Source organism: Ceratotherium simum, chromosome 1, assembly GCF_057802395.1.
Source record: "Ceratotherium simum simum isolate JZ-2026a chromosome 1, ASM5780239v1, whole genome shotgun sequence".
Taxonomy (NCBI): Eukaryota; Metazoa; Chordata; class Mammalia; order Perissodactyla; family Rhinocerotidae; genus Ceratotherium; species Ceratotherium simum.
Genome location: NC_141900.1, coordinates 25,928,212 through 26,000,300, shown reverse-complemented (window position 1 = coordinate 26,000,300; position 72,089 = coordinate 25,928,212). Strand labels below are relative to the sequence as shown.

The following is a 72,089-nucleotide window of genomic DNA, read 5'->3' as shown; positions in this document are numbered from 1 at the left end:
AGAGTGGCTAAGTGGAACAAAGTCCTTGAGTAGGTAAGACTGGATGGGTTCCAGTGGGCAAGGGGTGAGTTTAACCTTAGCACAGACGTTTATTTTTGATCAAACAAGACTTTGTAGAAAAGCATAAGGAATTTGGATTTAATGGACTAGAAATCAAGATAAATTTTAAGAACTGATCAGCAAGTGGGATGTCTATTTTGGAAAATTAAGCTATGATGTAGCTTTTAGTAATCACAAGTTCCAGAAAGCCAGAACCATGAGAGTGGTTGAGAGAGAGAGCAGAAGAAAATTCCAGTGAAATGGAGAAATAAAGAAAATGAAAGATCAGGTGCTGGATGGGCACGTGAATGTCAATATTGCTAAGAATGGTGTTGCCCAGACGGGAAGAGCATGTTTATAAGACAGAAACCCATTAATGAGTGAAATAACAATGACTATGATAGGTGACACAAATAAGAGGGTTGAAAGGTTAAGAGAGTGAGTTAACATAGAAATCTCAATCTGACTGGAATGTTTCAAGATGGAGGAGATGAAATGTTATGTAAGACTCCTTCTGGCTATGAAGTCAAGGGTTGATCTTTGAAAAACTAAGTCCAGAGCACAGTGGTGTAAAACAGCTGTAGCCTTGGTGGGCAGATTGGAGCACCTCTGCGCCAAGGTCAGAGATCTGGAATAGCAGGAGCGTGTGGTTATGAATGAGTCCACAGGCCAATGCCTGGTTTTAACAGTGAGAAACGAATTTTGTGATAGACTCATCAGACCACCTGTGGATAGGCAAAGCTATGGAACTATTTGGAGTGAATGGAGACCTCAATAGAGAAACACTTCCTTCCTGTTAATAGAGCAAACGTGATCTTTAATTATTAATTGATTTAAATAAATGAGCGTATTTCTACTCTGAATATTTTATAACTTGTCAGAATTCTTATGTCTAGATATGTACATATATTTATTACTTAAAATATTCACAAGGATCAATAATCCTTGGTGACTACACATCTTTGTCAGAACAGAAGCATATCAATGCTGTGCCAAGCAAAATGGTCAAATATTCACCTCACTATCTGTTATGCCTTTCACCAACATGCCATTCATTATTACTTTGATTTTTATCAGTTAATCATAAAGAAATATCCCAATTGATGCTTTTGATTTATTTTCCTCAAAGCTTAGGTATTATTTATTTCAATTTAGGACATTTGTTACTGAGAATATTTGTCACTTGTATTTTGTTATGCACGTTCTCTTGGTATATCTTGGGGAAAATATATTATGCGTCTGTTATCAACTGCTGTTCCCTTTTCCAGAGAATAACTATTTTTTTTTGCTTTATTTTGACAAACATATCCCCCACGCTTCATTTTAGAATGTTTTACTATCTTGTAATAAGTAATATAGTAATTCCAAATTGAACATAACCTCATTATTTACTAGGAATGATATAATTAAACCTAAAATATTACTCCCTGTCACCATTGGAGGAACAATGCTATTAATCTTACTGGCTTCTAATGTGAGATTTTAAAATTCATTTCACAATCAAGTGTGGACAATTGTGAAGCAGATGTAATTTTGCAGCTTCCAAGGAGAACTTTGAGAATCAAAACTTTGCTCAGGCTCATCTCATTGGTGACATGATGACAATGAAATCAAACAAGAGGACAGAGTTATGGCAAAAACTTAGAGTACTTTATTTCCTCTAGGAAGCATACCTTGCCTCTGCAAACATACAAAGGCTGTTTTCCATATTTTATATACCTCTGTAATTGTTAAGTGTATTATTGTTGAAACTCATCTGTTTGATTTTTCTACATGTCAGGGACAATTTGTATTTTTCAACAAATCACCTGTCACTCACTTGTAGAAGATGCAATAAATCCCTTCCCTCACCCTCTGTTTTTACAATAAATCCTCTGGCCCTGAGTATCTAAAGACTAAGAAACCTAGGGAGGGATCAAGGTACAGGGGCTCAGGAAAGCTAGTACTTGGCCATCCATTTTCCTGAGCTTGTTTTCCGACATGTTGCCTTTAACATTTTAGAAGGGCAGAGCCAGGGCCCTGGCCATGACTCAGAACCCAGACAGGGCTTCTGCTCCTCTCCTGTCAGACATAATTTGTCTCCTAGTTTCCTGCTGTTCTATTCCTTAGCATCAGGTTTGATATTATCCAGTCTTCTTCTCTGGTTCACCCATTTGGATGCGATCTACTGCCCTGACAGCTTAGATCCTCAAATTCTCCCAGTTCTCCTATAGTTTGCCTTCCTTGGCAATAACTCAACTGGAACAATACCAACTTCACTCTTGGCCCCTGTGCTTGGGAAACTTAAGCTTCCTGCTCTCTATAGATGGCTTTTCTGAAATGTGATCCTGGCTTGAGTTGCAGACTTTGTGTTTGTAATTATCTGAAGAGTTTGCCCTCAGTAAGACATGCTACTGGTAAACCATGCAGCAGTCCAGTGGCCTTCTAGATTTGGGTGTATTTCTCTCCAGTTGACACTGTCCTTATTGCTGGGCCAAATTCTTCAAGATGTGTTCTGATGCCTGCCATATAGAGGGCACAAAGAATAACTTTATACCTTTTTTTTTTTTTGGTGAACTTAATTCAGAATTTATATGCTGACTGATAGACAAAGCAGAACTCCTTTTTAAACCTTTAATATATGAGCACCACACCAGTTTATAACAACAGCTGCATCTCTCTGCTTCTTTTCTCCACACTTACCCTTTCAACTCTGTAGTCCACAGTATTTCAATGATAATGTTTTCCACAAGGCAACTAATAACGGCTTCTCAGAAAATATAATGGATGGTTTGTAGTTCTTACATGACTTGACTTCTCAGGAGTATTTACCAACATTGGCCATTTTCTCTGTTATGGTCTGAATGTTTGTGCCCCCAGCAAATTCATATGTTTGAATTCTAATGCCCAACATGAAGGTGGGGTCTTTTGGAGGTGATTAGGTCATGAGGGTGGGGCCCTCATAAATGGGATTAGTGCTCTTCTAAAATAGACCCCATAGAACTCCCTAGCCCCTTCTGCCATGTGAGATACAATGAGAAGCCTGCAACCAGGAAGAGAGCCCTCACCCAATGATGCTGGCACCCTGATCTCAGACTTCCAGTTTCTAGAACTGTGAGACTAAGCCTTTGTTGCTTATAAGACACTCAGTCTGTGGTATTTTGTTACAGCAGCCCGAACAGACTAAGATGCTCTCTTTTTTAAAAACATTTTTTTCTTCCTTTTTTGGTATATCACAGTCCTAATTTTCTTCCTATTCTTCTGGAATCTCCTTAAAGATACTTTTGCCTTTTTCTATGCCTCAATTATTTGGATTCTTAAGAGTTCCACTTGAAGTTCTTTTATATTCAAATTTCATACATACTCTCTGAGCAATCTCATCCATTCCTACTCCTTAAATTGCCATAGCTTTGCTAATGTGTATCTTCTCCCAGACATTCTCCACAGGAAATCCATATACACAACCGCATCTGAATACCACCACTTGAGTGTTCACAAGGATCTGTGACTGAACTTAATGTATCTTAACAAAACTGCTTTTCCTCTAGCATTTCTTATCTCAGTAATGGCATTATATGCTAGTTGCCCAAACCAGACACCAGCAGGTAATTATCCTTCTTTTTTACTATCCTGCTCATTAATAAATTACCAAGTCTTGCAAATTTTATTTCTTCAATGCCTGAAATCTGTCTCCTTCCCTTTCCTTGACTTTTGCTCACTGCCAAACCCAGGCCTCCAGCACATTTTGCCTGAATTACTCCAACAGTTTGATAACTGCTTTCCTTTCTAACCAAGTCTATAACCATGTTGACCTTGCAAAATCAATGTAAAACTTCTTGAGTTTTCTGATAATCTCAGGATACAGTCCTTCATCAGGGAAATAAAGGTCCTTCCGGCACGCCTTTTCAGTTTCAACTTAGCACTCTCTACCCTCCTCCAAATTCCAAAGTACTCTATCTTGCTCTCCTGAATACATACACTATCAAATGTAAACTTTTCAACATGGTGCACGCTCTGCCTGGCACTCACTTCTCCCTTTACAACCAGATATCTTATACACACACACACACACACACACACACACACAAGCACAAACACCCAGGCCTCTCTCACACCCTCTCACTGTGCTGGTTAACTTCCACTGATCTTTCATGTGTCGACTTGCATCTGACTTTCCTTGAGAAAACATTCCTTGATTCATTAGAGGCCCCTCCTACATGCTAACAAAGTATTCTGTGACGCTTCCTTCTGAGAACTTACTTAAATAATTGTGCTTGTTTTAAATGGTCTTCCAACCAGATTGTCAGCTCAGTGAGGGACGGTGGTACCGTGTCTCACTTCTTCACTCTCCTGTTTCTCGTTTCCAGCTCAGTTACAGACATTTTGAATACTTAACAAAACATTTTTTCTTTTTTTTTTAAGTAAATGAAGGAATTGACATACTTTCTCAAACAATTAAGATTTATATGAAAGCCCATAAAAGTCTTCACTTCTTACTGAGTAAAAAAACCACAAAGTCCTTAAATTACATTATCCTATAAGACGCTACATGATTTAGCCCTCCCATTATTTACCTTTTGCTTTTTCTCAGTTATTTTCCTAGAATTTTTTCCTTTGCTTGTTCCCAGAGCAACCTCCTTGCCTTTCTTAAATACACCAGGCATTGCCTTTAAGGTGGTCTTATCTGTTGCTGTTCCTTCTGACTGGAATGCTGTTCCTATAGATGTCCACATCCCTTTCTGCCTCAACAACTTAAGATCTCTATGTATATCTCAGCTTCTCAATGAGGTATTTCCTTGCCCACTATTTCAAATTGCAACTCATCCCCACCAAAACCCACACAAATATATGCAGTGTCTCCGATTTATTTTCTACCTTAACAGTTATCAACCTCTAATTTACTATATTTTGCTTGCATATCTTGTTTATTTTATATATTCTCCCACTTCCTTTAAAATGTAAGCTCTCTGTGGGCAGTGGAATTTGTCTCTTTTTCTTCACTCCCATATCGCTGGTGTCTAGAACATGCTTGCCCTTGTTGAATAAACAAATAAATTAACAATAAATAAATATACTAATAAAGTAAGAAACAAGTTGGTAAAACTTTGAATAAATAATTACAGAGTAGTTTTAACCTGTATATAGATATGTTCTTTAATACTTTTAATAATATTCACTTTAAATACAATTTGTGCTATTTCAGGAAACATTGTCACAGGCCATGTTCTAGTTTCTACTATCTATTGTTTTACTTCCATTAGACAATTTTTATGTCTGTTTTCTATTATCCATAGATCACAGTGAGATGCAAGAAATAGTTTTACTCGTTGGGTTTACTGACATAATGATAAAATACATTCTTAGCAAGCATCATTCTCTGAGACTGATTCATGGTCTTGCTGCCCCTATTTCTGAAAATCTGGCTTACTGATACATAACTTCCTCTAATTAAAAAACATTTTATTAAAAAGGTTTTACATAGGGCCGGCCCCATGGCCTAGTGGTTAAGTTCGCGCTCTCCGCTGCTGGCGGCCTGGGTTCGGATCCCGGCTGCGTACCGACTCACTGCTTCTCCGGCCATGCTGAGGCCGCGTCCCACATACAGTAACTAGAAGGATGTGCAGCTATGACATACAACTATCTACTGGGGCTTTGGGGGAAAAATTAAATAAATAAATAAAATAAAAAGGTTTTACAAAGAAGCAAAAGAAACAACTTACACAAATACTGTATCATGATTTTCCACTTATCTGAATGTCATCAAATTACTTCTAATAAAATCAGCCATTCATGAATTTGGCTATTTTTAATACAATTTGACATGATTATAATATGTCTGTTAGTGTTGTTAGCAGAATAGAGGCTGAACAGCTTTCTTTTCTTTCTCATAATGAGCATACGGAGTTCATCTCTTGCCTGGGACCTGCTATATGTCCACAAACCATTGTGCTGGGGCCAAAGGAGCCCAGTACCTTTCACTAGTACTAATCTTGCTCTTTGCTCCACAAAAGGCAAGTAAACAGAGCAAAGGGTTTCTAGGTGTTGTTGAAACACAATTTAGCTGAGCAACAGCTTGTTTGAATTCATGTTTACAGCAAATGACACAAAGAATTGGCAGCAAAAGACAACCATATCCCCACTAGCATATACTGTCCTTGAGGAATAATAGGTGTAATGTAGTGTTTCAAACTATGAATGCTCTAATGCATCTGATTTGGTCTAATATGTTATTTAATATGCATTTGCAGTTTGTGGCTCTGAATTCCTTTGACTGCCACAGCCAGTGCCACTCTCCTGCCACATCTGCTTAGCTGATGTTGCTATCAACTTTCCACTGGAGTCAGTGCTACCTCAGGATGGACTTTTCCGGGTGTAGCACAGCGAGTGTGTTCCACTTGACTGCTACTACACGTTCAGCAAGAGACGAATGATTAATGATTGGACTCCCAAATGGCTTTAAATATGTGTTTTAAATGGATCTGTCTCTTACCTTTGGCCCTGGCACCTCACAGTCTTATAGCTGTTTAATGAACATGTGTCAGAAGATTCCTGAATCTTTATATGTCCATATGGAGTGTACTACTTAAGTCTGATATCACCTACCTCCTGGTTAGTATTGAAATGTGTAACATATGCAAATTCCCTCAATAGCCCAAATCATGTAGTCACACTCATGCCCACAAACATTAACATTTGTAATGCTAGAAGTAACTTTGCAGCATGTCAGTCTACTTGGCAGACTCTATACAGAAATTCTTATTTTTCTGCTCTATTTATTTCCTTGTACTGGAGAAAAATTCTGAAATTCAAATTGCAGCACTGTACTCGTTTTCTCTGAGTATGATCCACAGGCCAACTGCATTAAAATCACCCAGGTACATCATAAAATTTTAGATTTCTGGAATCCACTCAATATTTACTGAATCTCTAGGGTTACAGTCCAAGAATCAATATTTCTTCCTGTGCCAAATTAATCTAAAGTATATAGCAGTTTGGGAAACCTTTGTTTAGAAATGCTTGCTGGAGACTCGACATCAGTTTTTTCCACCAGGTATGTAAGTTTACAATTGTAACTTTATATTTGCAATCATTTCGAGGTACAACAAAAACTCTCCAAACAAATTTTTCTTTATTTCTACAAGAAACTATGCAAAATCATTTTGAAGATTCAAGAGAATATTTTACCAATGAAGGCAGGTTATCTCATGGCCTGTACAATGTGGCAAATTTTATTCTTGATATTTTTTCATAGTCTTCCTTAAGTATTTTCTTTTTCTTTCTTTTTTTTTTTTTTTGGTGAGGAAGATCAGCCCTGAGCTAACACCCAATGTCAATCCTCCTCTTTTTGCTGAGGAAGATTGGCCCTGGGCTAACATCCGTGCCCATCTTCCTCTACTTTATATGTGATGCCGCCACAGCATGGCTTGACAAGTGGTACATCAGTGTGCACCCGGGATCCAAACCTGCGAACCCCGGGCCGCCGAAGCGGAGCATGTGCACTCAACTGCTATGCCACTGGGCCGGCCCCAGCCTTAACTGTTTTCAACGGCTGCAACTGGTCATTTGTGTTGATTACTGCTATAAAAATCAGTTTCTCCAGCTCATGTTCATGTGTGCATACCATTTGAAAACCAGACATGTGCGTGCATGCACCTGTATATACCCTGTATACCTTTATTTATACATACATGAGAAAACACATGTGCATACAGATATGTTGATACATTTTACACATATACACGTGTATTTGTATGAAAACCCACACGTGCACACACATGCATAAATACACCTGTATAAATGCATGTATACACATAAATGAAAACAGACACAAAGCACACACACATATACATGCCCTTGTGTACATAGACATGCACATACATATACTTTTGTGACACCCATACCTTGTACTAGAAACTCTTGAGAATATTATGGAAATCAATGTTTACTTATCATTCATAGTTTTCTTTCTATACTAATTTGTGTGAGTCTTCCATCAATTCTAGAAGACTTTATAGTGCTAGAAATGTCTGTTTATATCTTCCTCATTCTGTTAGCAAAGACCTCTAATGACTTTATAGACTATATATTATACTTTGAAGATGACAATAATTAATACCCTAGCAAATGGATGGATACTAGGAACAAGAAAATAGGGGGCAGAATAGAATGAGGAAGTGAGTCAGTGAACTGGAGGAGTAAACAGAAGGGGAATCAGGATAATGAATTTCAAAATGTACAGGCTTAAAACCAAAAGCAATAGATGTACAGTGGAGTAAAGCTCACAAAGAATTCCTTTAAGTGGAAACTTGGAGAGTGTGGAATTTAACAATTGCACATAACCCTGATTTTTCTTGGAATTAGTTTTCTTTACTTTGGATAATGATTTTTGAAATGTCATTTTTTTTTTTACAAATAAATACTCCAAAAAAGATCTTGTCAAATCTCCTCCTTTAAGCATATGCTTATTAATTCATTAAAATAAGAACACTCTTTATGAGTGCATTGTACTGTGTGAATTTATTTTTCTTCCCTCTGACTTTTCTGAACCTAGGGTCAAGAAAAGAAAGAAGTGCCTTCCTATTCCGTCTACTCTTGCTTTACTTTGATGAATTCTTGAAAATATTTGAGCATATGCCTATAAAAACGTTTGAATTCCTAAGTAAAGTACTGAATTTGGGAGATAAAGATCAAGATTTGTTATTCTTCTATAGTATCATAACATTTAAATTTTGGCCAAAAGATTAAGAGCAATCATATATATTAATTAAACTTTAGTCACTGTATTGAAAAATGCTGCTTTTATTTTTGAAAATCAAAAGAAAATCTTTCCTTATTTATATGTAATTTTCTTACTGTACTATTCTTATTTATTAAAAGAAATCCTGTGGACATGAAAGCTTATAGGAAACTTAAATATAATTAATAAAAATGAAAAAAACTGTGGGCATCAAGAATACTTTCAAATCTATCTCATTGATATAATTCTGAAATTTCAGTAGTCTAATTTAATAAAACTAAGGTAGTCTAAAAGAAACTTAATCTTGCCAGCCTGTGACACTTTTAAAGTGAGTCAAGTACTCAGTTACAAATTGCTATAAATGAAATTTCCATTTCTATTTTTTTCTGCTAGTATGCTATATTTTGATATTTGCATATGCTAAGACCCTTCATACAGGTAATTTCAGAGTTAAATTTCACAATTTATGTTCCAAACTTGGTAGATATGTTTTTTTGTTTTTGTTTTTGTTTTTGCCTGCCTCAGATAACAATGTGGCCAGCAAACAGTAACAGTAACAGAGTGCTACTTGGTTAATTTTATTTTGAAGGACCTAGTAGTACCAGGTTATGATTTTCTTCTTTTAATTTTATATTCTTGATTTTTTTCCTCATATATTTACCCTAACAGAGTTATTTATTATTTGTCAGGCGGTATTTATAATAAGTACTAGGAAGTCATATAGTAAGACATTTACTTGTAGTAATAAATTTAATCCTCCCAATGGAGAGAATTTCATCCATGGAGGAACTGGGGCTCAGTTAAGTGACTTTCCCCGGGTTATACAGCAACTAATGGGACAGCCAGGATATAAACTGAAGCAGTCTGCCCTGAGAGACTTCTTTTCCTTTCTCCTGTTCTTTCAGCTATTCAAAGTGGACTATAAACTCCACAATACACTGTTATTATTTTGCTTTAAATTGCCATTTAACATTTTGAACCTTACATTTTGAAACAATTTTAGATTTGCAGAAGAGTTGCAAAGGGAGTTCTCTTATACCTTTCACCTGGCTTTCCCTAATGTTAAGATCTTGCACAACTACTGTATAATTATTGAAACTAAGACATTAACTTTGGTATAATATTAACTAAACTACAGATTGTCTTTTTTTCACATTTCACCAGTTTCCCCACTAATATCCTTTTTCTCTTCTGAGATCCAATCCGGGTTCCCACCCTGCATTTGATTCTCCTGTCTGCTTAGTCTCCTCCAATCAGTGACAGTTCCTCAGTAGTTCCTTATCCTTAATGGCGTGGACACTTTCAGAGAGTAATGGCAGGTATGTTGGAGAACGTCTTTCATTTTGTGTGTGTCTGATGTTTTCTCATGATTAATTGAGGTTATGGATTTTGGGAAAAAATACCACAGAGATGATGTCCATTCTTAGGCATCAACTCAGGGGTACCTAACATATATACGACTTATTACTGGTTATGTTAACATTTACCACTTGGTTAAGCTGCTGTCTGCCAAATTTCTTCATTATAAAGTTAGTATTTTTCCCTTTGTAATTAATAAATATTTGGAGTGATATACTTTGAAGCTGTAAAGAAGCCTGTTTTCCTCTTATTTTAGCATGCATTGGTAGATCTTGCCTGCAATAATTACTGTAGAGCTCTAATGGTGATATTATATTTCCCTCATTGCTTCTACATTTTTTAATTGGAATTCTTCTGTAAGGAAGAGTTGTCCCTTATCCCTCCCTATTATCTCTAAAGAAATTAAACAATAAGGAAAAAAATGCCCCCACATGTTTATCAGTTTTGGCACTCTCACTCTTTTGCATAGATCCATGTTTCCAGCTGCAACAGTTTGTCTTGTGCTGGAAAAAAATCCTTTAACATCTCTTACAGTGTGGTTTTATAGACAACAAATTCTTTCAGCTTTATGGGTCTGAAGAAGTTTTTAATGTGGCCTTCATTTACGAAAGACATCTTCACTAGGCAAAATATTCAGGTTGACGGTTGTATTCTTTCAGTCCTTTACCTATGTTTTTCCCATGGTCTTCTGGCTTGCATAATTCCTGGAGAAAAGTCTACAGTGGTATTTATCTTTATTCCTTCATTCCAGGGGTAAATACTGTACATGTTGTGGGCCACGTACTGTCTCTGTTGCATTTTCTTCTTTAAAAAAAAAAGCGTACAAAACATTCTTAGCTTTTGGGCCATACAAAAACAGGCTACAGGTCGGATTTGGCACATGGACCATAGTTTATTTATCCCTGCTTTACATGTCTTTTTCTTTTCCTGCTTTTTTGGTTTTCTCTTTATTAGTAGTAGTAGTAGTAATTTAATTATGAATTGCCTTGGTGTAGTTTCCTTCATGTTTCTTCTTGTTTGTTGAACTTCTTGAGTCTGTGGGCTTATATTCATCAAATTTGGAAAAATTTTGTCGATAATTTCTTTAATTGCTTTTCTTACCCTACTCCCTTAATTGGACTATAATTTCACATACATTAGACTATTTAATCTTGCTTCATAAGTCTTTTTCTTTTTTTTTTTTTTTTTTTTTTTAGTCTTTTATATCTCTCTGCTTCATTTTGGATAGTTTTTAATACTCTGTTTTCAAGTTAACTAATATTGTTTTTCTGTAGAGTCTAATCTGATACTAATCTTATCTACCGAATTTTTCATTGCAGGTATTTATATTTTTTATTTGTCAGAGATTTTGTTTGGTTATTTTATTTATTTTCCATTTATCTTCTCATGTTCATATTTTCTTTCAAATCTATGAGCATGTTTATATTTATTTTATAGTCTTTGTTGACAATTCCCCCATTCCTGTTTATCTGGTCAATATCTCTTCTGGTTATAAGCCTCATTTTCCTGATTCTTCCTGTGTGTTTAATTTTCTCATGAGATGCTTGTGAATGTCAAGTTGTTAAGTGCTGACATTTGTTGCCTTTCTTTAAAGAATGACAGACATTGTTCTGGTAGGCAGTTAAGTTACTTGTTGATTAATTCAATCATTTCAAAGCTTTTTATGACCTTTTTTTTTTAGGGCAGGTCTAGAGAAGTATTTCCTCTAAAGCTGACTTAGCCTGACTGCTAAGGCATGATCCTTCTGGAGTTTCTACACAGTGTCCCACATATTAATGAGCCTCTACTCTGGATGATTAGGACTTGAATAATTCTCAGTTTTGTGTAATATCTGGGAACTGTTTGGCTTATAACTCCATAATAATTTTTATTTCCTTAGAAGATGTTCTTTGCCTGCCCTTTGGGGTTTTACTCTTAATGTGGGCAGACTGGAATTCTACTAAAAACGCAGGAAGACCCTTATGTAGAGTCCTGGAACTATTTCTCTGTATATCTCTCTCATCTCATGTTTTCTACCTTGTAAATTCTAGCCACCTCAGCATCCTAAAAGCCCAATCCTCATGTTGTCAATGCAGCAAAACTGCTGATCTCTGTTTGGGTTCCCTCTCACCATATTGCATTCCAGAAATTTTCTCCAAGCATAAAGCTACTGTGACTTGTTTTCCTAATTCCAGGATGATAGTCCTGCACTTCCTGCTGTCTACTATCTAAAAATTTTTGTTTCATATAATTTTCCCAGTTTTCTAGTTGCTTATTAAATGAGGATAAGGCCAGGGCCGGCCCTGTGGCTTAGCGGTTAAGTGCGCATGCTCCGCTACTGGTGGCCCGGGTTTGGATCCGGGGCGCGCACCGACGCACCGCTTCTCCAGTCATGCTGAGGCCGCGTCCCACATACAGCAACTAGGATGTGCAACTGTGACATACAACTATCCACTGTGGCTTTGGGGAGAAAAAAAGGAGGAGGATTGGCAATAGATGTTAGCTCAGAGCTAGTCTTCCTCAGCAAAAAAAAAAGAGGAGGATTAGCATGGATGTTAGCTCAGGGCTGATCCTCGTCACAAAAAAAATAAAATAAAATAAAATAAATGAGGATAAGGCCCTATTTTAGGTCTCATTACAGTCTTGTGTCCTAATCATTGGAGAGTTTTGAGCAGAAGAGCGATGTGGCTAATTAAACCTGAGCCTTGCTCCTCAAAAGTGTCCTCTCCCCACCCACGTCAGTGAAATTGCCCACTCTGTTTATGCCCAGGTGCTCCCTGTGACCTTTCTTTCCTTGTTCTTCTGATTACAACTATCATCCAATATTTTATTTCTTTGTGTTAAAGAGAGCTTCAGCCACTCTGCTCTATATTTTTTCATACTCTCTGTGTTGAATACATGGAATATGAAATAAGAAATGTATATGATTACTTTTTTATAGTAATCATCATTATAAAAACTCATTATAATGATGAGTTTTTATAGCATCCGTGAAACTGACAGATAATCTCAACATTTATGTATGTGTGCTACGACTGAGTCTGGAAGAACTCAGCTGAAGAGATTTAACACCATCATGTAATGGAATTGTGTCTGGCACTCAGTGATTAATATGTATCTATAGAATGAATGAATAAATGAATGCCTACAGTCATTTGCAGGTGTTGAAATACTGCCTCTTAGTTACAAACTATAATTTTCTCTGATTTAAAAGTGACCTAATTTTTTGTATATCACATCCCTCTCTCAAGTCTAGTTCTAGAATGAACTGAGTATAAAATTCTTGGTATGTAACCTGGAAGTTATCTGCTCATTAAAGCATCCTATCTTACTATAGTATAGTATACCTGTTAGCTCAGCGGGACTCTAAAAACAGATTGCTGTGAAAGGGAAGGAAAAGGAGGAACGAGATGAAGAAGGGAAGTGGAGAGAGAGAAGGTTCTTTGGTGGACAAAGTTGAAAGTTTAGATAAAACATGTAAAACTGAATTTTGTTGCCCCACCCACCCCTCTGTAAAATTATTTCATTCTCTGAGTTCTGGTGAACATATTTTTCTTTCCCACTTTGAATGCCTCAGAAAGCAGTAATCCCTATAGCCTCAAAGCCAAGCTTTTAAGCACTGACATTTGTCTTTGTGAGTTGAGGTGCTCACAAAATTGCACAGTTAGACACATGAATGAATAGAGACACTCACACTTTCCAACGATAAAGATTAAAGGCAAGCTGATATTCTTTATACTCCCTTATTCAGCCTGAAAATCTCAGGAATTTTCCAGTTACAAGTTTTATATCCTTGAAGTGGTAAGCATGCTCAGCAAAACATGATTAACTTCTAATATTTCTGTTTTTAGTCTTTCTTGATTATTTAACACATACCAATTTCTTGTCCAAAAAATATTATTTTGCCTCTGTTTAATCAGAAATCAAAAAGTAATGATAAAATTTGCAGGATAAATTGAATGTGAGCTTATTCTCTGTTGAATTCCCAATAAACAGACAATGTTCATTTATTATTACCTGCTGGTCAACTAAGACAGTCATGAAACAGATTTATTTTAAAAACATTATTATTGAGAGAATCCTGGTTCCAAATCTATGCTATTTAATCACTTAGCAGGATCTTTAATTATTTTGCTATAATGATATTGACTTTCAAACATGAAATGTCTTATTTTCATACCAAAAAGAATTTTTTTCAGTTAAAAAACCTTTAATTTTTGGTGGTATGAATTTCATAGAACACATACTTAGATGTCAAAGAAATAATATATATATGAATATACAGACACACATATATAACTGAATTTATAAGTCTTCCTGGTAGCAGAAACCTGAACGTTACCAAATAGTCCCTTTGAACTTTTCCTAGTAAATTTGTGACTACTCACTCCTAGGACCTATTGCGGCTCACAGGGGCTCCTGGTCTTGTGTCCATCAGCCAAATAACTCCATTTAAACATCACTCTATGTTCTCAAAACTACAATTTGAGGAATTTCCTAAGTGTTAATAGTTTCCTGAACACGAAGCTGTGTGTTCTCTCTCTCATTCTGCCCAGAGGTGCAGCAGCTAGAATAACTTTTACTTCAGAAGGGCACTGTCCATGGCCGTCTTTCCTTTCTCACTCTCACTGATCCTCCTCCCAGATTCTTTATGAAGATTTACCAGGTGAGGAAAACTCATTTTAACAGAATATTTATTTTTCTATGCCAGTTATTTAGGTCAGGACCTTAGCTTTTAATGCTTGAAAGACTCCTTATCATGCAACTCCAAAGCCTTTCTTGTCAAGACTATTGTGACTCCCTTGAATTCAAAAGTACATTTTGAAATTTAGAACATATGAGCTGACATTTCTTAAATTTTTTTCTTGCTGTATCTTCCCTTTCTTGAGGCAGTCAACCTAAAATACTTTTACTTTCCCTGAAGCGGGGAGAAGGGTCATGTGGGGAAAAAATTCAAAATTAAAAACACATTGATGAATACTTCAAAATATTTTTCCATTTTGGCTTCAAAGCTCTAATTTTAAAGAATTTGAGAATTATCTCTATAGTCATCTCCAGACATCTTACATAAAAGCCGCTTAGTGGTCTCTTTTGAAAGAGCTGGGGGACCTGGTACAAATTCTAAGAAACCTAAAGAATCATGACCTCTCCTCTGCCTTTTAAGAAGTAGGAGGAAAAGTTAAAATATTTGAGAGGAGCCAGAAGCCTGTGGTTCTGGTCTCAACTCTGCCAATGACTAGCTGTGCTGCCAAGGACTAATCACTCAAATCTTAGTCTGTGAATTACCCATTTACATTTCTGGAGCATCATCTATGGGTTGGACACTTAATACATGCTATTTGCTTACTTATCACAATTTTAGCACATTCAGAAAGTTTAAGTAATTTGTCTAAGATCTTAGAGGAAGTAACTGGCAAAATTATGATTGAAGGAAGCTATATATTATTCCAAAATAATATTTCCTAATATCTAAAATCCCATCTAGGTCAAAATACTCTCTAATTCTAAGTGGGAGTTGGTAGAAAAGGCTTTAAAAATCAAAGATTTTGTGGGGAGGCTTTAAAGGTCATATATATATATATATATACATATATATTTTTTTTTACTGTGATCTGTTGGAAAATTTTACCTTTGGATGACAAAATTGGATGCTTGCTGGCCAATACACTTTACCAGAGGTTTTCTCTCTTCTTTGTGCCTCTTATTTTGTATACAGTACCCGTAATTTATTGTGTCTTTTTAAAATTCTTACACACACCAGGCTTGCTAACCTCTCCAAAATTTGTTAATCATATCCATTTTCCTAGCAGTGATTGTCATGGACTCAAAAGAGTGGAATTTATCTCCAGCTATCTCCTCTAGGGCTAACATTCACATTAGCCAGTGTGTAATATTTTCTCACCATGCATACTGTCAGGCTGACATCAACAGTAAAATATGTGAATTAATACTTATACAAGCTAACATGATTTTTGCATTATAAAAATGTCATTTTAAAAAGGACAATGTACAATGATAAACAATGTGTGGGCCCGTCTTGGAAACCAAATAATACAAAGGCTTTTCTAGTTCCCTTGGAGAATATATTGATAGAGAGAACTATACTACATTTGCCTTTGCACTGAAATATTGGACTGATTTACAAATGTTAGTGAATTCTTTTCCAGAACTTCTGAATGATGACTTCTTCGCTAATTGATAGCTGGAGAGGTACTGCACATAATTTAATTTCCTTAAACTCAGAGCTCAGAGCTTTGGTAGTCTGCATCTGGAAACAGAGATTTTTTTTCTTTTATTTAAGTTACAGAAGTGAAAAGTTTAGTTGTGAGTTCTGTCAAAAATAACCCTTTTAAGATCCATGAATCCTTACTTTGTAATTTAATTTTTCAAGCCCATTTTCATTTTTTTGACCAAGGGTTTTCTCATTTCTCTATCCTCACTGTTGCAGTCTGGAAAATAATATGGGGAGGAATCATAGGTCTAGTGCAATACTGGAGAACCCTAGCAAAAGCCCATTCCTCCTACTACACACAAGCTTTAGAGAAATAATAAGCATAATAAAATCCTAAAGTTTGCAAGGAATTTGTGTCCACCTTGAAAAGATATTATGACAGCATAATAGCCCCTAATTTCACAAAAGCATGACTTCCAGTGTCCTTTTAGGTTTCTTCTGCTGCAGTGGTTCTCAAACTCGGCTGCACATTGGAATCACCTAGGGAGTGTTAAAACTATGAGTCTTATAACCAGAGATTCAGATATCATAGGGCATTGCCTGGGCATCTGGGTCACAAAAGCTCCCCCAAGTAATTCTAATGTGGAGCCAAGGCTGAGAATCCCAAACCAGCAGCTGTTCGTAAGTTCTCAAGTCATGCTCACTCAGGTATTTGGGCTGCTGACCCTACCACCCTCCCAGCCGGCTGCCTCACTATCGTTTTGTTGTAGGCAATAAACCAGATGTTATTCCCAAGGCAAAGATGCTCTGTTCTGAGTATGTTGCACCTGGTTTTCTGTTTAAGATACGGCTTACGCATCATTGTTGCTCATGTATCCAGTGTTGTTTTGCCCTGGACATTCCAATAATAGGCTTATAACAGGTATGTTGCTGATTCCACTTTACCCATGCTCCCGGTTTCATTGTAACTTCTATCCAGGACAGGAGAAGGCTGATCTCTTGGTAAGTCAGTGGAAAAGACTTGCTAACTTTTTTTGTTCTCTTTATTTATCATATTAAGCACAAGCCTGGAGGACCCATCTCCTAAAGTTCACTCACAGGGTAAAAAGAATATCTCAGCTATTTAAGGCTTCCACAGAGTCAGAAAGAAGGATTTAAGATAGTAAAAATCTATCTCTTTCCTAGCATTGAGGGATGATTGAAATAGAAAACAGAGAGAGTATGAGGAAAATGAATCTGCTAACTTTCTCTTGGTCTTTGAAGCTCTTTACTGGGGAGACTTGTTAAATGGGTGAGGATCATATTTATTGCAAAGCAAAAGAATTTCAACTCATTTCTGGATTCTGGAAAAAAAGTTACCTCTTTACCAACCTGACACACAGTAACTTGGAAAGCTTGGACAGATTAAAAAACAAAACAAAAAACAAAAAACATGATGTGGAGCATATAACCACACCTAAGCCCCTGCATTTCCTGGATGATATGAACTCCGGAGCCTGAAGAACTGCTTTAGGACCTCCATGGAACAGTGTGAGACCTCACAGCAGAGGGTGGAGATGGGCAGTTGAGCCAGGGTCCACAGCTGGCAAGAATTAAGCGGAAACCACATCAACAAGAGAGAAATGCCCAGTAAGTACTTCCTAGTGCCGTTGCCTGAGCAAAATGAATGAACTATGAGTTCATCCACCAGGGACTTCGGCATCAGAGGCCAACATTGCTTGCAAGAATTGACCAATGAACAGCAGACAGCTCACACCCAAGGGTCAGCATGACAGAGTCGCTTTCCCTCACTCTACAAGAAGATCAAGTCCCTCCACTCCTTCAGGAACACATTCAGATATCATCTAAGATCAGAAGCATGGAAAGGCCTGAGTAATTTTATACAAAATAAACTGAAAGATTGTTGAAATTGTGTGATTCAGACTTAGCTTTCACAGGATCAGGTATTTAGTTTATTTTTCGGATAACAGCTGTGTATGGACTCAGGAGAATCAGATTGATAGTAGGTTTTTTCCCCTTAAAAAAAGCACATTATGCTTTCTCCATATACGATCATGTTGTATCAAGATGGAGCCATATTGAGAAGATAGGGCATCAAACAGGAACACCCTTATAAACCGCCCCTCCCAAACAATTCTGGGTTTCACCCAACTTTACCCATTTCCTTATCACAATGGGAAACACATCCTGCACCTTATCCGCTGAATCCTAGTATCTGCCTTCACTGCCTGGATCTTACTCCTTATCTTCTCTCTCCTATAATTTCATCTTATCCTTTTCTATTGGCGCTTTCACAATAGCTTTTAAACATGTTCCCACAGCCCTCCTTAACTCTACATATTCTCAGTGACTACTCTATTTTTATTTATAGCTAATATAATTGCATTAGTCCATACTCATTGTTTCTACTAGATTTCTCCACCAACATCCTGAAAATATTTTTGCCAAAACTGCTAATGATTGATTTATTCCTAAACCCAAAGACCCTCTGCAGTCTTGTCTTATTTACCCTCTGCAACATGCTCTTTATTTTTTGCATTCTGTGATGTCTTTTTACACGTGGTTTCCTCTATCTCTCTGGCCACTTTGTTTTATTCTCCTTTATTAGCTCCTCTTCTTTCGCCATTCATTATATCTTCACCACTCAAGCTCAATGTACCCATAAAGAAATCATCTTCTGGGATTCCACATCTACTTCCAGAAGTACTAGTGCTGCCTCTATCTTCTTGGTTAACCTTTGTAGGGGAGAAAGACTATCCTCTACCCACTCTGGGTCCTTCTGGCTGGGGTACGAATTAAATTGACATGAGACAATAATAGGAGAAAATCAAAACAAAGCTTTATAACGTATACATGGGAGAGACCCAGGAAAAACTGGGTGACTCACCAAAATGGCGGAGGTTCTCATCTTAAATACTATATTCAGCTAAAGACAAAGGAGGATGTTGGGGGGTGGGGGTTTGGGATTTCAGAGGGGAGGAAGGCAATTCACATGGAAACGGAAAAGCAAACGTTTGAGCATGTGTCCCTGAGAGACAGAATTTCGATAAGATGGGCTTGTTGGTACTTTTCTTATCACACTTATTTTACATTATACTATAGTTGTCTCATAGACAGGCCTTCCTGGAACAGGCCTTCTATCTTAAATTCTTTTAGGCATTTGGGGGAAGGCCAAATGTTCTTCCTGAGTCTTCTGATCCTTTATTGTCTTCAGCTCAAAATAATCTGCACACCACAGTGGCACATCTTGAGGCGGCCTGCCCCAAACCCCATCACCTATAATGTGGAGTCATATTTTATGTCTCTTTCTTAAAGACCTCCCCACCCACTTGTTCCATTTGTTCAGAAGCTATCTTATTCAGGCCACCAACATTTTTTTCCTTAAGTGCCGTGAATAACTTCTTACTTGATATTGTTATATCCGCTCTTAATCCCCTTTAGTAAACTTCTACTCTTATCAAAGAGTGGTTGCTCCCAAATGCAAATATAAACATGCTAAACAGTATTCAGATTAAAGAGCAATCTCCTTAATACAAGTTGTGTCATCATCTGTTCTGAGTTATGATGAAATATTTCCACTCTCTGGTCCCACTACACATGTTTTTTCTTAAGCCTGAGAGCTCTTCTTGCTCCCTGGCTAATTCCCCCTTAGCCTACAGAACCCATCTCAGGTGGCTCTTCCTCCAAAAAGCCTTCCAAGTGAGTGTACATTAGGCACCTCAGGTGATAAATGTCAATTCCAGGTGTTTTCATGGCACCCAATTTCTGTTTCTAAACCGTTTGCTATAAGATGAATCCAGGTGTGTGTAATAGTCTGCATTTCCCCCACTGAACCATAAACTTTTGAAGGCAAAACACCATCTTATGCATCTTTGCATTCTTATTTCCTGGCAAATTTCATAGGAGCTGAAATAAATGGATATCTAACAAATGAAAGGATAAACAAGTACACATTTCAGGATTCTGTGACCAATTTCACGTACCTGTTACACAATAGTGTGAAACTGAGTGGATGAGAACACGTGTGCTTTTTTTTTTTTTTTGTGAGGGAGATCAGCCCTGAGCTAACATTCGTGCTAATCCTCCTCTTTTTGCTGAGGAAGACCGGCTCCGAGCTAACATCTATTGCCAATCCTCCTCCTTTTTTTCTTCCCCAAAGCTTTTTTTCTTCCCCAAAGCCCCAGTAGATAGTTGTACGTCATAGCTGCACAGCCTTCTAGTTGCTGTATGTGGGATGCGGCCTCAGCATGGCCAGAGAAGCAGTGCGTCGGTGCACGCCCGAACCCCGGCCGCCAGTATCGGAGCACACACACTTAACCTAAGCCACCGGGCCGGCCCACACCTGCGCATCTTAACTCATGTTTCTGTGAAGAGAAATACTCCTTCAAATCCAATAAACCCTTACTGAGATATCATCTCCACGTCTTTTTAAGAACGTCAAAGCAGCAGTGGAGCCCTGACTCATGTAGGAGAAAGTCTACATCTTTCTCCAATCTCTACATCAATCTCCAAAGGGATTAATATTTCTTACAACAAACAAAATGAGATAACTGGATCTCCTTAAAACTGTGCTCTTCGTTTGTCCTGATTTTTGTGGTGATTTGACAGTTTCCTTAAGAAAGATGGAGAAAAGAAACCCATATTCTGTTGAACTGGATCAGCCCTGCCCCATCTGGTTTGCAGAGCAGACACTGTCTCTAGTTATAGATGAATACACATTGAGAAGGCCACTGTTTGCTTGTTTCTCTCTCTTTCTTTTCTCTCTCTCCTTTCCTCTCCTCTCTCCTCTTCCTTCTCTTCCCTCTCTCTCTCTCTTATTTTACTTTCTCTGCTTCTGGCCTATGGCAACTCCTCTGTCACCTGAGCGCTATCTGTAAATACGTAAATATGTAGGGCAAGAATATTCTACTGTAGAATTTAGACATATTTATGTAGAGCTCTCACTTCATCTGTCAATTAGGTGTAAAGGAGCAGATTGTGAAAGACTGAAATAATTCAACAATGTAGAAGGGCATGAAAAAAATCAAGTATATCTGGAAGTCACCTGTAAATGCAAATTTTACTATAAAAGGAGCATGTTTTGAGGTATATTAAGTAATAATATATGCTGCTGGTTCTTTAACGTCTAAAAGATCATACATCAAAACATCAATGGAATTTTACATAACTTTACATTAGAGTTCTTCAGTGATTGCACGAACGAGGATTTGATCTGTGTAACACTAGAAGCAACAATGAAGTTGAACTGTCCTACAGAGTGCACAAACATTCCCTCTTCATATAAAAATGAACACTTTAATAAATTAATTTTCAACTATCCATCAAGAGCCTACTTTACACTCAACATTGTCGAATGGATGGTGGATTTAATTAGTGAGTTAATCCTAAAAATATTTACTGAGTGATTATATATTCAAGACACTGTGCTAAGTGATAGAGATACGTAGGTAAAAAAGACCCAAAAGAAGGATTAAATCATAATTAAGAAGACATAGAAGATAGCTGAAATGTTGCTGCCTTAAAAATAATGCATACAATATTTAGACAGATAAATGTAAATGTATTTGAAAAGGAGTCTTCAGTATTCCTGAATACATAAATATAATAGGTATACATAGACATGAGCTTCTAGAAGGAAATAGCCTGGCTTTACTAACGTATTTCTTGAATGGACAGTCATATGAATTAAGATAACTGTAAAATCAAGTAGCTGGAATTTTGTTCCCTATTTGTTTACAAATCCCAGGGGACCAACAACAACAAAACAAAGTGGTGCCATTCACTAATCTTAATCAGATTCCATTTAGGGATTCTATGGTTTTTTATTGATCAAGTACAGCTATTTTAAAGAAAAGGTATGAAACTTTCTTTTAAGCATAATTAGAAGGGGGTCTCCTTTGTGATTTCATTTATCAGTTTACATATAATGCCATTAAACACTGCTATTCCCATTTGAGTATGAGTAACTATACAGCAAATTATTACTTTTAACTTACTTAAAAGAAATAATCCTAAGTAGAAGTATTATTGTTTATTTTAGGAATCTGCATAAAATGGTCAGAACAAATCTAGGTGACCATCTTGTGTGCCCTAATTATGTGATTTTTGAAAACTTAAGTGGACGCATCTAAAAAATGGTGATAATATTTATATAATCTTCATACCAATTTGTTAAAAACAAAAGTATATGATTTCTATACACATTAGAATTAGAAGTAAAGACATTTTATTTATATATATGTATAATAAATGGGTGTAATTTTATACAAAATTAAATACAGGTCCTTGTTAAAGTGGTGGAAAAATATCGCTCTAATTTTAAACTTATTTAAGGTATATTTTTAATTCACTACATTAACACAAGGTTTGAATGAGCAATTATACATGCTTTATTACACACTACATTTTTAGTGACCAGAAATGAGTTTATAATGAGATTATGATACACACATACTATTACCCAAACATAACAAGGATATTTAGCTGAACCTGAAGAGCAGCTGCTCTAAAGTTATAGATTTGATTATTCTTTTTCCATAAGAAGAATTTACTGTCTTACTGATTTAGTGATATTTTTTTCCATAAGAGTTCTTTACTGAAAGCCCAATTTATATGGTAAATTCACGGTAACTGGATAAGGATATGTTATATGATGGTTGGGGACCAACTCTTGTTTCTAGTAAAGCTGGCTGCACCACTAACTTATTGCATAAATTTGAGCAACTGAAATAACCTCTCTATAACTTATTTTCCTCATTATGGGAATCATAATAGTACCTAATTTACACTGTTGTTGAGGAATACCTAAAGTAAAATATGTAAATCGCCCAGTGGCTGGCAGAGAGGTGACCCTCAACAAATATTAACTATAGATAGCCAAATGCATCAAAATTTATATTAATTTTTTAATGGAGATAAAGCTTAAGTAGATGACTAAAGATAATTGAGAGAAGGACCAATTTACGCAATCTGACTTTAGGATTTAATCTGTGTAATCTCTAACTTCAATCCTGTTTCTTGACCCACCATAAATTGAATTTAACTAAAAAAAAATTTCTTTTCAGTAGCAACACAAATGAGGCAACACAATACAACATAAAGAATATGGAATTTGTACATATATTGGGCCTAAATCTTTAATTTAATACATACCAATTTTAGTACTGGAGAAGTCATTTAAAATTTCTGAAGTCATTTAAGATTCAACTCTTCTCTCATAAAATAGAGTGAAAGAAACTCTTGTATTATCTCCCAGAGATATTTAAGGTTTAAATAAGAAATATATATGAGAGGATACATAAGTCATTGTTGTTATTATTTGTAGTTTTCCACTAAAATGAAAGCTCAATAAATATATACACAAAATAAACACTAATTTCAAAGTCCCTGAAGTATTTTTATGAATTTTATTTTTAGGTAAATTATAATTTTGTATGAATTTAATTAATTTACACAAACAAAATATTTCTAGTTGTGTGGCTTGCTCAGGAAATTACTGGATAAAAATTCTACAGTTTAAACTTTCACAAAAACATTCAGAAATGTAGAGTTCAAAAATGATGTAGGACGTGTATAATTTATGACACTTTGAAGCAAAGTTTTGCTTAAATATAGACGTCATGATTTTCGATTTAGATTTAAAAGAAAAAAATCATTATTTTAATAAATAACTGAAAAGTGATTGAAGTTTTTATAAGGAGGAATCCAAGAAATATATTTATAGGAGGCATTTCACCTGTATGTCATATATAGTCACTGGTTTATTAACTCTAATTTACTGAATGCAAAATCTATTAAAAAGTAGTTTTATTCCAAATTTGTATTAAAAACATATGCTACTGAAAGAAACATTAAAATTACACAAGTATGGAAGAAATTAATATTTATTCTTTATTTAAACAAAAGTTTTTTAATAAACCTATTTCACTCAAAATTAAGAATCTTAAAGTACACTTGATACCATTTTTAGAAGATTAATTTCTTCTCTCATTTATAGAATCTGTTTGCTAAAATATTTGAATTTTTGTTGCTTGAATTTTTTAGGCAACACTCTTTTGTCAGTGGCTAGAGCTAGATATATGAGAATATATCTTCAGTAAAATAAATGCCAACAATTTTTTAACTGGGAAAAAGAGAGTGTTCCAGAGGATTTGTGTTATATGAAATATACCAAAACTCAAATTGAGTTATTATTGAGAAACAGAAAACATTCTCCCGTAACATCCCTCCGTGCTTTTAACATCTTCAAACTCAATTTCTTAAAGAAGGTAGAGGGGTTAACCTGGAAAATAAAAGCAGACCACCATGGCTCAGTCATGAATCTTAACGGACTTTGTATTTCTTTCATCCAAACACCCTTTGATAAAGGAAATGTTGGTATGGGGTCAACTATTTGCAAGAGCAAAGTCAGTACTTTCCCAAGGCCACTTGTTTGATTATTTGTGTCCTAAAGACTCCAAGTTTTCCTTTCTTCTTTAAATTTCACATATTCCTTCCTTCTTTCTTCTCTTCCTTCCTTCCTTTCTTCCTTCCTTCATTAAATAAGTACTTTTTTGAGCACTGACATATGTGAGGAAACGTTCTAGATTCTGAAGATACACAGATAAGACACAAAACTTGCTCTAAAGTTATCTCAAGAATTTTTTAAATATTTATAATTGTGTTACAATATTATGATATGAAAGAATTGTATTACAAAATAGTATGTTCAGTGCCCATACCTAAGGGCAATAAGTAAAGACTAAGATAAGGCTTAAAGGCAAGACAATCATTTAATTCATCACCCAAATGGAACAGCTATTCCAGGACAACTGGCTTGTTCCAAGACTGTCTGGAGCAAGGCAAGCCAAGATTTATGATCACCCTATTTAAAGGAGAATAGGATTGGGGGGTAAGTCAGAAGGGGGTGGCTAAGGAAGATTGTGGAATGAACTTGATCCACTTTAAAAAGGACTAAGACCATTCCCTAATGGAACGATACTACCAAAGAAGAGAGAGACTGATACTACCAAAGAAGAGAGAGACTGTAAATATGACATTATTTACAAATACAACAGAAGAGCCTCTAGAGTAGAACTGGTTCATTTTTGGATGAACCCACGAGGAAGAGTTTATCTAATTACTGACCTAATAAATGCCTCTGAGAACTCTAAACCTATGCCGTACGTGCTGTTTGTGGCCATTCTGCCTGATGCTCTGCTTCTAAGTTGCAATGCTGAACACTAGTATGTTGCATGTAGACAACACGGTACATCTGGTTTTACCTCAGGGCTGCTAGCAAATATCTGGGAAATCACATTTTGAAGGTATTGTGTTTTTTGATTGTTTTTCCCCTCAGACATAACCTAGCATAAACTCAACTCTACTGTGGAAAAGTAAAGAAGAAAAATTTATTCTGAATCAAAGAATGGAAACTACTTGGAATCTAGGAAACAAAATAAATGGTAATATTATTTATTCTATTAACATCAGCTTTTTGCTTATATGCTAATTTTTAATGACATGAGAGTGTTTGGTATATGTACGTATAATTTACTTTAGAGAAATTTTTGGGAAAAGAAATCTAAAGTTGATAAAACACACATTTGATGAGATAATCAAAATGAGTTACCATTGAATAATAACGGAGTTTTATATTCAAAATTGAGTTCATCAAACATTTTTTTCCCATCTCAGAGCGCCCACACACTATAACAAAGCACAAAAAGAATGTCGGCCATAAGTGGTGCAGGTTACTTCCACTTATATTGCAATGGATACCACTCAGTTATATGGCACACCTAACCATGAAGGAGCTTGGGAGAAGAAGCCTGGCTGTATGACCAGGAAGAAGAAGAAAGAGTGCTACAGGAGGCTACTTCAGTAATCCAGGAGCAAGGTACAGCAGACTTGGGCCAAGTTGGATAGAGAAATGGGTAGGAATAAATAAATGGAAGATATTAGAAAAGATTAATTGGTACAGCTTGGTTATTGGTTCAATATGAGGTTCAAAACAGAAAGGAAGACTTTTGAGACTTAGAGGTTGCAAATACAGCTAGATATTAAATTAAGAATCCTGTTTATCGATAACATGAACTGTCAAGCAAAAGTTCTAAGACCACTTTGGGGAGAGGTACAACACACACACACACACACACATACAGGTACATATATGTTTACATAATATATATGTGTGTGTGTCCTCTGTTTTAAAAAGAAAATTGTTATGGACAATTATTTTAGTTTATGGATACTGAAGAAGAATAGATGCATTAGTAATGCATTTCTAATAAAGTTGATAATGTTCCCAAAGTTACTTCATTTAAATCCCTTTAATCTAATGCAAAGGTTAAATTTATCCCTTGCAGTCGAGGGATGCAGTAAGTAAATCACAACTGAACCTTGAAATCTTGAATTGCAAAGTTTATATACCTAAGTAATTGTATCTTTAATGAGAAGACACCTTAACTTTAACTCCAAAAATATTTTGGCAAAGCTACTTTCAGCAATGTTATCTCTGGCAAACCACACAATTTCAAACTCTTAGACTTTATCTTTGGCAACATATGCCTCAGCTAACCACCCAAGCATGAAGGATTTAACCTCTGGTAGTGTTCGTGGAATATAAATTTTATAACTTCATTGATTTTCAAACACCATGGAAATCCTTTACAGAACCAGTAAATAGTGACAGAAGTGGAAAGAACACTGCACGTTTATTCAGCTTTAATTTCTCCTCTTTTACTGATCTTTTTCTCACTGTCTAAAGAAAGCAACAATACAAAAATTAGAGGGAAAATAAATCCAGTTTCCACAATCATGTAGATTAGAAAACTAGTTATGAGTTTGGTATTTTGTTGTGTGGCTAAATAGTTTTATTAGTTCTGTGAATATTATGGAGTGGAGATAGAAGAACATATCATAATATTAAGAATGTATTTCTATTAATTGGAAAAAGGAAAACCAGAAAGATTGTCCTAAAAATTTATTTATCAGCTCTGATTGTGCAGCCTCTTCTCCTGATGTTGATTGTCTCCACATGGCTATTTATCCTGAGTTTCTTGTGTGAGGGATATCTTGAGTAAGATCCTGTCATTTTTGAATCTTGGACTCTACTCCAAAGCACAGGAGAGACAGTCACCAATAATGCAAAGCACTTAAAACAAAGACAAATTTTTTGAGAAGCCACATCTTGGATTAAATTGATCCTTTCCTATTTCTAGTCTCTCATAGTTTTTTAATGAGGATCTGTAATTTTTAAGAAAAAGTTCACTTGCAGATTATCAAAGACATGCAAATTTAATTGACAGCAAGTTACAATTTTGCCTAAATTTTGAAAAGTCATCCAAAATGCCTAACACTGTTGAGGGTAATATTCAGGTAAATTGCTGCTACATACACTGTTGCTAACAAGTTATACTATAGCAAGCTATTTGGGAAATATCCTATCTCCCATCTCTCAGCTCCATAAATAACACTTTTTCTTATTTCATTGAGAACATGTAAATGATCAAACAAGAAACATCCCATATCACGATCTATAAATTTGTCTGCATCTATTGCTGTATTTTGCCTTTTGTTCTGGTCAAAATAGATAAACTCTCTCAGCGTCTTCTATCTAAAACCAACCCCTCCACTGAACTATCGCTCACGTCTTTTCTTATTTAATTCTTCTTTCCCTTGTATCATAAATTTTCCTTTTCTGATCTATCATGACCAACAGCCTACAATCATTCTGAAATTTCTCTATCTTAAGATAATAAAGTCTCCTAGACCCCATATCTTTCTTTAGAAAAAAATCTTCTCTAATTAAAACTGCATTAGAACAAAACTCTTAAAGGAGTTGTCTATACTGCTTATCTCCAATTTCTCACCTCCAAATTTCTCCTCTGCCTAATCCCAAAGTTTTATTCAAAAGGTTTTACTAAAACTAGTCTTGACAAGGTTATCAGTGACCTTTTCTTGCCATTGGATTGTCAATTCTCAGTTCTCTTCTTATTTCACCTATCACCACCATTTGACACTGTTGATACTTCCTCCTTTTGTGAATGATTTTATAAATTGATTTCTACAGTTCTACACTCTACTAGGTTTCCTCTTTCATCAGTGTTTATCTTTTCTTTCTCATTTGTTCACTCGCTCTCTTTTCCACTTTGAAATGCTCGATTTCCCTCTGTCACAGTCTATTCTCTATCTACTCACTTTTATGCCAGTCCAAAGACTTCACAAAACTCCTAAACTTAGAGCTCCCAAATCAAGCCATCCCCTTTAGGACCAGACATGAATATGTACGTTTCTGCTTGCTTGGCTTGGGAGAGTTGAAGAAAGGGGAGAAGAGAAGTGTGAGAGAAAAAAGAGAGACAGAAACTGGTTAGATGGTACTAGGTAGTCAGAAAGAATAGAGAAAAACTGTTCCCTTTGCTGTGGGACAGGATTTTCTTCTCATTACAAAGATGGTTTGTGTTCCTGGGATGTAATACCTCCCCCATCCTTTCCCTGAATCATGCATAAGTTTATGCACAAGCACAGTTTTGGGTGAGATCTTTGTGAACATTAAGAAAATGGTTGAGTTCCACATCTGGGTCCATGTGAGGCCAAATACAAACTGCACTTGGGGAAAAGTAAGTTAATCTATAAACTGAGCTAATTGAGAAGAAGTAGAAAAATAGATCCAGAAGGGACCGTGATAATGTAGAGTCCTCTCAGGACTTTTCAGAGATGTGGGGAAAGAAACACATAAAATGTGATTTAAACCTTGAGGGGTGGTGATGATAGCTGATTTCCAGATTACACATGTATGTTCCCATCTGGAGGCTATTGTCAACAAGGAGGAGGCATTATATGAAAATCTGATGTGAAATAAATTAGTTTAATAAATAGATAGTTAAATAAATAGAAATTAGTTTCTATTCAATACCTGTGCAAATAAACAGAATCTGAGTACAAAACTCAATAGGGAGAAATAGACATAATTGAAATTTTTTCATTGTGTATGCTTTACCTGGTATATAATAAAATAAGATGTCTTACACAAGACTGAGTGCTAAACATAGTCCTCTGAATAAACATATAAGGTCTCAATCACACTTCATACAAACCTGATTTACATAACTTGAGATACTTCAGATTGATGTTTAAGAGAATATGAAAGTATAAGAGAAATATTTCATGTGAAAAGATTTTAGAACCGAGTATATCTAGAAATTAATCAACTTAAATCAATCTACCTTAAAGTTTGCTTGTATATTACAATTTCATGAATTTTTCATAAGGTAAATGAATGCCAAGTTAATAAAGTGGCCTGTATCTATTTCTTTACTGAAAGTCTTTATCAAAATCACATTTATATGCAATGTATCCAAGTAATGCAGTTGTAAAATAAAATAAAAAAGCTAGATTCCATGTCTTCCTATATTCCTGTCATCCAGAGTACAGCGACCACATCTTACATCCCTTAGTTAATAAAGTACTTTGATTTGGTAATGTTTACCAACAACAGACTTGAATTTGTAAGCCTGCACTCCAGAGGCTATTACTTCATAGACGTATTGATCTAGATTTTGGTTTGCAGCCAACAAATGCATGGGGATGCCTTGGCTTTACTTTCTGGTTTCAAACCTTTCCACCTCATTTGGGCTTTTCCCATACAAATGGGATTTAATATTAGAATAGCAAAGTAAATCAATCAGACTATCTAATTACTGGTGTAACTAGCTAGCAGACCAGCTAAACAATTTAGAACAAAGTATAAACTAGCTAAAGTTAGGCTCCACTCATACTTTTTTCCAACCATTCTTAATCTCAGTAATTTAATTCTGAATCCTCTCAGGCTTGAGTAAAACTGACTCTCTCTAAATCATTCCTTTTTTTTTTGGTGAGGAAGATTGGCCCAGAGCTAACACCTGTTGCCAATCCTCCTCTTTTTGCTTGAGGAAGATTGGCCCTGAGCTAACATCTGTGCCATGCTGTGGGGCACCACCACAGCATGGCTTGATGAGTGATGTGGGTCCATGCCCAGGATCCAAACCCACCAACCCTGGGCCAACAAAGCAGAACACACGGAACTTAACCACTGCGCCACCAGGCTGGTCCCTCTAAATCATTCTTTTTTGTGTGTGTGTGACGAAGATAAGCCCTGAGCTAACATCCATGCCAATCCTCCTCTTTTTGCTGAGGAAGACCTGCCCTGGGCTAACATCCATGCCTGTCTTCCTCTACTTTATATGGGATGCCGCCACAGCATGGCTTGACAAGCAGTGCGTTGGTGCTCGCCAGGGATCCGAACCCCGGCCGCCAGCAGGGGAGTGCATACACTTAACTGCTACACCACGGGGCCGGCCCCCTAAATCATTCTTAAAGTCAAGAAAAGTCTGTCATATCTCAGCCCAGATTGGCACCAAGTTTCCAGACTGCTTTCCCAAACACCTCAACCCTCATTTGCCGTTGTATCATTTGCCTTTTGTGCTCTTTTATTGCACTCTAAACCACAGGCATGCGTCACTGAATAATGGGGATACTTTCTGAGAAATGCGTCGTCAGGCGATTTCGTCGTTGTGTGAACATCATAGAGTGTACATACACAAACCTAGATGGTAGAGCCTACTACACACCTAGGCTATATGGTCTAGCCTATTGCTCCTAGGATACAAACCTGTACAGCATGTTACTGTACTGAATACTGTAGGTAATTGTAACAAAATGTAAGTATTTGTGCATCTAAACATATCTAAACATGAAAAGTAAAATATGGTATAAAAGATAAAAAATGGTACACCTGTGTAGGGCACTACCATGAATGGAGCCTGCAGGACCGTAAGTTGCTCTGGGTGAGTCAGTGAGTGAGTGGTGAGGGAATGTGAAGGCCTAGGACATTACTGTACACTGCTGTAGACTTTATAAACACTGTACACTTAGGCTACACTAAATTTATAAAAAAAAAATTTTCTTTCTTCAATAATAAATTAACCTTAGCTTACTGTAACTTTCTTACTTTATAAACTTTTTAATGTTTTTTAACTTTTGACACTTTTGTAATAACACAGCTTAAAACACAAGCACATTGTGCAGCTGCACAAAAAAATTTGTTTTTATATCCTTATTCTATAAGCTTTTTTCTACTTTTAAAATTCTTTGTTTTTTTACTTTTTAAACTTTTTTTGTTAAAAACTAAGACACAAACACACATGAGCCTAGGCCTATACAGGGTCAGGATCATCAACATCACTGTCTTCCACCTCCACATCCTGTCCCATTGGAAGGTCCTCAGGGGCAATAACACGCATGGAGCTGTCATCTCCTATAATAACGTGTTCTTCTGGAATGCCTCCTGAAGGACCTGCCTGAGGCTCTTCTTGAGGAGGTGTCATTCTTTTCAGAAATATATCCATGCTGGTTTGCTTGGTTCGTCCCTTTTTTTCATCATAGATTTGCTTGTAAGCAGATAATGCACCATGAACATTCCTCTCTCTTAATGAAAACCTTTCAGGGCCCATGTTTTCAAACTTTTTAAGGAGCTTGTTGAGGTCTGCACAAGCTTCTTCTAAACCCTTCCCTGTGAATTTTCTTGGAAGTTTTTCTTCTCCTGCAGTTTCCTTTTCTCTTGCTATGACATTATGACAGCTGTGATATCACTAGGCGTTAGGAATTTTTCAGCTCCATTATAACCTTTTTTCATAAACTTATTTCATTTAATTTCCTCTTTTTTATCTGTGAAATATCATTTTCCTAATAGAATAATATGTCATAACTGTCTTTTAATTATCAGAAGATTACATGTTTCTATGTGTTTATATAAACCTGTTTCTATATATATAATCAGGTTATTTTTAGTTGTAAGTGAAATAAACCCAACTAAACTAGCTCAAGCAAGCAAGCAATCTATTGATTCACATAATGGTAGTAAATTCCAGAGTTAGAATTAGCCATGGAAAGGACTGGATCCAACAAATGATGTTGTTGGGCTCCTTTTGTCCATTTCTGGAATTTTATCAAATTTGATAAAATTGTGTTAAGAATTTTTGTCTATATTAATGAGGAGTATTGATCTATAGTTTTGTTCCAATATATTTGTCTGACTTGGATTTCAGAATAGCGCTAGCCTTATATAGCATAAGTTAGGAAGCAGCCCTTCCTCTTCAACTTTTAGGAAGAGTTAATGTAGAATTGGTAGTAATTCTTCCTCAAATGTAGAATTCCCCAGCGAAGCCCTCTGAGACTGCAGTTTTCTTTGGAGGATGGGTTTCAACTTCAAATTCAATTCCTAAATAGACGTAGGGCTATTCAGGCTTTCAATTTCTACTCCAAAGAGCTTTCTTAATTTGTATCTTTCTAGCAATTTGTCAATTTCATCTAAGTTGTCAAATTTATTGGCAAAAAGTTATTACTAATATTCCCTTATTATTCTTTTAATATCTTTAAAATCTCTAGTGATGTCACCATCTTCATTTCTGATATTGGTAATTTGTGTACTCTCCCAATTTTTTTCCTTTATTAGTCTAGTCATGTGACTAAAGGTTTATCAATATTATTGATTTCAAAGAAACAGCCTTTGGTTTCACTGATTTTTTCTCTATTATTTTTCTGTTTTCTAATTCTTTGTTTTCCACTTTCATCTTTATTTCCTTCCTCTCACTTTGTGTTTAATTGGCTATTCTCCTTCTGGTCTCTTAAGGCAGAAGCTAAAGTCACTGTTCCGAGACCTTCAGTTTCTTCTACGTAGGCATGTGGTGCTACAAAATTTCCTCTAAATATTACAAATATTACTCCAAATATTCCCACAAATTTTGATATTTTGTGTTTTAATTTTCATTTAGTTCAAAATATTTTCTAATATCTCTTTTGAATTCCTCTTTGGCCTGTAAGTATGAACTAGTATGCTTTTTAGTTCCAAATTTTGCGTAGTTTTCCATATATCTTTGTTATTGATTTGTAAGTTAATCCATTGTGATAACATACTATATTTTATTATTTAAATTATTTTAAATTAATTTAGATTTGTTTTACAGCCCAAAATATGGTGCATCTTGGTAAATGTTCTTTGTGAACTCTGTTTGAAATAGAGGCTCTCTAAATGCTGATTAATTCAAGTTGGTTAATAAGCGTTTTTCAAGTCTCTATATCCTTACTGATTATTTCTTTACTTGTTCTATCAACTATTCTATTAACTATTGTTAATATCTTCAATTATAATTGTGTATTTCTCCATTACTCCCTGTGGATTTTTTTTTTTTCCAGTTTTTTCTTAGTATATTTTGCAGCATTGTTATTAGGTATATAAACATTTGGAATGATGTTCTCTTTAAAAACTGACCTCTATCATTAAAAAGGAAACTTTTTTATCTATGGTATTATTTTTTGCTGTAAAATCTACTTTGTCTGATACTATTACATTTTCTTTAATAATGTTAGCCTAATAAATCTGTCTCCATCCTTTTACTTTGAATTTATTGGTGTCATTTGAAGCGGGTTTATTGTAAGCAGCATATAGTAAAGTCTGATTTTTTCAATCCAGCCTACAATATCTGCCTTCAAATAGTATTTGGACTATACATGAAATGCAACAATTGATATAGTATGGTTTAAATCTATTCCATACTGTTCTCTGCTCTCGTTCTCTATTTTTTTTTCTGCTTTCTTTTGGATTAATGAATATTTTTAATTGATTCCATTTATCTCTGTTGTTTATTACCACTAATGTTTTGATATTTTTGTGATTGCTCTAAGGTTTATAGTATACAACTTTAAATTATTACAACCTACATTCAAATGATACTGTACCACTTCCAAACAGTATAAGAAGCTTACACAAGTGAACTTCCATTTCCTCCACCCTAACCTTTGTACTATTGTTACCATACATTTTCCTTTTTCGTATGTTAAAACCCCACAGTGCATTGTTACTATTTTTTTTTTTTTTTTTTTAATTTTTTTTTTTTAAATTTATTTATTTTTCCCCTAAAGCCCCAAGCGATAGTTGTAAGTCATAGTTGCACATTCTTCTAGTTGTTGTATGTGGGACACGGCCTCAGCATGGCCGGAGAAGCAGTGCGTCTGTGTGCACCCGGGATCCGAACCCGGGCAGCCTGCATCGCAGCGCACGCACTTAACCGCTAAGCCACGGGGCCGGCCCCATTGTTACTATTTTTATTTAAACAGTCTATTTTCTTTTAAAAATGTTTAAATATTAAGAAAAAAGTTGATTATATTTACCCAGGTAGTTACCAGGGCTCTTCATTCCTTTGTGTGGGTCCAGCTTTCTATCTACTACCATTTCCCTTATGGCCAATAAACTTCCTTTAATATTAATTTTAGTTTAGGTCTTCTGGCAGTGAATTCTTTTGCCTTTTTGATACCCATTTTTTTTTTATTTTGCCTTCATTTTTGAAATGGGTCTAGAATTTTAAATTGACATTATTTTTCTTTCAGTACTTTGAAAATGTTGTTGCACTGTCTTCTGGGTTGCATTGGTTTCAACAAGATGCCTGCTATAATCCTTATCTTTGCTCCTTGGCATGTAATATGTCTTTTTTTCTCTTGCTGCTTTTAAGTTTCTCTTTATCACTGAATCTAAGCATAATTATGTGCTTTGGTGTAGATCTTCATGTTTCTTGAAGTTCGGATTAATTGAGCATCTTGGATCTGTGAGTTTATAAAAATTGGAAAAGTTTCTGCAACTATTTCTACTTTGTTTTCTGTTTTCCCCTTTTTCTCCTCTCCTTTGGGGATGCTAATTACATATACAGTAGAGTGCTTGAAATTTTTCCCAATATACTGCTGCTGTTTTTTTAATTCACTTTTTTCTTTGTGTTTCATTTTGGATAGTTTCTACTGCGATGACTTCAAGTTCACTAATCTTTTCCTCTGTATGTCTAATATGTTCCAATATGTCATTAATCAGATCCAGTGTATTTTTAAATTTCAGACATTGTAATTTCACCTCTAGAAATTTGATTCAGGTCTTCTATATACCTTCCACGTATCTAGTTAACAGGTTTAACATTTCCTCTAGCTTCTAGAAAGTGTGGAATACATTTACAACTGTCATTATGTCGTTGTATACTTGTTCTTTCATCCACTTCATTTATAGGTCAGTTATAAATAACTGATTTTTCTCCTTATTATGGGTTGTATTTTCTTGCTTCTTTGAATGCCTGATAATTTTTACTGGATGCCAGACATTGTGAATTTTACCTTGTTAGGTGTTAATTTTTCTGTATCCCTATAAATACTCTCAAGTATTGTTCTGTGTCATGGGTATATTACACTGAAACAGTTTGATCATTTTGGGTCTTGTTTTTAAATTTTTTTTCATCAGGAACGCAGAGGGGTTTAGCATACCCTATTTTCCCCAGTCCTGACGCAAAACTCTTCTGGGTACTCCACCCAATTCCCCATGACCTATAAGGTTTTGTGCTCTGGCTGGCAAGAAGAAGAATATTCTCAGCCCTGTAAAATCCTCAGAGACTGTTCCCTCTAATCTTCAACCAGTTCTTTCCTCCGCCTTTGCTAAGTTTCCTCACACATATGGACTGATGAAGATTATTTTTTTCATTTATTTTTTTCTAGTATTTAGTTGTTTCAGGCTAGATAGTAATTTTGTAACCTATTACTACATCTTAGAAGAATACATGTCTGAACTATATTTTTATGGGCAGTTATGATCCAAATGTGATGTATTTATTTTACTCTGATGTGAAACCAAAGATTCAACTATAGCATAAAGACCAATATATTTAAAGGTCATGAAAAGCAGAGTACATTATGTACAAATTGGAGAATTGGGTCATTTCCCTTATAATGTGACACTACACTGTCATTGAGGAACACATTTAAAATAACACTGAGGAACTGAACTGTGTCACAAATACGACAATAGCCATGTATGCCTTCAAATACCTCTCTTAGAACTGACTCACCATCTCCAGACATCAGTATAAGGAGAGTTATAATTCTCTTAAGGAATAAAAAATTCACACTTTTGAAATTTCACAGAAAAGTTTAAGGCTGAAATATTGTGGGTTCATTTCTCTTAACCTCCATGGTCAAATCTGATGCTTTACTCCAAATCACATTAAGTCTCTAGTTTAAATCCCAGCTCAACCTTATGACCTTGGGACTAAAGTTCTCATCATTTTAAGCTGACAGGATCGGTTTGACTCTTGGTTGAAGGGTCTGAGTATACCCTTGTGCATTCAGGCTGGCATTAGTTATTTTACCAAATGCAGAAGTTCTATAATCCAACTTGTATTTAGCAGTAATGCAAAATTAGCTATTTTCATTAACCAGCTGTCCAAACAAGATTTATTGAAGCTTCAATTTTCTCATTAACCTTCCTATAGAAAAAATTTCCAAATTCGGTGCCATCATTCACATGAATATACATGTAAAAGTCTGCAGATTTGCGACCCAGAGTGAAATTCTCTGACAGTTTTGATTTGCCTGTGTCAGAACTCCTCTGATAGCTATCAAGCCAGTGTTCAAAGGCCAGCAGAGCCCAGCCATAAATTGTTGGTCTAGGAAATCTCTATCGGCATTACTGCCAAGACTGACACAATCCTGTTTATAGGAAGTCTTCAATTTTCTGTGTTTGGTACAAATATCATTTCAAGAGTCATTTGTCAGTCAATTCTTTCTCTGAAGTGATTTCTGTCCCTTAAGTATTGTCCCTATTTCATTTTTGGATGAAGGTAAGTACATTCTGCCAGGGACAGATTGACTACTCGGCAGCAGTAAGCCGAATTGTCCTTGGTCTGAAAGAGCCCACGTTGTTGGACCATGCCTAGTACCCATCTCTGCCTCTGCACGCAGTGTCATTGCTCAAGCACTGGGGTGGCTGAGACTGACAGACATCTAACGGATGGGTCCTACTTCCCAGCTGTTGCTGAGAACCTCCTCTGTTGATGATCCTTTTTCGAGTGCACTGATATGAGACAAGAAAATCACAGACTTTGTGCCCACCTCCATAGGTCCATCCTTATGGCTCTTCCTGAGACGACTGTCTCTGATTTTCCTATCTTGTTCTTACCAGGCCCCTGATGGACCAGCCAATATATTCAATACTCTTTAGGAGTCTGTGTATATATTTATGTCAGGTTAATTCTTTTTATATATATAAAGTCGATGAGCAATGAGCTGCTCATTACCAAGTGACAGCATTTCCTTTAAGCATTACTCTTTGGTGACAAACAGCATCGTCTTCTAAGGACCCCATGAGTGGCTGTAGTGCTGCAGTAGTCCAATGTATCAGACTGATTCATACATTAAATAAAACCTGAGATTTTTCCTTCTCTAATGTTGATTAACAGGACTCATTCTCCAAGATCACTGCTATAAGCTGAGTGAGAAGCAAAGGGGAAACAAAGGTAGGCGATTTGAACCACCTGTTCACGTAACTGACTTATACCCTCTGCCAAACAGCTTGGGCTTGATCTCAAATGAATTATTTCCATCATGAAATGGATACCTGCTCCTTATAACTCAGTGGATTGGACAATATCTAGGTTATGAAGCACTGCTCTGTTTTCATAGTCACTTGATGTCAGATGGTCAGGCACTCAGTGTCTAATAGAGCTCAACAGCATGTAAGTAGCTAATTTCAAATACTGAGCAGTTCTCTGGGACAGAAGGCCTGTCCTTGCTCCAGAACACTAGGGGTCCATACTGCCATTTCCTATAGTGTTTGTCAGAGACCTTTGTAGGATTCTTATCCACCCATCCTCATCTACCAAGGATACTTCTACTTCTGTTAGATCTGTCAAGGGGCAGGGAAGTTTACACTGCAGCCTGGACCTATTGCAGAGCCCTCTCTTGCTCAGAATTTCATTCCAAATCTGTAGCCTTCAGAGTCATACAATAAATATGTCACAGAAGCATTTGTGATTGGAGAATATACTTCTCTAAAATACAAAGAGGTCCAAAAAGCACTGCATCTCTTTCTTAGTGGTAGGAGACTCAAGATACAATAACTTGTTATTTACCTTGGTATGCTCCTGATCATTTGATCCCTAAAAAATTAATTGATGTGGCGGGTCCCTGGATCTTTGTAGGGTTTATTTCCTACACTCGGACATTATCTTACTGGCATACTCAGAGTACTTGGCATTTCTTCCTACCAAGTTAAATTAGCCTAGTGTCATCAGATAGTTGATCAGCGTAATATTCTGCAAAATACAAAAATAATTAAGTTCTCTAGACTATATGGTGACAGAGAGAAGAAGGATTAATATAACCCTTGGATTAAAACAAAAATGCATACTGCTGTCCTTCTCATACAAACGCAAACTGCTTCTGATCATTTTTTCTAATTTATTAGATTAAATAAACCATGTACAAGATGCTGTGTTGATATAACCCAGAAAAGATACTACATCTGGCACAGCCACTGCAATTGGAGCTAACCCTTGATTAAGTTTAGGGTAATCTATTATCATTTTCCATATCCATCTGACTTCTTCCAGGGTGAAATAGGTTAATTAGTCATTAATATGATGAGGACAACCACTCATAATTCTTTGAGGGTGGCGCCAATCTCTATAATTCCTCCTGATTTTTGCCTCAGATTTACTATCTTGAGTGGGTGGGGAAGAGGGAAATTTTAATGGCTTTCAGTTGAATTTTTTTTTACTATCTTAATGGCTTTTACTCCACAAACTATAGATGCAATGTGAGTGCTTTGCCTGCTCAGGATAGCCCTCCCAATTAAATACTCGTGGGCTGGGAAAACGACCACAGGATGAGTCCATCCTCCTATTGAAAGCATGATGAAATCAAGTTGGGACAGAACTCCATTCATCACCTGGCCTTTATAATACCGCACTCTAATTGAGGACCACGGTGGCATGTCAGGTCCAGGGGGAGTGTCAGCGCAAACCTTGTAGGCCACAACCCTCAAAAGATCTGAGTTTCTACATTCCCAAGATACCTTTACTCTAGTTCCCTTGGGGAAGGTTATGAGGGAATGTTGTATATGTTTAGAACTTTGAACTAATATTGTGCAGTTCTTCTTCAAAGGAAGCCATATTCCTTTGAGAATAATAGGTTTTAAGTTTGTTACTTGGCTCAAATGTAGAAATTGGGCAAGAGATTATGATTTTCCATTGTGGCAATGGAGATAGGGCTTTTATTTATTTCATTATTTTGATCTTTTTCTGGTTGCACAAGTTTTTTATGTTTCTCTGGTTGCACAAGTCAAACAATACTGTAGTTGGCAGCCCGACTCTCTGGCTACTGGGAATAACATGAGCTATTAGTCATCACTATAAATTCTTGCAGATTGAAGTCTAGGACTGCCACTCCTTTCTTGCCATTATGGTAATCATATCCACTTTGTCTCTGATGGTTATGTATTATCACTTGGTTTCTCCTATTATGGAAACCTATCAGCTCTATGTTAATAAGAAGTTCAATTACAGGACAGCATCTCTTACTATCAATCCTATACTATACATAATAACTAACATTGAGCTTCTCAAAGATGCTGGTGCCCCCTCACTAGTGTATTTCTAATTGCCTTAGGGAAGAAAATGACCTCTGGGCCACCTGGGTAACGTAGTCAGTTCACGGTCTCATATAATAATTCTCTTCTAATATGCCCACTTTTCTGAGCCTTCTGACAGCTACCTTAATACTCCGACAAGTCAGTCTCAGTATCTCCACCTCATTTTTACTAGTCCATCATCATGGCCAAATTTCAAAGAGCCATTCCAGTAGAAGTATGGTTCTCAAACCTTAGCCTACCTTAGAATCACCTAGAAGGCTTTTTAAATCACTGACTTCTGTATTCCATCCTCCAAATTTGTTTCACAGCCTTGGAGTAGGGCATAGTAATTTGTGTTCCTAAGAAGTTCCCAGGTGATGCTAATGCTGCTGGTCCAGGGACCACACTTTGAAGAACACTGGTGTAATCAGCACTGTCTCTTCCACCTGTATCTCATTCCAACCCAATCCAAGCAAGAGTCAAAGGAAACATGAAGCTGAAGCATGCAGGGTTACCCCCCACCACCACCAAGTACGTCATCTGACTGGTGAGTGATCCAGCTCCAAAACCCCAACTTAAAGGGCTGCTTTCCAGGCTCTACAGAACCAGCTGCTCTGGTTTGAGTTCCCCCCGAAAGCTAAACTTGAGACAAGGACTAGGAAGTATATAGTTTATTTGGAAGGCGATCTCAGAAAACAGAAGTAAGGTCATGGGAAAAGTAAAATGAGTTAATTGAAAATAAAGACTGTGTTACCAAGTTGGTTATTGCTCTGAGAAATTGAGAGACCCTGTCCATTTGGTTACTATCTGAGGTATCATGTAGAATTTGCCACAGAATAAACCCACCAAAGGATGGGGAGGCTGGAGACCTAAATCCCTACTCTCATCCCTCATTATCTGAAAGTTGTCTTAGAAATATTAATTCCTGCATTTCATGATTGTGCAAGCCCATGGGTGAATGACTTTTTGTGGAGACAGAGTAACTAGACGTGGAACAGTGGCAAACATGCGTAGAAATGTCCACCAGGTGGGCCACAGAGAAGGGACATGGTGCCTCACAAGTGCCTACTACAGCATATTATTTAGATATATGTAAGTGAAGTCCAGAAGAAACAGCTAAAAGGGTGGAAAATACTTGGATCTGGGGAAGAGTACTTATGGAGTTGGGCATTGGGAAGGAAGAGGGGACATTAGGGGACTTCAGTTTTTCACCTTAAGCTCCAGAGAGCAATTTGTCTTTTAAAATTATGCATATGCAATACTTCAATTAAAAATTAAACTGCATAGTTGACAAATGCATGAACTATGGACTAAAAATATATTCCTTAAAAGTTGAGCTATTGCAGCATCTACTTAATTTTCCTTTAATATACTTTGCTCCTGTTCTGTTTCCTCCCATTGTTTCAGCTGAGACACAATAATCTAGGAAAGACAGGTTCTTTTTAACTTCATTTTAATAGATGGCTCAGGGTTGAGATCTGCCAAAGATCCGCCCAGGAATCCTGACTCACTGAAGAAGGGTGGAGATTTTCTGACCAAAGGGAGATTGTTTTCTCTTCCACCTCTTCTGAAGCAGCTCCTGCAGCCAACGCTTAAGGCCAGAATCAGATAACAGGAATTCAAGATCTGACTTCACTCTGAGCTACAAGATCCAAGACCTCCAGCATCTGCCCGTTTCACTGAGTTACTAATAGTCTAGGAGGTCAACAATGTTTCTCTGTTTTGCTTTAATGAAGATTAAATGAGAATTGTTGATATCGCATTATGAAGTTTCTTTTTTTTTCTTTTCAAAAGCAAAGTGCATATTTAGTCCTCAAGATTTTTAGTTGGTGGCAAAAACCCAAGTACTGAATCCAGGAGTAATTTACCATATTATTATATTGCTCTGCAATATTCTACACATTCTTCTCTGGGTGCAGCTGAGACTATACATTTCCTGAGAACAGGCACTTCACCTTTTTCATCTCTGTGCACCATTTTCTAGCCCCAGAATGTTGGACATTATAATTATTGATAATTAATGTCTAATAATATTAATATCTAATATTTAATATTTGTGTAGGAATAGTAATGTTAATGAATGGCCATGTTTTAAAGACAAGAATCCCAAATTTTTGTCCTCATTATTATATAGGATTCCAAATCTGCATTTTTAACAAAGCCCATTCTTGGCAAAAGATGCCTTAAAATGTGTTTATTATCATTACTTTTATTGTGAAAATTTCAAGCCAGCAGTGCAGCTGGGGAGACGGAGGGAAGAAACTTATTTTGGCCAGGCGGAACTGTTCCACTCCTCACAAATCACACTACAATGGGTGTACCCTGGTTTGTCCAAACTGACAATCACTGCTTTCTAGGAGGATCGCTACTATGTAATTATATTCTCAAATATACTATGTACCATCAATTCCAATATACCTCCTTCAAAGAAGAGACTGAAATAGCTAAACATCTGCTACATGTATATCACATTCACAGAATTCCCAAATTGAAAGTAAATTTAAGAAGCATTAAATCAAACCACTTACTTTTTAAAATTAAGTAACCATAGCCCACTCAGAAAAATAAATCTCCCAAGTAAACATGGTGAATCACGTGCAGATTTAATATTTGAAATGAATCACCTGATTTTTGGTGCTAGTTCTCATTGTAGCCCACTGACTAATTTTTACCTGGATTTAATTGAAATGCATTTACTCACTGATGAAGTTGACATCAAAGCAGACTAAGAAATCTGTGAATTATATTATTCCATTTATAGTGTAAACATAAAATGTCAATTCTGGCTGCTGGAAAAAGCCAAGAAACTGGTAATTTAATAATATATGATTTCTAAAGAGAAATTAGCAATTATTTTATTCAAGAAATGGCAATGAAATAATAGGTAACTGCTTTTCATGAGAATAAAAATAACAATTTTCCTATTACATTCAAAAGATTAGAAATTTTGAAAATAATTTTAAGAAAACGTGTGAAATGCATAATCAGGTGAAGACTGGGTTCAAAGATTCATAATAGAAGTAACATATTTGTGCAACAATTTACATTATAACATACATTCAAGAATATTACCTCAGTTAATCTTTACAAGCCTGGGGGTATTGTTATAATTTTTGTGTTTTTATCAGGTAAATAACCAGATTGAGAGCCATAGGTCATTTAACCAATGCAAATGACTGCTAAGAGCCAAGTGGGAACTTAAAGGCAAATTTGCTTACCACAAAATTCTTGTTTTGTGCGTGTGTGTTTGTTTATTATTTGTTTCATTAAGCTACTTCCCAACAGTTAAATTATATTCTGTTGTATAACCATTTCTTAGTTAGAAAAACATCAAGAGGAAAATTAATCAAAATATAAAAATTACTAAAAATGTCTGATTTTTTCAATAATGCTCTGTATTTTTTTATTGAAAACCATTTCAAGTAAGCATAACGTCTGCAAAATATAATGAATTTTTAAAAAGTAATATAACATTAAAAGGTATTTAGAAATGCTAGACTAAATATCCCTACTGCCTCTGTCCATTTATTTTCAGATTGAATGATTTCCCATTTCTTTCCTAAAGGTCAAGAAGTTATTTATTTGTAAATATTTTACTACTTTAAAGCAAAAGTTATAACTAAATAGCTAACATATTACTTGATTTTGCCAAAGTACTGAGATTACTCAGTGAATGATATATAATTTATGGGTTTTTTTACCTTTGGAAGATAATTATAGCTCTCATAAGTCACCTATTCAAGAACTTCTTAGTGATTTAAAACAATCATAAAGTAGATAGTAAGTAAAGTACCTGGGAGGTAATCATTAACAAGGCAGGAATTTGTTTTCCATGTGCCATTCAGACTCCAGCAAATAGATACACACACACAGAAATCTGTGTATGGAACAGGCAGGAGTCTTGCTGTGAGGAATAGAAACTGACATCCACAAACAAACTAAAAAATAATATATTGTATGGATATCAAGTAGCTCACAGAATTGAGGGACATTTTAGCAAACAGGCAGGCACGAAGAGAGGAGAGATAAAAGGGAGCACAGGCAAGGCCAGGCCCAGGAACAGTCTAAACAATCTGCTGTCTGTCACAGCAGAGGTGACATTTCTGCACTGGGCACTCGCTGCTGTTGCTGGGCTCACAAGATTACCATCGATGCCCACCTCTGTATGCTGTTATCACCGCCGCCGCCATGAATAGTTCTGGAACTGTTTCTACATGTTACTATCACAAATTTAAGATCCAAAGCCTCCAGCGAGCATCTAATTAGCCAAGACTAGGCACATGTCCATGCCCTAGTCTGTCACGAGTGGAAGAGGCTGTATCTGTCTCCCTTGGCTTGCTTATTTGGATAAGGAATATTTCTTCTCACCAAGACTCACACCACAGAGTATCCTCTCCAAAACAGAACAAATGTGCAGATGCCTGGTATAAACAAAAAGACCAATGCTTGCAAAGTATATCTGTATTGAGAATTATAGCTGAAACTGCGTCAATCTCTACCAAAATAAGAATTGTTTTTCCTATTGGTATTTGTTATATTATTATTTTGGAAGATTTGTAAGCCCTTCTCTTGGTCTATGCCATTGATGAATAACCTTCATTTCTACAAATGCCAATTAAGAAAATATAAAAATGTTCAAAACTCAGTTTTTAATTAAAAATGAAATTAATTTTACTAAACCTTATAGAGAAAATAGAAGTACATTTTTACATGTTTATGGTATGGAAAGATATCAAGAAGAATATTTGTAGTTTTTGAAGCCATTAAATATTATGTATAATTGAGAAACAGCAAAGGACATAAGTATACAGTCATATATATATATATAGCCCTTCTAACATGTTCATACTGTCACTGACTGGGTGTCTGGACAAACTCAAAGGTGGGTTTGGAAGCAATTAACTGTTTTTCCAAGTTGTTTCTTTTTCTTTTGTATGTTAAGGAGATGTAACCACCAGCCATCCTGAAACTGACCAAGCCTAGCCACAAGACCTATGTCCATTACCTTTGCCTTATTTTATTTATTTATTTTTTTTGTGAGAAAGATCAGCCCTGAGCTAACATCCATGCTAATCCTCCTCTTTTTGCTGAGGAAGACCGGCTCTGAGCTAACATCTATTGCCAATCCTCCTCCTTTCCCCACCCCCAAAGCCCCAGTAGGTAGTTGTACGTCATAGTTGCATGTCCTTCTAGTTGCTTTATGTGGGACACGGCCTCAGCATGGCCGGAGAAGCGGTGCATCAGTGCACACCCGGGATCCGAACCCGGGCTGCCAGTAGCGGAGCGCACACACTTAACCGCTAAGCCACGGGGCCAGCCCACCTTTGCCTTATTTTTAATGCAAAGATCTTTCCAGGAGGAGCTTAGACTTCATTATGTGGAAGCGTGTTCTCCAACTGAGCCTGTCCAAGCGAATACCCGCCTCTCCCTTTTAAATATTCATTCCCCAACCAAATAAAAGTTCCTGCTTTCCTTTGTTGGAGGACGCCATGACTTTGGAAATGATTCCTCATGGGCTCCTATTTGCTGCAAATACACTTTACTTTGTGAGACAACTTCCACTGGTGTAGAGTCTTACTTAACTCACCAGGAGGTGAGCCCACTTGGTTCTGTTATCAATACCATGTATGTAGTATTTTGAATTTTCAAAGTGAGTTTATATAGATTATATATTTTCATCATAGAAACTAAGTAGAGAGGAAACTGAGGCTCAAGGACATGACACAGTGTTAACATCAGAGCTTAGATAAGAAAGACTTCATTATATCATTGAGCACACTTTGCTGGATCCTGTGGAAGCAGAGATATAGCAGATGCAATTCTATCTACTTTACCCAAGTTATATCTTCATCTCCTAAGGCTATAGAATGTTCTTTCTCTGAGCATTTCAGAGGAGTTCAAAATGGGTAATCAGAAGGAGCACCAACATGGCCCAATTCCAGCTGTTCCTGGAATTTAGAGGCCTCATTCTGCTATGAACTTTTGCCCCAACTCCAGAAGAAATGAGGTTTGGCATTCCCATGAAGTGACATCCTTCATCAATCCTCAGCCTCTTCCCCCTAGCTGTTCCCATTCAGCTGGAAGTATGTGGGATTATTAAGAAACTATGTGGTTGCCATGGAGGTTCTTTATTTTTTTTTTTATTTTTCCAAATCCCTCTAATTTGAATGACCAAAAGACAACCAGAAATGCTGGGCTTAAAAGCCTCTTGAGGGCCGGCCCCGTGGCTTAGCGGTTAAGTGCGCGCGCTCTGATGCTGGCGGCCCGGGTTCGGATCCCGGGAGCGCCCCGAGGCAACACTTCTCCGTCCAACGCGAGGCCGAGTCCCACGTACAGCAACTAGAAGGATGTGAACCTATGACGTACAACTATCTACTGGGTCTTTGGGGGGAAAAAACTGAATAAATAAAATCTTTAAAAGCCTCTTGAGGGTTATCACTAGTCTAGATAGGACCATAATTGTCCTCCTCTCTATCCCAGTGAAATTCAGAATTGGGTCTCTGACAGATGCTGAGGATTGGCTAAACCCAATATTCCCAGTCCAGCTCCACACTTGTTTCCTCAGTCTCTCTTGCAGCTAGGAATAGCTACCAATCAGACATCAAGTGGAATATGCCTGGAGAGCTGTGTAAAAACAGCTATTTTTCTAAGAGTGAAGAATGTATGGCATATACAAGGAAGAGAAAATTTAGATCTTCCTTTGAAGTTTGAAACAAACTCTCTCTCAAACTAATTTTTATTTAGTTGAAATTGATACCATAATCCTTGATGTAAGCAAACAATCTCTAGGGATGAGGAGTGACTACTACAACTGGAATGGAGACAGGTTCTACAAGCCAACATCACAGTAAATCATATAAACACCTTGTACTGATACTGTTATTATTGTTATTCAGTTCAGTCAAGAATCTAGGGCTGCTCTAAGGATCAAAGGCATGAAGACATTTGAAAGTTCTTGGAGAACTATAAACTTCTAAATAGAAGGCACAATGCTATTACTATCTTTTCTTCTAATGACCCTTAACCTTTCACACTTCAGCACTTGACTCTACTTTCACCACCAGGGCTTCTCTGAGTAAACATTGATGATTGTTGAATTTCCACTTGCTTTAAGAGTATAGAGCATATCAGTGGCTCTATCTTCCACCCTGTATCTAAACCACATGTTGGCAAAACTGTCAACTGGGCAGGGTTTGCTATGGGGAGCTCGCGCTCATCTGCAATCCTGTATTTTATTCCCTGCTAAATCGTTAACTGGAAAATTAAAAGTTTGTTTCATAAGGACATAAGCTGCAAACTTTTCAGAAGTAACACTCAGGACAATAATGAATGATGGTGGCCGACTGATAAGCAGTCAGCCAGTAGCTTCGTGAAATACCTAAGCCACCAGCCTTGCCTTTTAGGGAGCATTGCTGGGGCTTGCTTTGACCCCAGTCATTGAAAATCCCTATTCAACAACCAGGTCCTCACCTTTTGCATTTCCCCTAAGGAGGAAGCAGCCTGTGATTTAAATTCACCATTAAGATGAAGGTTTTCTTTTTCCCAACCTTGCTGCCAATTATTTCGTGGTGGCAGGTTTGGCACATTTGCCAGCCCCACAAGGCGTACAAACGGGTTCTCCATGGAGATGAAATTCCTCATTGTTGCCATTCCAAAAATGTATGCTTTGAAAAGAATGTGCTATGTTCTGTAAATACCTCCCCTACGGACACAAGTTTATATCTTTGCTACTGGAGTTTGAACATTTTCCTTTTTTGTGAGTACAGACACACATAAAGTGACCCCCCGCAGTATAAGTGTCTAAGTCTGACACGCCTGCTGGCAGACACAGCTGAACTGACCTTTATTTTTTTCTCTTTTAATGACCCATCAACAGCTGGCCTCCTAAAGGGATGGGCAAGTCCGGTCATATTTTAAGCCAGATAACTTTTCAAAAAATTTGTCAAGTATTTTGCCAAATGCTCAAACTTCTACTTCCTTAAACCCTTGTGTATTTGAAGAAAAAATTTAATCCACGTGTTTGTGAATAACTTGCATTTAACTCATCAAAATATTTTATCAGAAAAATACTATCATCCAAAACAGCATATACATCTTGTTCTTTCAATTAATTTGTTAGTAAAATAAATTTATATATTATCTTACAAAATTTGGTGTGAGGCTCAAATTGCACTTAGTTCAAGGAAGTTCTAGAGTAAAAATAACATATTGATCTGAATGAAACAGGCTTTTTATTCTGAGGGGAGGGAAGTGATACTACAATTCACATATATGGAATTTAAAGCTGCATCCTTCCTTCTTTCTCCCCTTCCTCCCTTCCTCCCTTTCTTTTCTTTTCTCATTTTCATTCCATGAATGTGGCATTTTCTGTTTGATTTGCTACAGTGCTACATTAGTTACACAATTTCCAGGAGGGCGTTCACGTTCTAGTCCACGTATATTGCACCCTCTAGAGTTGTGTACAGCATAACTGGCCAAGTCCTGCAATCTATCCCCAGAAGAAGCTACTCATATTCTAATTTAGTGTAAAATAATAGTTAATTTTAGTTCAGACTGAAGTTACCTCTCTAATAAATAGTAATATAATTGGATTGACAATAAATGAGTAACAAATTATAACACATATTGTTATAGATCTGGGACTATTTCAAAGGAAGAAAAAAAAATCTCAGTGCAGCTTTTCTGACTATTTCCCTCTGGAAGAATGTGGAGAAAAAGAATAACAGATAGATTATTGACCTCATGCAGGAAACTCTTTTTGTTTCAGGCAAATAAGGAGTTTCACCTTATTGTTCAAACATGTGGTGAAAGAGAAGTCAAGAAATTCCAAAGAAAATCCTTTTAGGCATAGATTGACCTTTGACCACTGAACTGCCTTCAATTGTTCTCAAGGAGAGGGAGAAATAGAATTTTAAGAGTCAGTTCTAGTTGCTTCATAAGAGCTTTCTTTTTCTCAGTGTTTGTTTTCTTTGGCTGGTAGTGCACAGCTTCTTGTGGAAAGTAAATCCCTTGGTGGTGTTTATCTTCCTTGTATGTGTGTGGGACTATTTGGCTCAAAGCAAGTTCAAGCCAAATCAAGGGTTCTGATGGTGATGACCCTGGGCAGCCTTTACCTTGAATGTAAAGAACAGGGTCTCTCAGTTGGACCGGTCCCTCCAGCATTTCCCCAGTGCTGCGTGCAGAAATCCATCACAGAGGAATGTGTCACTTCATTTGACATGGATCCTTGCCCAGAAACTTAGTAAAACCTAAGTCCAAAAATTCATTCAGGAGTGTGTTTGATAAGACATGGGTATTAGTGACTGTGAAAGGAAGATAGGGAAGTTAAGCTTACCTGAAACTGCCTTAATCAACTCTTCCTCAGTTTATGCCTTCCCTATAAATCATATTACAATGCTTAAAGTATTTAAAGTAAAATTAGCAACCACTAGAAGTAATTATGAACCCAAACAATGATATACAGGCTAACGCTGGAAATGGGAGACATGTGAAAGTAAATAAGACACCAGAGTGTTTCATTGGTATAAAAAAAAAAAATTCTTTCTAGATTCACAAAATACGACATCATGTGGAAATGAAAGTTCCAACATGGCAATGAAACTATTTCAAATGCATTATAAATTAGGAGTACAAAGAAGGGAACATTTTGAATACCACAAATCTACATATGGATTTTTGCATGTGATCGTACATAGGTATGAAAACGAGAAAAGAGACAAAGCTGAACTATTTTAAGATGACTTCCCCACAAGTGTAAAAAAAATAAGACTAGTACGAGCATAATAATGTAATAATAAAAGGTTTTATGTCATATTCTCCTTTCACTCAGTAAATATTATTTTTGTATAGAAAGTTCATTTTACGTATATTTCGAGTCATGGGTGGGATGGGAGGCACATTATTATACCATATGCAGGATAAGTTTAGAAAACAAAACAACCTGGTAGTTATGAATTGGTTACCAGTAGGTTATAGATATTTATGTCTCTTGTCACAATGTATATGTTAGAAGGAGTCAGTAGGTTTTATCCCCTGGCTTTGGATTGTGATATTAACTATTCATGTGATAAACTGTCTTCCTCATTAACAGGAAACAAAGTTCTGATATTTTAGAGTATCTTCCTTGTTCAAACTTGAATAGGTAGTGCAATTGGTTAAGAAATGCGGCAAAGGAAGAACTGAAGAATCTAGGAATTTAATAAGATTTTAAAAAGAGAGCTCTTCAGTCTTCTCAGGAGGAGGGTCTCAGGGATCTGATTTCCACTGTGTAGTGTTCATGTAATGTCTGCTGCTTGACCTGGTTTGAGCATGGTTCCAGCGAAAAGCAGAATCCCAATGGGACTGGGTGAAAGGAGAACCACTAAGTTATGGCTGATTTTCCCAGACCTAGCTTCTTACAGCCTCTAAAATCTTCATCTGTTTCCTAAATAAAAATTACTGAGGCCAGCCTGGTGATGTAGTGGTTAAGTTAGCATGCTCCACTTCGGTGGCCCAGGGTTCACGGTTTTGGATCCCAGGTGCGGATCTACACACTGCTCATCAAGCCATGCTGTGAGAGCATCACATATACAAAGCATCTCATATACAAAGTAGAAGAAGATTGCCACAGATGTTAGCTCAGGGACAATCTTCCTCACCAAATAAAAAAAAAATTACCAATAATGTCTTTAAGAGTAAACACTCTCACTTCATATAACCCTCATTTGCTAAGTTTTTAATATTTATCCAGATAAGCAGTATTCAGAATGAATAAGCACAAAGCTCAAGTATTAAAATGCATTTCCTCTAGACTCTTCATTATGTTCAAATATCAATATAATTATTTCATGTTGTAGAACATTACTGAAACAGATTATATGTTGGCTGGGTTCTAATTTAAATTGAGAGACATCTCAAACCCTACATATAAGCATATTTAAATGTAACATTTTAACTTGTTTAGGTAACATTTACAAGCTCTTGCATTTTTAGGTTTTGGAGAGATTCAGAGTGCCCCGGTTCAATTTACTAGTTTCAATCCTTGAGCAGGTGGCTACATCTTTATACTCAGTTTTCACTTTGCACAGGGAATAATAATGTTAACCATTTATATAATGTTAACCAATGTTAGTTGCAAAGCTAAAATGCATGGATAACAGTGCCAGGCTCAGACAAGTATTTAAACAGAAAATTGTTTGGTATGATCTGATTAATGTATTACATTATGAGCAAGAAAGTATTGAGGTTTGTGCACATGAATTATAACATTAAAGTTGACATGGTGAGGATATTTTCTCATTTAAAAATTATAAAAATGTTTAACAAGATATAAATATGTTGTAGAAGACTTTGAAAGTATAAATTTTTCAAGTTTTAGAACTTTGTGCTGAATAAACAACTTGATTCAAGGGAAGAACTAGTAACCAAACTTACGTTCTGCAATTTGTAAAGTTCTGTCTATGGCACTGGGAATAATCTCTCTTTTAGATATAAATGTGAGTGTACAAGACATCACCTTCAGTGTCCCTCTCCTTCAAGTTTAGAGCGTGACAGGGCAGCCAGGAAAGGATTGTGGAAACATTAAAGTAGGAAAAACTAGGGCCGGCCCCGTGGCTTAGCGGTTAAGTGCGTGCGCTGCGATGCAGGCTGCCCGGGTTCGGATCCCGGGCGCACACAGACGCACTGCTTCTCCGGCCATGCTGAGGCCGCGTCCCACATACAACAACTAGAAGAATGTGCAACTATGACTTACAACTATCGCTTGGGGCTTTAGGGGAAAAATAAATAAATTAAAAAAAAAAAATTAAAAAAAAAAAAAAAATAAAGTAGGAAAAACTGGCAACTAGATCAAGGTACAAATAGGGGAGGTGGTATTCCTGGCCAGTCGTCTGTAGACACAACTATCTGATGACTTTTGACTTGTAACAAATGGTGTATTTTATAGTGCCTTAGAAGACTACTGAAGTTCATCAATTTGTAGTAGGAAAACTTCTTGAACTACTAGCTATTTTGACTGCTGGATAAAAAAAGTATGCTAGAAAATGTTCCCATGGGAAAGATGGCGTGTCAAATAGATCTGAATTTGAATCTTATGTCTCCCATTTGTTATCTGTCACCTTGGGCAAATGGCTTAATCTTGCTTAGCCTATTTTCTCCTTCATAAAAAGGAATAACAATATTAACTCATTGAGTTTTTGTAAAGATTGAATGAGGTAATTTTTATATATATATATATATAAGCACTGAACATGGGTTTTGATACATAGTATGTATTCAGAATATGTTAGTGATTTTATTGTTAGTATTTATCTATTAAATCTGCTAACTTGTTTATGTCTGTTATATTTTCTCTGTTATAAAGTGTGGGGTGATTTCTGAACTCCCTTTGTTAACATAAAAATTTATTCTGGATTTGGCTTCATCATGGTAAGTAAGAGAGAAATAGACTTAAGCCTTGGGGTCCAATACAATCCTCGGCTTGATTTCTCCTAGCCACTGCCTCAAAAGTATAGAAATAGTTCTCCCTCTCTCTCCCTTCAATGTATGTTGCAGAGTTATATTCTTTTTTTTTTTTTTTGAGGTATAATTAACATATAAATTATACTAGTTTCAGGTGTACAACATAATGATTCAATATTTATATATATTGTAAAATGATTACCACAATAGGTCTAGTTAACATCTGTCACCAGAGTTATATTCTTAAAGATGAAGATTTAAATAGCTGAGAACAGGAGTCCATTATTCCCAGTATCTACTGTGCCCTTAATGGGAGTGTCTTTTAATCCCCGAAGGAACACAGATAGTAGGTGATGATAATCTGACAATGCTCACAGCAATGAAAAGTTGTGAAAAGAGTGACTTGAGCTCACCAAGATTCATTTCTGATGAATTTCTCTGTTTATCTTTCCTTCTGCTTATTTACATTTATTTCTCACTTTCTCTAGCTCTTGATCTCTCTTAGCTGACCATAATATGGAACTGCAATATATTTTAAAACTGTTTAACACATACTTTAATGATCTTTTTTATTGCTTTAAATATCAACTGAGTTTAATATATTTCAACTGAATTATGTGCAAATGGCTTTTCTTTACCTTCGGGCCAGACAATTGAGAGAAAAATATCCCCCCAATCTAGAACACAGGTTTAAAATAATTTTCCAGTGATAAATGATGAGTACTTCTTTGTCTTTACTTTTAAGTGAAAATGTGTGTTTAAGTAAGACACTTCCCATGTTTTCACAGTGTGATTCAGGAGGAAAAAATGTGTACTATTTTATCATTTTGTACCACACCTTCATGTTTTAAGATGATTTAAAAAACAAGACATTTTATCTAAAATATAGAACCAGAGGTCTTCAAGCAAAAGAGACCACAGAGGATCTTTGTGTTAACTTTTAGCCTTCAAACAGGTAAATTTCATTATCTCCATATTACAAATGAGGAGCTTGAAAAGTAAAACGTTCAATCTATTGACTCTTGTGCAGTATTGAAAAATAAAGCCACCATATTCTGATACTCCATTATTTTATGATATCTTGATACATACTTGATACTTGAGCATTCAGCCTGAAGTATTCACAATGTATCAGATGGTTTAGTAAATAAAATATCAGCTCTTGGCTGAAACCTACTTGTAGTTGGTCGAATGATGGCTCCCCAAAATGATGTCTACCAGAATATATCTACCAGAATAAATGTGACCTTATTTGGAAAAAAGGTCTTTGCAGCTGAATTTAGTTAATGATCTCGAGATGAGATCATATAGGTTTATCCAGATGGGCCCTAAATTCAATGGTAAGTATCTTTATTAGACAGAAGAGGAAAACACACAGCTACAGAAGAGAAGTCCAAGCCAGAGATGCAAAGGAGAAGGCTATGTGAAGATACAGAGGAAAAGAGCACGTAAAGACAGAGGCAGAGATTGAAGTTATGCATCCATAAGCCAAAAAATACCTGGAGCCACCTGCAGGTGGAAGATGTAAGAAAGGCTTCTCCCCTATAGCTGTTGGAGGGAGTGTGGCCCGGCTAACACCTTGATTTCTGACTTCCAGCTTCCAGAACTATGAAAGAATAAATTTCTGTTGTTTGAAACCAAGTTTGCGGTAATTTGTAACAGGAGCCCTAAGAATCTCATACATCCATCATTTGCCTTCTTCAAGTGTGTGCCTGAACAGCTAGATGAACATTGTTCAAGAAAATCATACAATAGAGCTAACAACTTCCAATTTAAATTCATAGATATTAATAGTCACAAACTTCAAATAGACACTCAATTCTATCCAGAAAATCTAATGTTTCTCAGTTTTCTACACACCAAGAAGAGAGTTCACACCTCCTCTTCAATTATGAAACCTCCTTCATTCCCTCCTTTAGCTTTTCTATCTGATTATCTATACCCATCCTTCTTGAAAAGTGGAAGACATTAGACTCAGATTCCTTCATCTGACCACTGGTAAACTTGTGGACCCACTTGTATCAACAGACATTTCATCTTTTCCCAAGTGTGACAATGGAGAAAATGCCCCACAGCCATCACCTTCTATCAAAGAACAATCTGTCCATATGTTCTCAGGACCCACTCTACTCTTGCCTTCCCAATGCATGAGCCTTAGTTTGTCACCTTTTTTTCCAGCATCATCAGACTTTTGATCTCTTCTGAAGAATTCCAATAAGCACACAAACATGTTCTAATACAGGCCAGCTTATAAAAGCCCTTCACTGACCTCATATCTGCCTTCAACTATAATTCTTTGATAGTTTACATAGAAAATATGTTAACATTTGTTCACTTCCCAATCACCTTTAAGGCGCTTCGATCTGGTTCTATCTCCACCACTTTTTCAAAAGCACACATCAAGATCATCAGTAACCTCCACGTCACCTAATCCAAGGACTAATTCCCTATCCTCAGATACTAGACTTTGAGTAACGATTAACGTGGTTGTCCCCTTCCTCCTTTCTTGAAGCTCAATTTTCTCTTAATTTCGTTAACACTATACACTGTTGGTCTTCCTCCTTGCTTTGTGTTTCCTCTTTATCTACTTGAGTTCTTAATTTTGATGCTCTTCATGAAACTCCTGGGTCTTCTCTCACACACAAAAAACTTTTTTTAGACATTCATACTCATGTCTTTAAATTACTGAAAATCTAACTCACAGATTTTTATCTCAAGCTCAGACCTAGTATCTGAGTTGTATTCCATCTATCTACTTGCCTGCTACATATCTTCACTTAGAAATCTTACAGAACCCCCCCACCCAAGTTTTCACTCACTTCCAATTTTCCATACTTCAATAAATGGCACCACTATACATCCAGCTATTAAAACTAAACATAGAGAAGTCATCATAAATTCCAAACTTCCCCTCACCCTCCACATCCCACTTCAGCATAAAATCTTGTTATGATACTTAAAAACTATATTTAAAATTTGTCTAATTCTATTCTTCTCCATTGCCACCTCCCAAACACAGGCCACCACTATCTCTTACTAGACCAAAAGCCTCTGATTGGGCTTCCCATTTCTAATCTTTCCCTCCTCCAATTCATTAAATCATATCTCTGATAAAAGCCCTTCAATTATTTCTTGTTATTCCTAGAATAATATTAAAATTCTTTCCATGGGCTATAGGCGCTCCACTATGTAGGAAATGCCTCTCTCTTTAACTTAACTGCATATGCTACTCTCTCTTCATTCATTGCAATCTAGCCTCATTGGTCTTTTTTCAGGTGTGGAACACATCAAGATATTCCTTCCTCAGGGTATTTGTAATGTTCTTCCATAGCTCTTCTCCCATGAGTTCCTTTTCATCCTCAAGTTATCAGCTTAACTGTTATCTAATCAGAGATGCTTTACTTGACCTACATAGATATAACTCTTCATTCTATTATTGTCTCTTGTAGTCTCTTATTTGTTTTCTTAGTGACATTTAATAATTTGTAATTGCTTAATTTGAATTTTTTTTACAGTCTCCTGCATTACAGTGAAAACTTTATGATAGTAAGGGAGCATATCTCCTTTGCTAATCATTGAATGCCTCTGAGCACAGTTTCTGATACATAATAAGTCTGCTTTCCAAGGGAATACCATTTATCCACTTTATTACCTTCAGGAATTTCAAACTGCAGAATCATTTAACAAATGATGCTCAAGTGATGAGATAAGTGAACTTCTAAAGTAACACACAAGGGCTTTCTTATTTATTAGTGTATTTATTTTAAAATAACTATTGATTGTCAACCATGTATCCAGAACCATGAGCTCTGGATGAGCTCACAGACTAGTGGACTTCCTCTCAGTACCATGACTTAACACAATATCATAAACCACTAACTAAGGGAGGAAATTACAGCAAGTGTTAGAGGGGAGCTCACTCAAGCATAGTGACAAGTCTACACTACTGTTTACCAGTGAGGAACTAGAAAAGAAAAAGAAAGCTAGAGATGAGATATGATTTCTTCAGGGATATTTATACGAAGAACGAGTCTATAATCCAAGCCTCTAATATTAGACTCATATGCTTTCCAAATACAACCTTCTGTTTCTTTCATTACTATCATCAGAGATTCCTCATAGTAACATTTTGAATGACAAAAGCAGATTAGAAAACAAAAATCATAAGCCATACATTAGATTGTTCAATGTTTATTATGTACACTATAGTTAATTTTTTCTATCTGAATTCTCCAGTTTGACAGACCTTGGTTTTTGTTGCATATAAGACTACAAGGTAGATTCGGAATATAAGAATCTGTGAATTGAGACTTGGAATTTTTGTTTTAATGTTTTATGAGGGTTCTTAGAGCTTTTGGACTGTGGTGTGACTTCCAAGTGGGGCAGTATAATAAAAATGAATAAAGGATACAAAAGGATTTGGGGTAAACCAAAGGTACAACTGGTAATGGTACATACTGGTAGTGGTGCATACTGGTTACATACTGGTAGTGGTGCAAACTACTTACTTTTCATTTTCAAGTGCCTTCAAGAGCATCAAAAGACAGGTTAAATAAGTTGAGATCTTGAGCTGGAGTTGAGAATGTATCAATCCATTGAAAAATCAATGATTCTGCACTTTCTATGGCTACTCAGCTAAACTAAAGACCTCATTTTTCACGTGGCTTATAGTGCTTAAAAGTGAACAATTTATATAACCTGTCTAGGTATTAATTTTCTCCTCTATATGGTATGGTGGTCACTTTCTTTCTCCAGTGTTATTTTAAGAATGGAATGAAGTAGTGGATTCATGCTTAAAGAATTCACAATTAGAACTTATGTCCAGCAAAATGCAGACATACACAGACAAGTCTTTACAGGATTGGTGAAGATGACTTACCAGCAGTTTTTACCTAAAGGCACAAGCAGCTTTCTGGGAAAAAACTCACTCTAAACAGGAAGAGAGAGAGAGAGGCACAAAAGATGCAAAGAAAAAGTCTTGTTTCCTGAAAAAAAAGGTAATTCTGAGTCTAATATAGTAATGTTCACTCAAATCTATTTACTGCCCTGGCTAACGAACTCATGAGCAAATTCTAAGAAGATAATGTATAACAGAAAATAAACAAACAAACAAAATCCAAACCTGACAATAAATAGTTTCATTATGATTTTGAAGATACTGGACATCATCATTTTTTAAAACTGTAACACAAAAGTGGGAGATCTGGATATTTTCTGCTTGTACATGGAACTTGGCATGGCTATGCACATTTAGGGCACATGAGAACACAGCTCAGCTCTGTCATATCAAGGATTTCAGAGGACCACAAATGTCCTTGCCACTGACAACCAGGGATATTTGGCATGCTGACAGCAGTGGCTATAAATATGGAACCCCAGAAGCCCCTATTTTAGTGGGCCTCTCACACATTTGTTTGGTTGACACTCAAACAAATATTGTTTAATATTTTGATGTGATACCTTTTTTAACCCCAAAGGAACTATAATTATGTATCCAAACTTCTTGACAGATAGAAGGCAAACAAAATTATTTTCTCTATATATGCCTCTTCCTGAAGGGAAGTCTCTGAACCTGTACTTCCATTCCTAACAATAGTCTCATTGTACCAAATCCCACCTTTTTCTGATAACATAAATAAGTACATTGGTCAGTGCCAATCTAATATTTTGCCCAAATGGATGACAGCATCCTTTGATTTTAGCTAAGTTTCGGAAATGTAGGATGCTTTAGGATTCAAGAAAAGTCATAAGGGTAGCTTAAAAAATAAGATCATTAATATTTTAGACGGCAGCACAGTGGTTAAGTTCATGCATTCTGCTTTGGTCACCCAGGGTTCACTGGTTCGGATACTGGGCACAGACTTACTCATCCCTCATCAAGCCATGCTGAGGTGGCATCCCACACAGAAGAACTAAAACGACCTACAACTAGGATATACAGCTATATCCTATTTGGGGGAGAAAAAAAAGAAAATAATAATAATAATAATTTTACTTTACGACATTATGGAACTTAAGGGTTTGCAAGATGGAATAACTTAAAAGAATGAGGGTTAGATGAGTCCTTTTGGAAGTGATTGTGTCCTAATTCTGGCTGGTAAGTCACAAAAGGAAACCTGCTGGAGACCACCTGCGAAGAATTTCCTCATTCTTAAAAAAAAGTTTCCTTCCATCTTTCTTCTCTACCATGGCCAGCACATTAACTTGTTGTGTTGGGCAAATTTTTTCATAGTCCTAAAAACAACATTACATTTTTCAGGCACCAATGAGGAAAGCAAAATTGAAACGTGTTTGTGTCATTTTTAAGAATCAGGAGAGGCAGCCCTGATGGCCTAGTGGTTAAAGTTCAGCACATGCCACTTCAGTGGCCCAGGTTTGGTTCCCAGGCATGGAACCACACCACTCGTCTGTCAGTAGCCACACTGTGATGGCGGCTCACATAGAGGAATTAGAAGAATCTACAACTATCATATGTACAACCATGCCCTGGGGCTTTGGGGAAAAGGAGAAGAAAAGAGAGGAAGACTGGCAACAGATGTTGGCTCAGGGAGAATCTTCAAACAAACAAACAAATGAACAAACAGCAACAACAAAAACGAACGAGGAGGGCCGGCCCCGTGGCTTGGTGGTTAAGTGAGCGCGCTCCACTGCTGGCAACCCGGGTTCGAATCCCGGGCTCGCACCGACGTGCTGCTTCTCTGGCCACGCTGAGGCCGCGTCCCACATACAGCAACTAGAAGGATGTGCAGCTGTGACACACAACTATCTACTGGGGCTTTGGGGGGAAAAATAAATAAATAAAATCTTTAAAAAAAAACAAAAACAAAAACAAAAACGAACGAGGAAAGCCTTCCCAGAGGGTCTCCAGTAGTTTTATATCATGTTATGTAGATGTGATACATATCACAAGTGCAGCAGAAAGGGAGAAGGTAAAGGGACCTATATGGTTGTTAAGGCTATATTTTACTTGAAGTAAAATACTGTCTCTGAGTAAAATATAAAATTAGGCATATGTATTGTAATCCACTACAGCAATGCATAAAACTGTAGAATATAGTGAAAAATTCAAAAGATAAATTAAATGAAATACTAAATTAATTTAAATAATCAACAGAAGACAGGAAAGGAGAAACAGACAAAAAAAGATAGATAGTAAAAACAGAAATTAATAATAAAATGGTGGACCTACATCCAACCATATCAATGATTACATTAAATGTAAGTGGTCTAACACACGTTATTAAAAGAGATTGTCACATTGAATATATGCTGTCTTCAAATATAAGAGCTTGAAATATAATGACAAGAGAGGTTAAAAGAAAAAGAATGGAAAAAGAAATATCATGCAAACACTAATAAAAAGATGCTGGAGTGGCTATGTTAATATCTGACAAAATAGACTTTCGGAAAAGGAAAACTAGCAGAAATAAAGAAGGATATTACATGTCAATTCACCAGAAAGATCTAATAATACTAAATGTGTCTACATCTGACAACAGAGCTTCAAAATACATGAAGCAATAACTGATTGATCTAAAAGGAGAAATAGACAAATCCACAACGTTAGATAGAGATTTCAACACTCATTTCTCAGTAATTGATAGAACAGTAGACAGAAAATCAGTAAGAATGTAGAAGACCTGAAGAACACTATCAACCAACTTGTCATTTACAGAACACTCCACCCAACATCAGTAGAATACATATTCTTTTCAAGTACACATAGAACATTCACCAAGATAGAGCATACGCTGGGTCAGAAAACAAACTTATTAAATGTAAAAGATTGAAATTATATTCCTTGACCATAATGGAAATAAAAACAAAATTTAAAAAGACCAGAAAGGTATTTGTTAAAACTCAAATATTTTGATAATAAACAATATATTTCCAAGTAATCCCCAGGTCAAAGAATAAGTTGCAAGGGAAATAAAAAATATATTTGAGGGGCTGGACTCGTGGCCTAGTGGTTGGGGTCAGTGCACTCCACTTCAGCAGCCCGGGTTTGCAGATTCAGATCCCAGGCACAGACCTACAGTACTCATCAGCCATACCGTGGCAGCGACCCACATACAAAGTGGAGGAGGACTGCCACAGGTATTAGCTCAGGGTTAATCTTCTTCAAGCAAAAAAAAGAGGAGGATTGGCAACAGATGTTAGCTAAGGGTGAATCTTCCTCACCAAAAAAAAAAAATAAATATTTGAACTGAATGAAAATGAAAATACAACACATCAAAAATTGGGAGATGTAGATAAAGCAGTGCATAGAGGGAAATTTATACTGTAAATGCACATATTAGAAAGAAGAAAGAAAGAAAATCAATAATCTAAGCTCCCAACTTCAGAAACCAGAAATAAAGAACAAATGAAACCCAATTCACACAGAAGGAAATTATAAAGATAAGTGCAAAAATTGATGAAATTGAAAACAGAAAATCATAAAGAAAAATCTATTAAGTCAAAAGCTGCTTGATTGAAATGATCAATAAAAGTGATAGAGCCCTAGTCAAAATGAGGAATAAAAAAAGGGATGACTCAATTAGCATCATCAGAAACAAAAATGTCTATCACAGACATTAAGAAAATACTATAAACCATTCTATAAACATACATTCAACAAATTAGATGAACTGGACCAATTCCTTGAAAGACATAAATTACAAAAACTATTTCAAGAAACTTTAGATAACTGGAATTATCTCTATCTATTAAACAAATTGAATTTATATTTTAACATCTTCTAAAAAAATAAAACTCGAGGCCCAGATGGTTTTATTAGTAAATTCTACCAATATTTAAAAAATAACACCAAGTCTACAAAATCTCTCCCAGAAAATAGAAACAGAAAAAAACATTTATTTCCCAAACCATTTTATGAGGTAACCACTACTTTAATAGCAAACTAGATAAAGGCAGTAAAAGAAAATAGTGCAGTCCAATATATAGGAACACAAAAATCATCAACAAAATATTAGCCAAATGAATACAGCAATTTATAAAAAGAATTATACATCATGGTCATGTGGGGTTTATCTCAGGAATGCAAGGTTGCTTCAACATTCAAAAATAAATCAGCACATTAAAATCACCATATTAACAGATTAAACAAGAAAAAGACACCTAATCATCTCAATAGAGATTGATAAAATTCAATACCCATTCATGATAAAAACTCGCTGGAAATTAGGTGTAGAAGGAAACTTTCTGAACCTGATAAAGACCATCTACAAAAAACCTAAACCTATCATCATACTTAATGGTGAAAAATCGAATGTTTTTTATGTAAGATCAGAAATAAGACAAGGATGTCTCTTCTTTATACTCCTACTCCTACTGTATTAGTGGTCCTAGACAGTGTGATAAGGCAAGAAGAAAAAAAGATGTCAGTTATCCCAAAATTATCTATAGATTTCACACCACCCAATTAAAATCTCTACAGATATTTTGTAGATATAATCAAGCTGGTTCTAAAATTTATGTGGAAAAACGAATGCACAGGAAAAACCAAAACAATTTTCCAATAGAAGAACAAAGTTGGAGGCATCACATTACCCATTTTAAGACTGACTGCTGATTACAGTTATTATAAGATTGTGCTATTAGTAAAAAGACAGACACGTAGACAGAGGGACAGAAGCGATAACGCTGAATTAGACCCACACAAGTAGAATCAATTGATTTTTACCAAGGTGCATAGATAATTCAATGGAGAAAGGACACTTTTTTCAACAAATGGTGCTGGAACAATTGAACATTTATATGAATGAATCCAAACAAAAGAACCTCAACCTATATCTCATTCAGTACAAAAAACTTACTTCAAAATGGATCAAAAACTTAAATATAACATATAAAAAAATAAAATTCTTAGAAGAAAACATAGGGTAAATCTTTATAACCTTGGATTAGGCAAAGAGTTCCTAAATAAGACACCAAAAGCATGATTTCTAAAAGAAATAATCCTTAAATTGGACTTCATCAATATTTAAAATGTTTTCCCTGTAAAAGATTTGAAAAACTAGCCATATATTGGGACAAAAATTTCCAAACCGAATATCTGACAAAGGACTTGACAAAGTTATCTGACAAAGGTATCTAGAATATATAAACTCAACAATGAAAAAAATTAAAATTAAATGAGTGAAAGACCTAAACAGATTCTTTACAAAGAAGATAGAGATAGCAAGTATGCACATGGAAAAGATATCCAACAACAATAGTTATTAGAGAACTGCAAATTTAAAAAACATAATGAAGTACCACTACACACTACTAGAGTGGCTAAAAGTTTTTAAAAAATAGAAAAAAAAAAGTTAACAATGACATATGCTGCTGAGGATGCATTTTGCTGGTGGGAATGCAAATTGATAAAACACCCTGGAACACAGTTGTACCGTTTTTCAAATTAAGTGCATTAAATATGCACTCATATGACCCAGAAATCTGCTTTTAGGTATTTATCCTAGAATAATGCTCCTTATTGATGGGTGATTTTGCGCCTAGAGAACAGTTGTTACAGTCTTGAGACATTTTTCCTTGTCATATCTGTGGGTGCTACTGGCATCTAGTTGGCAGAGGCCAGGGATGCTGCCAAACATCCTACAATGCCCAGCACAGTCCTCTATAATAAAGAATTATCCGGTACAAAGTATCAGTAGTGCTGAGGTTGAGAAATTCTGTCCTAGAAAAATGAAAAGGTTTATTATGCAAAAACCTGCCTAAAATTAGCAGCATTATTCATAATTGCCCCTGAACAGGGGCAACTGGAAACAACCCAAATACCCTACAATTGGTAAATGGATAAATAAATTGTGGTACATACGTATGATGCCATTTATATGACATCCTTTTAAAGAAAAACTATAGGGATGGAGAAAAATCAGTGGTTTCCAGGGGTAAAGAATAGGGGGAGTGTTTGACTATGAAGAGCAGCAAGAAGGAATTTTGGGGGTAAAGAATTGGTGGTGGTTATACCAATCTATGAATATGTTAAAACTCACAGAAGCATATAACAACAAAAAATAAAATTTACTGTATGTAAATTTTTCAAATGATTAAAAAAGTACACAAACCTTTAAAAAAAAACTGACAAGTGGAAATTATATATACATTTTTAAATGATCACACTTCTTAATGAGATATTGTGTTAAGACAGTAGACTCTGGAGCAACGATAACTGGGTTCAAATTCCAGCTCTGCTACTTATTAGCCCTGTGATCTTGGACAATTAACCTAACCTCTCTGAACATCAGTAGACTCATCTGTAGAGTGGGAATAATAATAGTTTCTACCTCATAGACTTGTTATGAGTTAATATGCAATAATTTACTTAGAATATGGCCTGATGGATTATAAATACACTGTGAAAATTAGCTATTTTTAATTGTAAATGACACAATATTTATGTAGTACATATTTTTACATTAATTGTTTAAACTGAAAGAAACTGAAAGATATATGTAATAAATTACTAATTTTAAGAAATTTTAATAAAATACTATGTTGGATATTAAATATATCATACCTTATAATTTTTGGTATCATAATTACTTTACATCGGTAGACTTTCATGAAATCCAGCAATGTCTTCATTTTTCACTTATTATATCATGAATACTTTTCCATGTCAGTAAATTTGTATCTAAATCATCCTCTGAATGGCCTTTTTTTTTAATATAGATATTGTATAATTTATTTAACTGATACTCCACTACTGAACATTTAGGTCATTTCCAGATTTCTAAAAACCATATCTTTTCTCTATAAAATTAGCTTTATACTAAGTTGGAGCTTTTGGCTATTCCTTCTTCAAGACATTTTATCAACATCTTTTTCAAAAATCAAACTCCTATCATTTTGCAGTTGCTAGTTATTGAACATCTTTAGCAAAAATTCCCATTTGGCCTTTAAAAACAGTATGAGGAGATCGTGTGATAATTAATTTTGAAAATACAAATTTTTGTTTTCAGGAAGCACATATATGTATAAATTTTTTTCCAAAAAAAACAAAGCAGTGTCCGAGTTCCATCTGCTCTAAAGAATGAATTTGTAACTTTATCTAAAAAAAGCAATATCAGGTTCTGCTCTGCTCATTCACCTTTGATTCCTGGGTCCCAGCCCAGACAGCCATGGAAGATGGGTCACCTACTCTGAAAGTGGACTCTTCTTTCCAGAAGATAGCATCACTTCTATTATTTGCAGTGGCACAGGTCAGGTCTCCACCATGAATCTTTAGAAGAACATATGTCAAAACAATTTGAGCTACACCTCATTGGTTATGAATACAAGTTTTTAAGGTGTCTGAATTGTACATTTCTTAATTGTCTTATCTAAGAATAGAAACAAAATACTCTGTCCAACAATATATATTTTCCTTACTAGACTATAAGCTCTTCAAACCAGGAACTTTATCTTACTCATTTCATATCTGTGAAACATGCTTAATGCTCAAATGTTTATTAAATAAATGCCTAGTGGAGGTATTTTTAAACTAAACATATATGTACATATGGTAAATGCTAAAAGGAAGATGAAATAAAAATCTTCTAAACCTTAAACTTCACTTTGCCATATTAAAATATGATCATATAACCACATAATGAAAGAATTGTTCAAATAAGCCACAGATTCTTCCATTTTTCTCAGTTGTGGTTGAAATGTGATGCCACTGTTGCTCTTTGTTACTTAAAATATATATATATATATACACTTCCACAAACAAGTACTCAACAGCAAGGAAAATATACTAACTTGAAGGAGCTAGCATTTTTATATTTAGGTTATTTATCACCCACATTAAGTGAAATGTCTACTTTCTCAGTAACAGAATTTCTAATTCTCTTATTTGCTCTTGTGCAATTTTTAAATTTGCAATTTAGGGATTATGTAAACTCTACTATCTGACATTAATTATTTCTCTTCAAGGTGATGGTACTGTGGCTAATTTAAATAGCTACAAAAAAATTTTTAAAGGAAACCAGATGGATAATTATAACATAACTTTTCCGTTAAATAAACACTTACATTTTTGACAGTTTATGTAGCCTCCCAAAATTCTCAGTGGGAAATAATAATCATTTTAGGTTTATCTGGCAATCAAAAATAAAGATCTTAAGTCTTTTTTTGATTTGCCAAGTGATCGTATGCTAGGGACAATCATGAAAACTGAGCAGGAACACGTTGGGAAGCATACCATAAGTTTACAGCTGGGCTTAAGCTGGCCAGGAGATTGATGACCCACTTGTTAATGTGGGAGAAATATACACAGGGTATATTGAGTTACTTTGGTGTGGGTAGTTTGATGTGCTGTATTATGTTAGAACTACTCTATTTGACCCCTGTTCAGTGATGCATTAAAAATGTGAAGTATTGTACTTCCTTAGAAAGCAGACTCAATGCATTTCAACCCCATGCTGGTTGTTACCCAAAGCAAGCATGGTTAAATTATATGCATCTCTTGGTTTTAAAAGAAGAGAAAAATAGGGGGAGGAGACACATTTCTCATGGATTAGTATCCTCTGATCTATTTTTGCAACTAACCTAATATAAATTCAATAGACAATTTTTTCAGGGTTGAAAAGAAAAATGTTTTATGTCTGTGTTTTCAGTGTTGAAAAGATCTGAAAAAAATAAAAAAAAATCCTAGCAAACCAAGTGGTCTCTTTAAATACAAATGTTTCACACCATATGAGCGTACAAATCATGTTTACTGAAAAAGTAACTTTTTGTGTTTTTAAATCACCTCATATATTGGTATCCCTCAGCATACACACACGCACACATACAGACTCAGTGACATGTTTGTTCCCGAACTAAGTTTCTAATAGTTCAGAATCATTCAGTTTCATTCTGGGTAGAGATCTTTTCTCCATCCCTTATAGTATTACACAGTCTTATGCTTAAACAGTAGATTGTAAATAAATGGTGAAAGCGCAGTGTCTGTAAAAGTGAAGAAATAAATTGGGTAACTTTAACTCTACCTTTCTATACGACCACTTAGAGTTTTTACTTATATTATAAATTTTTAAAGTGAAATATAGACTGTGAACATGAAAGGGGCAATGTGTTTGGGGAGGTGGTGGTAAAGTACATATTTCAAATAATACAATAAATATATTATTGAATTTGAATAATATATTTGAAGTTTAAATCTATTTTCTTTTAAATTGTTTAATTTTAAATTGTCATTAAAAATGACTTAAAACAATGATTATCAGCGATTGTTGCAAGATTATTACTAAACATACTTTGTTATAGAAATGGAGGAGATATTAAAAAATGATCTGCTCTGGGTATCAGATATGCAAGGTATGCTTTTGTTTAATTCAAAAGGGAAGAAGAAGTTGGGGTGAAAAATGCAGAAGTGATATGCTACCTAACAGTTTCTATCACATCAGAATATTTCCATTTCTTTAGTGTTTTTTTAAAATTGTTGCTCTTTGTTTATGATTAAAGCATTTCACTCAGACTGAAATTATTATTCATGAAGCCTGATTAAAAGTATCTTATTTGCTCAGATGCACTGGTTTTAAGACTTGGAAAATGATAAATTCATCCTGGTTTGAGTTATTAACATTGAACTGTGTCTTCAAACTGACACTTAGGCTAGACTAAAAAGGACACCTTCAGACTCTGTGTGAGCTATGCTTCTTGGAAGCCAACAGAATGTAAAGGTTCGCTTATATAACATTCAATTTACTCAATATTTTAAATATAAAGAGTGTTGTGTAGTTCCATACATGAACGCCTGAGGCTGAAGTTTCTGTTGGACTTTTTGACTTTTCTTTGAAATTTGAGAGGAGCCATTAGGAAACAGATATTAAATTATTCATCATGGGAAAACTAATAAATGAAAAAAAAATTAAAAATATTAACTCTTAATAAATGTCACTGTTAACTGGAATTTATTTATCCAACATATTATTAACTAAAATGACACATCTTGTGGAATCCTATGATTTTCTGGGTGACTTCTCATGGGAGGGTGGTGGTGGTTGTGATTAGAAGATATCGTAGGAAGCAGAAAAGAAACCTAGGGATTGACTGGAGAATAAGAAAATAAATCAGACTTATGAGAGATGCTTTACTGGAAAATAAAGAATTAGGATTTGTCTCTAAATAAAAAACAAATCAGGAGTAGAACAATGAATACAGTATTAAGTTGTTAAAATGAGACTGAAAATCTTAGCTAAAATTCCCATCATATTGTTGATATTAAACAAAGAATAACAAAACTTATATAAAGCTCTAATCTTTTACAGTAACCAGGATTTAAGGAAAAAAACAGATATTACTATATACGAGCAGTACGTCTAAGAATATAATGATCCATCTTTCCATGACCTTGCCTAACCATGTTAGCTCTCAAGTTTTATTCTGGGGCTTAGTAAAATGAACCACACACATTTCCCCACATCAAATGTGGGTTTGCCTCTCCTCCATTCCTTTCTTTTTTTTGGCTTTAGACTCCTTCATTTGTGGGCAAATTTTCTTTCTTGTTATTCCTGTTTCCTACCTCTTCTTTTGGTCTAAGTTGGTTACCTAAGCATTCCTCTCCATCCTATACTTCAGGATGATATGGAATATTTGAGTTTTCAGGAACGAATAAGTAATCTTTGCATGAAAATGTAACTAATAGTAGAATAGCTCTCTGTTTGCTCTCATGGCAGCTATTCAATGGCAGTTATTCATTAACAAGTTCTCTTCCAGAGCAAAGTACTTGGAAACCACTGGTTCAGAATGTAGTCTTTGTTTCCAAGTCTTCCTTTTATCTTGGTTTGTTCCCTATGTCCTCATGCCTGAAGCAGTTACTCTGTTCTTGTATGTCAAACTGTTACAATTACCTTCACATTCTACTGGAAAAGCCATCACTCACAAACTCCCACTCAGTGTCTCTGTATCACTGGGAATGAAGAATAGTTGACATGATTTCCCACCAATTCAGCATTCAAATCAGAAATATAATGCATGGTTTAAAAGTCCCAGACTTGAAGCCACTCCTGTGGAAGAACACAAGTCCAAGAACTAAATATACGTGCAATGATTTTGTGAATATATGGAGCCCTGAGGATTTAAACAAGCAAAGCAAAACAAAACACACCTTATGAAAATGTGCTGGAAGAGAGGTGAAACAACCTATTGTGGCAAATCTGGAGGCAGTCATCTATTGATTCAGCTACCAAACACCATTTTTCACTGAAGATTAAAAAATATGTGGGTGACATTAAATCACAGTTTGAGATTATTAACAAAACTGTATACACATAATGAATACATAAAACACTTTGAACTTTCGTTTTTAAAAAAGTATCTTTTTAAAATTACCAAAATAATGAAAAAAAAACAATATAACAATACTTGGAATGAAAAAAATAAAATAAAGAAAAAAATTACACCTTCTGTTATGAGTTGAGTTGTGTCTCCCCAAAATTCATATGTTGAAGTCCTAACTGCCACTATCTCAGAATGTGACCTTATTTGGAAATAGATTTGTAGCAGATGTAATTAGTTAAGGTAAGATGAGGTCATTAGAGTGGGTCCTAATCCAATATGACAGGTGTCTTTATAAAAAAAGGAATTTTGGAGACAGGGGCAGGGCATACACACAGGGAGAACACCATGTGAAAAGACACAGGAAGAAGATGGCCATCTACAAGTCAAGGCAAGAAAGCAGGAACAGATCCTTCCCTTACTGTTCTCAGAGGGAACCAACTCTACTGATACTTTGATCTCGGACTTCTAGCCTCCAGAACTATAAGACAATAAATTTTTGTTGTTTGAGCCACCTAGGTTGTGATACTTTGCTACAGCAGCCCCAGCAAACTAATGCACCTTCATTACCCAGAGACAATTTCTATAAACACTTGTTATAAATTCTTTAATCTGTGACCTTTTTCTGTTTGTTTTTTAGTATGTTTTATTTTTTTCATGTAAAAATAAATTACGAACAAATTTTATGTGAGTTTTGTGTCCTACCCTGAAATCTACTATTTCCTTCTCCTAGTAACAATACACCAATTTTAGTGCCAAGCTAAATGGTAACATTTCCCACGCTCCCTTGGGGCTAGGTGTGCTTATTTGCCTAAGTTCTGGACAAAGGTACATTAGCAGAAATGTGTGAGACTGACAAGTACTGTAAAGTTGCTGAGATTTTACACTTCCTGCAAGCAAACAAGTTAGCCTACCACAATCTCTTAGAAAGTAGCATAACATATGCGAGACTCACATGGGTCAGAGATAAAGGACTTTATTTCTCACAGCAATAACAGTAGTCAGAATATCAGCACTTGGTTTTCCTAGTTTTCTGAGAGCCTTCTAAGCCTTTCAACAAGGCTATGAGAAGAGGGTCAGGCAACTCCAGCACTTACGGAGCCTGAAACTTCTGTAATGGCAGTAAGCCTGCACACCCTTAGCCTGGGAGGAAGACACTATCTGTATCTTCCAAGCCTGCTTACTATAAAAATACATTCTTTTCTTTTTGTGTGAGGAAGATCAGCCGTGAGCTAACATCCATGCCAATCCTCCTCTTTTTTTTCACTGAGGGAGACTGGCCCTGGGCTAACATGTGTGCCCATGTTCCTCCACTTTATGTGGGACGCCGCCCCAGCACGGCCTGACAAGCGGTGCATCCGTGCACACCCAGGATCAGAACCTGGCCCACCAGCAGTGGAGCATGCCCACTTAACCGCTACGCCACGGGCCGGGCCCTAAAAATACATTCTTTAAAAGATGACCAACAGCCACGTTCTGAGGTGCAGCCATGTTCTGAGCCTGGCAGCGATGTTCTTGGAATGACAGGAGGAAGAAACTGAACTCCATAGCAGTACTGGCTTGTCTGCACTAAGATTTCTTTTATGCATGAGAAAATTAAATTTCTATAGCTAAATCACTATTCTTTTGGAATTTTCTCTTTCATAATCCAAACTTAGTCCTAATTGATATGCAGTAAATAAAACATATTTAAAACATCATTTTTTGGGCCGGCCCCATGGCTTAGCGGTTAAGTGCGCGCTCTGCTACTGGCGGCCCGGGTTTGGATCCCAGGCGCGCACCAACGCACCGCTTCTCTGGCCATGCTGAGGCTGCGTCCCACATATAGCAACTAGAAGGATGTGCAACGATGACACAACTATCTACTGGGGCTTTGGGGAAAAAAAGGAGGAGGACTGGCAATAGATGTTAGCTCAGAGCTGGTCTTCCTCAGCAAAAAGAGGAGGATTAGCATGGATGTTAGCTCAGGGCTGATCTTCCTCACACACAAAAAAATAAATAAATAAAACACCATTTTTCACAATGGTAAAGGACTTCACCGTATAGTAACACCTTCATTTACGCATCTAATCTCTTTTTACTGTGCCCCCCCAACTGTCTTCATTTTTATTTTACTCCAATACAAAGAAGTTTGATGCACTTCATGATTCCTGCATATTTTGTTCATTAAAATTATTTCCTCAAGATTGGTTAATGCTTTTCATTTTTGTGGGCTTTGTTTAGTATATTTTCATTTTATGTAAATACGTGCATATGTAGACAAAACAACAAAATCTGAAGCTTACAAAATAAAATCACCATTTCCATCTCTGCCTTCTCTCTTCTCTCTCTACATATACACAAAACAATGACCCAAAATTTAAGTCTTAAGAGGTAACAACACTTGAACTTTTTCTATTCATAGTTCTGGGGATAAACTGTATAGCTCTAAGTTGCATGCTTTTATTATGATATCATAGTTTATTAAATTTAACGCATATCTGATGAGAACCTTCAATGAGTTTAAAGTAACTTTGTTTACATTACTCTTCTCCTCTCTCCCTTCTCTTTCCAAATTTGGTTACTTGCATGCATATTTGTCTATTTTTTAATTTTTACCTTGATTGCCAATTGCTAATCTCATAAATTCAAATTCTTTTATTTACTCAACGGATATGCTTTTCTATTAATAATAGCTTTCTTGATCAACAAAGAGAGGTAAATGAGCCTATTTGGACAGAATTAACATTGATAGGTTCTCTTAGTGAGGTTGAATAATAGAACTGTATTAATTAATTTAAGACTACGTTGATGTGTTTGATAATGCAGAAAAGACCTGGCCATATCCTCTGAGTAGCTTCTATCTCAGTAAGTCACAATGCTTTTAGCTCTTAAGATAATGATTCAGGATGTTAGTATATTAAATGTAGTGTGTCTTGATATATATGCTATATAGAAGGCTAGAAAATTTATTTTAAGGGCTAATATTCATAGGCATAATTCACATCCATAAAATTTTTCTTTGTCCATTTTCTTTCACCATTGTGAATGCTTCTTTCACCATTTCACAAAATGGTGAGTTCAGATGTATTGCTGCTTATAGTTCCCCTGCACACAGCTCTGCTTGTAACTAGGAGATGAGCAGAAGAAACAGCAGCTGGGTGTGCGTGAGTGTGTCTTGCATGCCTGTACTAACAGCTGCACAAATGCATTTAGGCACCAAAACACAACTATCTAGGAAACAGATCAAGGAAAGTAATAATTACATGCTACATTCACTGATGTGCTAGTACTAATACTGCAGAGAGGAGCAAACTAGGTCTGAGAACAAATGGCAATTTTCTCCTATCTGTGCACCAATAATACATTCTTAGTCAGGATGCACTAGCAACAACTCAGTACCATGCCTCACACCTTATGAGAGAGAGACTATCAAATAATTGGATTCTAGATCAGTTTGTTCATCACAATTTTAACTAAATCCAGTAAAGTTAAGGTTATCTTATGAAGACATTACCTTGCTGCAATTCAACTCTATTATTGATAAGCAGCCAAAGCTGAATAAGAAGCTGAAATAAAATCTTGCAATGTTTAGGAAGAATAATTTTGCCAAACAAAATTATTAGTAACAAAGAGTATCACCAATGCCTAAGAAATTCAGGAGGAGGTACAGACAACAGTTCAGA

The 72,089-nt window shown here is 35.9% G+C and overlaps 1 pseudogene; it reads right to left on the bottom strand.

The window, feature by feature from the left end:
* Positions 1-36,312: 36,312 nt before the first annotated feature.
* Positions 36,313-47,358, bottom strand: LOC101400116 (non-selective voltage-gated ion channel VDAC3 pseudogene; annotated as a pseudogene).
* Positions 47,359-72,089: the final 24,731 nt, after the last annotated feature.